The sequence below is a fragment of the Coregonus lavaretus genome, assembly GCF_964263955.1.
Source record: "Coregonus lavaretus genome assembly, chromosome: 7".
NCBI classification, from domain to species: Eukaryota; Metazoa; Chordata; class Actinopteri; order Salmoniformes; family Salmonidae; genus Coregonus; species Coregonus lavaretus.
This window is the reverse complement of record NC_139994.1, coordinates 4,136,838-4,208,926: the sequence shown is the minus strand read 5'-3', so window position 1 is coordinate 4,208,926 and position 72,089 is coordinate 4,136,838. Positions and strand designations below refer to the sequence as shown.

At 47.0% G+C, this 72,089-nt stretch overlaps 1 protein-coding gene across 1 annotated transcript; it reads left to right on the top strand.

Annotated features, from left to right (window-relative positions):
• Positions 1-27,100: 27,100 nt before the first annotated feature.
• On the top strand, positions 27,101-64,924 carry LOC311132356 (proto-oncogene tyrosine-protein kinase Yrk-like). Its single transcript, XM_084165608.1, has 13 exons — positions 27,101-27,238; positions 53,446-53,489; positions 55,551-55,793; positions 56,074-56,176; positions 56,293-56,391; positions 56,569-56,672; positions 57,020-57,169; positions 59,789-59,953; positions 61,389-61,568; positions 63,346-63,422; positions 63,782-63,935; positions 64,011-64,142; positions 64,335-64,924. Exons 3-13 carry the CDS (start codon positions 55,571-55,573, stop codon positions 64,541-64,543), a joined length of 1,596 nt encoding a protein of 531 aa, XP_084021734.1. The 5' UTR covers positions 27,101-27,238; positions 53,446-53,489; positions 55,551-55,570; the 3' UTR covers positions 64,544-64,924.
• Positions 64,925-72,089: the final 7,165 nt, after the last annotated feature.

The following is a 72,089-nucleotide window of genomic DNA, read 5'->3' as shown; positions in this document are numbered from 1 at the left end:
TATACAATTATCCACCTTGTCCAAAAGTCTCTACTTTTTCTCCGTTCTCCAGTAAACTTGTTTTATCAACAATAGTAAGGTTCAATGACACAGAAAGCAGTTCAATGTCGGGGTACAGAGTCGCTCTCTTACCAGGATCGCGGTCCGCTCTGACCAGGGTGAAGGTGACCGGCTCCACCTCTCTGTCCGGGACTCTGTCATCCAGTCAAGTCTCCCAGCTGTATTGGGATTACAGCTGCCTGCAGCGTTTTCATTATTTAGTCCGTTCGTAGCGGGTATGTACACGATCAACAAGATCAGTCCAAAACCGAAGATCAGTCCAAAGCAGAATGTTTGCAGAATGTTTGTAAACTAAGTCTACAAATTAAAAACATAAAATAACGCCACACTGCAGGTCGCAACATAGACGCTGATAGCCGCCATTGTCTTAGTTACGTTCAACGTTACGTCACGTATGACGAAAGCGCGTAAGTGCATGCACACAGACACCCATAGAGAATGTATTGAAAGCTTTGAAATGTGAAAAAAATAGATTTTACATGACAGGCTATGAGAGACTTCTGGGCGATTTTCAACCTGACTGAAATCGCCCAAAAAACGGGCGGGGCCATTTGAAGCACGACTTTAGCCTGATTTGACATTTAGTGGCTGGCAGATCAGACGTGAACACTGATAACTGCTGTTGCCGTGATATAATTTTTTAAAAATTTATTAAAAAAAATATATAATATTTTTTTTTATTTATTTTTTATAATTGATTAGAAAAAAAATCCCTTCCTTTTCCCGTTTGGCAGTGCGTCGCCCATATCGCCCTATTGAACAAGCCGTCCCTGATCAGCTGTATAGCTGAGTTATCATAAGGTCCGGTGAACAGCAATAGGATAGTTCGGAGGTAGTTCGGGGGCTGCTATAGCACTGGTGAGCAAGAGGCCACGGCTAGCCTGTGCTAGCGGGCCGGGGCTAGCAGATGGAATCTTCGTGGTCGACGTGGTAACGGGAAGCCTGTTGTAATCACATCAGACGATTTCGTCGGCAGACCAGTCGTGTAGGATCGGCAGGGCTCCGTGTCAACACTAGGTGGTACCGTCCGGGAGATGGGCCTAGCTCAGGATGATTAGCCAGACCACAACGTCCATTTTGTTGCAGCTAGCTGGTAGCGATGAATCCGGAGTTAAAGGTCTAGTGATTCAGTGATTCCGGCAGAAAAACTGATGTGTTCTGGGTCGATAACGCGCTGTGCAGACAGTGCAGACTGGCCGAATAATAGTCCAGACTAGAGCTGGCTGGTGGGTGGTGCAGGCCACGGACAATGGTGAAAAACCGCTAACGGTAGCTGATAGCAAGTAGCTAGTTAGCTGGCTACTCCCGTCCGGTAGACCTAGAGGTAGATATGAGCCTGGCTCGAGGCTAGCTCGAGGCTAACTGGTGCTTGCATCGGGGGCAGTGGTGATTAGCCAGACAGCAACATCCATTCGGTTGCGGCTAGCTAGTTGCGATCCGGTGATTAATTTCCAGTGATTAAATTATTCCCGCAGAAAATCCAATGTTCTGGGTGAAATACCGCTAACTGTGGCTAATAGCAAGTAGCTAGTTAGCTGGCTAGCTAGTTTCAACTGGAGATTCTAGATAAAAGGTAAGTCAATAATAGAATCCATTCCACATTGAGTGAGGCGGGTTGCAGGAAAGTATATTTTGTAGAAGGATGAAAAGTCTGATTGTCACGATCGTCTAGAACAGATGAGGACCAAGGCGCAGCGTTGCAGGCAAACATACTCTTTATTACGAGACACGATCAAAACAACAAACGATACGTGACAGTTCACGGTCTACCATAAACAGACTAGAAACAAGATCCCACAAACACAAATGGGAAACAGACAGTTTAAATATGGCTCCCAATCAGAGACAACCAACGACAGCTGACACTCGTTGCCTCTGATTGGGAGCCACTCAGGCCAACATAGAAATACCCATACTCGATAAACAAATGAAATGCACACCCTGGCTCAACATACAAGTGTCCCCAGAGCCAGGGCGTGACAGTACCCCCCCCTAAAGGCGCGGACTCCGACCGCGCCCACCAAACACCACAGGGGAGGGACCGGGTGGGCACTCCGCTTAGGCGGCGGATCCGGCTCCGGGCCTGAGCCCCGCTCCCTCTCCAACCCCCCAAAGTACCCCTGGTCCGGTCTGGCCCCGCTGGCCGGAGCTGGACTGCACACTGGTGGAGCGGATTGCTCTAGCTCCGGCGTGAAGCATCTGACCGGTGCCGGACCAGCCACCGGTGGAACAGGCACGGGCCGTGCCGGACTGACGACGCACACCACTGGCTTGGTGTGGGGAGCAGGAGCGGGCCGCGCCGGGCTGACGAAACGCACCACTGACTTGGTGCGGGGAGCAGGAGCGGGCCGGACCGGGCTGACGAAGCGCACCACTGACTTGGTGCGGGGAGCAGGAACGGGCCGAGCTGGGGTGACGAAACGCACCACTGACTTGGTGCGGGGAGCAGGAACGGGCCGCGCCGGGCTGACGACGCGCACCACTGACTTGGTGCGGGGAGCAGGAACGGGCCGCGCCGGGCTGACGAAACGCACCACTGACTTGGTGCGGGGAGCAGGAGCGGGCCGGACCGGGCTGACGAAGCGCACCACTGACTTGGTGCGGGGAGCAGGAATGGGCCGGACCGGGCTGACGACGCGCACCACTGACTTGGTGCGGGGAGCAGGAACGGGCCGTGCCGGGCTGACGAAACGCACCACTGACTTGGTGCGGGGAGCAGGAGCGGGCCGGACCGGGCTGACGAAGCGCACCACTGACTTGGTGCGGGGAGCAGGAATGGGCCGGACCGGGCTGACGACGCGCACCACTGACTTGGTGCGGGGAGCAGGAACGGGCCGCGCCGGGCTGACGAAACGCACCACTGACTTGGTGCGGGGAGCAGGAACAGGCCGTGCCGGGCTGACGAAGCGCACCACTGACTTGGTGCGAGTGGCAGGAACAGGCCGGACCGTACTGGGAACACACACCACTGGCCCTACGTGGGGATCAGGAACAGGCCGGACCGGACTGGCAACACACGCCAGTACCTCTCGCCGTGCCTCTACATCCTCCTTCCCCCTGGTGACCAGTGACTCCCGTAACCTGGCGGCCTCCTGCTGCCCCGTCGTCCACGGCATTAGCCCCCCCCTAAAAATTTTCTGGGGGTCTCTCTTCCCCGTGGACCAGGCCTCTATAGTTCTCGCCCAACTCTCGCTCTTCTGCCTCCAACTCCCGCTATTCAGCTCCTCAATTGGCTTGACCCAGTCGAAGCTCTTCCTCCATTGTTCCCAAGTCCACTCTCTCTGCTCTTCACTCGGCTTGACCCAGTCGAGGCTGCCACGGAGATCTGCTAGGGATTTCCCTGGCGATGGCTCCTCGACTCGCTGCTTGGTCCAGTTGTGGTGGGATTTTCTGTCACGATCGTCTAGAACAGATGAGGACCAAGGCGCAGCGTTGCAGGCAAACATACTCTTTATTACGAGACACGATCAAAACAACAAACGATACGTGACAGTTCACGGTCTACCATAAACAGACTAGAAACAAGATCCCACAAACACAAATGGGAAACAGACAGTTTAAATATGGCTCCCAATCAGAGACAACCAACGACAGCTGACACTCGTTGCCTCTGATTGGGAGCCACTCAGGCCAACATAGAAATACCCATACTCGATAAACAAATGAAATGCACACCCTGGCTCAACATACAAGTGTCCCCAGAGCCAGGGCGTGACACTGATAGGGAAATATGTACGAAAAATACAAAAAAAACAGGGTATTTACAGGCTATTTACAGACACATGACAAAAACATGACTGCACATTATCTCATGATCTTGATTATTCTTTCTCATTCTAACCCAAACCAGTATCTTTTACCTTACTTATCATCACCTAAGATACTCAGTGTCACTATTTTGAACTTTGTGGCATTCCATCATGCTATGTCAAGTTACGTAAGTGTTGTGTCAAGTTATGTCAGTGTTATATCATGTTATGTCAAGTTATGTCAGTGTTATGTCAAGTTATGTCAAGTTATGTCAGTGTTATGTCATGTTATGTTATGTCAGTGTTATGTCATGTTATGTCAGTGTTATGTCAGTGTTGAACCAGTGGTGGTCGGGAGAGGTTGTGTTTTCTCTAAGCAGGAGGTAAGCTTGGCTTCTTTTATGGTGTTGAGTAAAGCTTAAACCATGTATTTAGATCGTAGGTAGGTAGTTGTAGTTAGGTATTGTAGGTAGTTTATTTAGATAGTTATTTAGGTAGTTATTGTAGGTTTCCGTAGGTAATTATTGTAGGTAAGTATTGTTTACGGCGGAGCCCGGCGAAGCACGAGGCTAGCTAGCTAGCGGGTAGCTACCGGTAACGTTTAGCAACGGCGGAGAGTTGTTTCCAATGTTAATGTGCCAGCTAGCCAACGTTTAATTTTTGCTGCGTTATGAAAGGAACTAGACACGGACACGAATTATCTGTTTAGTGTGTTAACACACTACTGGTAGTTTGTTGTAACCAAGTATTGGTGCTAAACTGTGTGTTATTGGATGCTAGCATGCTAGTTAGCTATGGCGTCATAGTTAGGCATCGTGGGCTGTTGTGGGTAGTTACTGTAGGTTAGCATTGTTTTTCGGCAGTGCCGGGCGTAGCACGAAGGTAGCTAGCTAGCCGTTCTTCAAACAAAGTCAACACAGTAGCCATTGCTAGCTAGCCAACACGACCAGCTAACTGTACTGTAGTAGCTAAATACAATATACTTCTGCTAGCTAGCCAACGTCTAATTATTGCTGCGTTATGAAAGGAACTAGACACGGACACGAATGATCTGTTTAGTGTGTTAACACACTATTGGTAGTTTGTTGTAACCAAGTATTGGTGCTAAACTGTGTGTTATTGGATGCTAGCATGCTAGTTAGCTATGGTGTCATAGCTAGTCATCGTGGGCTGTTGTGGGTAGTTACTGTAGGTTGGCATTGCCTTCGGCGGTGCCGGGTATAGCACGAAGCTAGCTAGCTAGCCGTTTTTCGAACAGAGTCAACACAGTAGCCATTGTGTGCTGTACTGTGGCAGCTAAATACAATATATTTGTGCTAAGCTAGCCATCGTTTAATTATTGCTGCGTTATGAAAGGAACTAGACACGGACACGAATTATCTGCTTAGTGTGTTAACACACTATTGGTGGTTTGTTGTGACCAAGTGTTGGTGCTAAACTGTGTGTTATTGGATGCTAGCATGCTAGTTAGCTATGGTGTCATAGTTAGCTAGCTGAATAAAGTGGGTTGAGTCTATTCCTTTAAACATTGGACCGCTGTGGTTCACAACAATTCTGATTTCTAAAAGTGGAAGTTGGGAGAGTTTTTGTTCGGGTGGTTCAGTGAAACAATTATAGTTTCTGAGGTGGAAGTTTTGGTGAGGGAGGCCCTGCTCTCTCCTCTCCCAGATGTTTAGTTCATTTCATTCCGATCTCCTCTGCATTATTGTAGCCATTTGCTACAGCCTGTCAACTATGCCTCTGCCTATCCCTGTTCTCTCCTCTCTGCACAGGCTACACAAACGCCTCACACCGCGTGGCTGCTGCCTCTCTAACCTGGTGGTCCCTGCACGCACCCCACACCTGGAGTTCCAGGTCTCAGGCAGCCTCTGGAACTGCCGTTCTGCTGCCAACAAAGCTGACTTCATCCCCGCCTATGCTAACCTCCAGTCCCTCGACTTCCTGGCGCTGACCGAAACATGGATTACCACTGAAAACACTGCTACTCCTACTGCTCTCTCCTCGTCTGACCATGTGTTCTCGCATACCCCGAGAGCATCTGGTCAGAGGGGTGGTGGCACAGGAATCCTCATCTCTCCCAAGTGGACATTCTCAATTTTTCCCCTAACCCACCTGTCTATCTCCTCATTTGAATTCCATGCTGTCACAGTCACTAGCCCATTTAAGCTTAATATCCTTGTCATCTATCGCCCTCCAGGTTCCCTTGGAGAGTTCATCAATGAGCTTGACGCCTTGATAAGTTCCTTTCCTGAGGATGGCTCACCCCTCACAGTTTTGGGTGACTTTAACCTCCCTATGTCCACATTTGACTCATTTCTCTCTGCCTCCTTCTTTCCACTCCTCTCCCCTTTTGACCTCACCCTCTCACCGTCCCCCCCTACTCACAAGGCAGGCAATACGCTTGACCTCATCTTTACTAGATGCTGCTCTTCTACTAATCTCACTGCAACTCCCCTCCATGTCTCCGACCACTACTTTGTTTCCTTTTCTCTCTCGCTCTCCTCCAACACTACTCACTCTGCCCCTACACAGATGGTAATGCGCCGCTGCAACCTTCGCTCTCTCTCTCCCACTACTCTCTCCTCTTCCATCCTATCATCTCTTCCCTCTGCTCAATCCTTCTCCCTCCAATCTCCTGATTCTGCCTCCTCAACCCTCCTCTCCTCCCTTTCTGCATCCTTTGACTCTCTGTGTCCCCTATCCTCCCGGGCCGGCTCGGTCCTCCCCTCCAGCTCCGTGGCTTGATGACTCATTGCGAGCTCACAGAACAGAGCTCCGGGCAGCGGAGCGGAAATGGAAGAAAACTAAACTCCCTGCCGACCTGGCATCTTTTCACTCCCTCCTCTCTACATTTTCTTCATCTGTTTCTGCTGCTAAGGCCACTTTCTACCACTCTAAATTCCAAGCATCTGCCTCTAACCATAGGAAGCTCTTTGCCACATTTTCCTCCCTCCTGAATCCCCCCCCCCCCCTCCTCTCTCTCTGTGGATGACTTCGTCAACCACTTTGAAAAGAAGGTTGACGACATCCGATCCTCGTTTGTTAAGTCTAATGACACTGCTGGTCCTACTCACACTGCCCTACCCTATGCTTTGACTTCTTTCTCACCTCTCTCTCCAGATAAAATCCTGCGACTTGTGACTGCAGGCCGCCCAACAACCTGCCCGCTTGACCCCATCCCCTCCTCTCTTCTCCAGACCATCTCCGGTGACCTTCTCCCCTACCTCACCTCGCTGATCAACTCATCCTTGACCGCTGGCCATGTCCCTTCCGTCTTCAAGAGAGCGAGAGTTGCTCCCCTTCTCAAAAAACCAACACTCGATCCCACTGATGTCAACAACTACAGACCAGTATCCCTTCTTTCTTTTCTTTCCAAAACTATTGAGCGTGCCGTCTTTAGCCAACTCTCTTGCTATCTCTCTCAGAATGACCTTCTTGATCCAAACCAGTCAGGTTTCAGGACTGGTCATTCAACTGAGACTGCTCTTCTCTGTGTCACGGAGGCTCTCCGCACTGCTAAAGCTAACTCTCTCTCCTCTGCTCTTGTCCTTCTAGACCTGTCTGCTGCCTTTGATACTGTGAACCATCAGATCCTCCTCTCCACCCTCTCCGAGCTGGGCATCTCCGGCGCGGCTCACTCCTGGATTGCGTCCTACCTGACCGGTCGCTCCTACCAAGTGGCGTGGCGAGAAGCTGTCTCCGCACCACGTGCTCTCACCACTGGTGTCCCCCAGGGCTCAGTTCTAGGCCCTCTCCTTTTCTCCCTATACACCAAGTCACTTGGCTCTGTCATATCCTCACATGGCTTCTCCTATCATTGCTACGCTGACGATACACAACTAATCTTCTCCTTTCCCCCTTCTGATAACCAGGTGGCGAATCGCATCTCTGCATGTCTGGCAGACATATCAGTATGGATGACGGATCACCACCTCAAGCTGAACCCTGGCAAGACGGAGCTGCTCTTCCTCCCGGGGAAGGACTGCCCGTTCCATGATCTCGCCATCACGGTTGACAACTCCGTTGTGTCCTCCTCCCAGAGTGCGAAGAGCCTTGGCGTGACCCTGGACAACACCCTGTCGTTCTCCGCTAACATCAAGGCGGTGACCCACTCCTGCAGGTTCATGCTCTACAACATTCGGAGAGTACGACCCTGCCTTACACAGGAAGCGGCACAGGTCCTAATCCAGGCACTTGTCATCTCCCGTCTGGATTACTGCAACTCGCTGTTGGCTGGCCTCCCTGCCTGTGCCATTAAACCCCTACAACTCATCCAGAATGCCGCAGCCCGTCTGGTGTTCAACCTTCCCAAGTTCTCTCACGTCACCCCCCTCCTCCGCACACTCCACTGGCTTCCAGTTGAAGCTCGCATCCGTTACAAGACCATGGTGCTTGCCTATGGAGCAGTGAGGGGAACGGCACCTCTGTACCTTCGGGCTCTGATCAGTCCCTACACCCAAACGAGGGCATTGCGTTCATCCACCTCTGGCCTGCTGGCTCCCCTTCCTCTGCGGAAGCATAGTTCCCGCTCAGCCCAGTCAAAACTGTTCGCTGCTCTGGCACCCCAATGGTGGAACAAGCTCCCTCACGACGCCAGGACAGCGGAGTCACTCACCACCTTCCGGAGACATTTGAAACCCCACCTCTTTAAGGAATACCTGGGATAGGATAAAGTAATCCTTCTACCCCCCCCAAAAAAAAAATTAATAATTGTAAAGTGGTTATCCCACTGGCTATAGGGTGAATGCACCAATTTGTGAGTCGCTCTGGATAAGAGCGTCTGCTAAATGACGTAAATGTGCCCTTGAGCAAGGCACTTAACCCTAATTGCTCCTGTAAGTCGCTCTGGATAAGAGCGTCTGCTAAATGACTAAAATGTAAAATGTAATGTCAGTGTTATGTCAGTGTTATGTCAGTGTTACGTCATGTTCTGTCAGTGTTATGTCAAGTTATGTCAAGTTATGTCAGTGTTATGTCAGTGTTATGTCAAGTTATGTCAGTGTTATGTCAAGTTATGTCAGTGTTATGTCAGTGTTATGTCAGTGTTGTTATGTCAGTGTTATGTCATGTTATGTCATGTTATGTCAGTGTTATGTCATGTTATGTCAGTGTTATGTCATGTTATGTCAGTGTTATGTCAAGTTATGTCAGTGTTATGTCATGTTATGTCAGTGTTATGTCATGTTATGTCATACTCAGCTGCTCTATGTGGCTGTATGCAGACTGAACCTGCTGTGTGAGGAACAGGAGGATGAAGTGGAGGAGCGTTACCATGGAGATGAGACTGGAGGAGGAGAGGGAGAGAAAATAATGGGATGAAGGACAGAGAAGGAGAGAGAGGAGAGAGAGAGAGAGAAGGAAGAAGAGATAGGAGGAGAGAGAGAGGTGGTTGGAGAGAGAAGGAGAGAGAGGTGGAGGTGGTTGGAGAGAGAGAAGGAGAGTGAGGTGGAGGTGGTTGGAGAGAGAGGAGAGCGAGGTGGAGGTGGTTGGAGAGAGAGAAGAAGAGAGAGGTGGAGGTGGTTGGAGAGAAGGTGAGAGACTTCGAAGAGGAGGGAGGAGTGAGGAGAGATGGAGAAGAGACAGTTGAGAAAGAGGAAAGGGAGGACATAAAAGAGAAGGAAGTAGAGGAGGAGGGTGTGGTGGAGGTTGAGGACATGAGAGAGAGAGAGAGAGAGAGATGGGGAGGAGGAGGTAGAGAAGGACATGAGATGGGGAGGAGGAGGTAGAGAAGGACATGAGAGAGAGAGAAAGAGAGAGAGATGGGGAGGAGGAGGTAGAGAAGGACATGAGAGAGAGAGAAAGAGAGAGAGATGGGGAGGAGGAGGTAGAGAAGGACATGAGAGAGAGAGAGATGGGGAGGAGGAGGTAGAGAAGGACATGAGAGAGAGAGAGATGGGGAGGAGGAGGTAGAGAAGGACATGAGATGGGGAGGAGGAGGTAGAGAAGGATATGAGAGAGAGAGAGATGGGGAGGAGGAGGTAGAGAAGGACATGAGAGAGAGAGAGATGGGGAGGAGGAGGTAGAGAAGGACATGAGAGAGAGAGAGATGGGGAGGAGGAGGTAGAGAAGGACATGAGAGAGAGATGGGGATGAGGAAGTTATAACCTACATTTGTGTTTTGTTTTTACATACTGGTAGCCAGAGTCGTTCAAGGGAATTTGGGACATGGGTGACTGGTTAACGTTAGCTTGGCTCTCTCTGTGTGTTCGTTCCGTGGGAGGAGGGGTTTATTCGTTGGCAGATAGCAATGGCTAGCTAGTATGCTAACTATTCTAGCTAACTAACTGGCTGAATAAGTTGACGACGGATTCGCTCAAGCTGTCGGGACTAACCCACAACGTTAGACACGGACACGAATGATCTACTTGGCGTGTTGACACACTGGTGGTTTGTTGTGACCGAGTATTGGTGCTAAACCGTGTTGTTGGAGGCTGGCATGCTAGTTGGCTGTGGCGTCATAGGACTAGGTGCCCTGGACGGTTTTCACGGAAGAATACTGTACCAAGTTAGCTAGCTGAATAAACTAAGTTAGTCTATTCCTAGAAAACATTGAACCGCTATAGTTTACAACAATTATAGTTTCTGAGGTGGAAGTTGGGAGAGTTATATTTGGGTGCTTCAGTGAAACGTAAGTGAGGGAGGCCCCGCTCTCTCGTTTTCCCAGATGTTTAGTTCATTTCATTCCGATCTCCTTTGCATTATTGTAGCCATTTTCTGTAGCCTGTCAACTATGCCTCTGTCTATCCCTGTTCTCTCCTCTCCGCACAGGCTATACAAACGCCTCACACCGCGTGGCTGCTGCCTCTCTAACCTGGTGGTCCCTGCACGCACGACCCACGTGGAGTTCCAGGTCTCCGGCAGCCTCTGGAACTGCTGTTCTGCGGCCAACAAGGCAGAGTTCATCTCAGCCTATGCTACCCTCCAGTCCCTCGACTTCTTGGCACTGACGGAGACATGGATTACCACTGAAAACACTGCAACTCCTACTGCTCTCTCCTCGTCTGACCATGTGTTCTCGCATACCCCGAGAGCATCTGGTCAGCGGGGTGGTGGCACAGGAATCCTCATCTCTCCCAAGTGGACATTCTCTCTTTTTCCCCTGACCCATCTGTCTATCTCCTCATTTGAATTCCATGCTGTCACAGTCACTAGCCCATTCAAGCTTAAAGTCCTTGTCATTTATCGCCCTCCAGGTTCCCTTGGAGAGTTCATCAATGAGATTGATGCCTTGATAAGTTCCTTTCCTGAGGATGGCTCACCCCTCACAGTTCTGGGTGACTTTAACCTCCCTATGTCTACCTTTGACTCATTTCTCTCTGCCTCCTTCTTTCCACTCCTCTCCTCTTTTGACCTCACCCTCTCACCGTCCCCCCCCTACTCACAAGGCAGGCAATACGCTTGACCTCATCTTTACTAAATGCTGTTCTTCTACTAATCTCACTGCAACTCCCCTCCATGTCTCCGACCACTACTTTGTATCCTTTTCTCTCTCGCTCTCCTCCAACACTACTCACTCTGCCCCTACTCAGATGGTAATGCGCCGTCGCAACCTTCGCTCTCTCTCTCCCGCTACTCTCTCCTCTTCCATCCTATCATCTCTTCCCTCTGCTCAAGCCTTCTCCCTCCAATCTCCAGATTCTGCCTAGTAAAACCCTCCTCTCCTCCCTTTCTGCATCCTTTGACTCCGCCCCAACAGATCCACGGATGATGCAATCTCTATTGCACTCCACACTGCCCTTTCCCACCTGGACAAGACGAACACCTACGTGAGAATGCTATTCATTGACTACAGCTCAGCATTCAACACCATAGTGCCCTCAAAGCTCATCACAAAGCTAAGGATCCTGGGACTAAACACCTCCCTCTGCAACTGGATCCTGGACTTCCTGACGGGCCGACCCCAGGTGGTAAGGGTAGGTAACAACACATCTGCCACACTGATCCTCAACACGGGGGCCCCTCAGGGGTGCGTGCTCAGTCCCCTCCTGTACTCCCTGTTCACCCATGACTGCATGGCCAGGCACGACTCCAACACCATCATTAAGTTTGCCGACGACACAACAGTGGTAGGCCTGATCACCGACAACGATGAGACAGCCTATAGGGAGGAGGTCAGAGACCTGGCCGTGTGGTGCCAGGATAACAACCTCTCCCTCAACGTGACCAAGACAAAGGAGATGATTGTGGACTACAGGAAAAAAAATAGGACTGAGCACGCCCCCATTTTCATCGACGGGGCTGTAGTGGAACAGGTTGAGAGCTTGAAGTTCCTTGGTGTCCACATCACCAACGAACTTTCATGGTCCAAACACACCAAGACAGTCGTGAAGAGGGCACGACAAAGCCTATTCCCCCTCAGGAGACTGAAAAGATTTGGCATGGGTCCTCAGATCATCAAAAAATTATACAGCTGCACCATCGAGAGCATCCTGACTGGTTGCATCACCGCCTGGTATGGCAACTGCTTGGCCTCCGACCGCAAGGCACTACAGAGGGTAGTGCGTACAGCCCAGTACATCACTGGGGCCAAGCTTCCTGCCATCCAGGACCTCTATACCAGGCGGTGTCAGAGGAAGGCCCTCAAAATTGTCAAAGACTCCAGCCACCCTAGTCATAGACTGTTCTCTCTGCTACCGCACGGCAAGCGGTACCGGAGTGCCAAGTCTAGGTCCAAAAGACTTCTCAACAGCTTCTACCCCCAAGCCATAAGACTCCTGAACAGCTAATACATTTTACATTTTTACATTTTAGTCATTTAGCAGACGCTCTTATCCAGAGCGACTTACAGGAGCAATTAGGGTTAAGTGCCTTGCTCAAGGGCACATTAACGTCATTTAGCAGACGCTCTTAGCCAGAGCGACTCACAAATTGGTGCGCTCACCCTATAGCCAGTGGGATAACCACTTTACAATTTGGGGGGGGGGGGGTTAGAAGGATTACTTTATCCTATCCCAGGTATTCCTTAAAGAGGTGGGGTTTCAAATGTCTCCGGAAGGTGGTGAGTGACTCCGCTGTCCTGGCGTCGTGAGGGAGCTTGTTCCACCATTGGGGTGCCAGAGCAGCGAACAGTTTTGACTGGGCTGAGCGGGAGCTATGCTTCCGCAGAGGAAGGGGAGCCAGCAGGCCAGAGGTGGATGAACGCAATGCCCTCGTTTGGGTGTAGGGACTGATCAGAGCCTGAAGGTACAGAGGTGCCGTTCCCCTCACTGCTCCATAGGCAAGCACCATGGTCTTGTAGCGGATGCGAGCTTCAACTGGAAGCCAGTGGAGTGTGCGGAGGAGGGGGGTGACGTGAGAGAACTTGGGAAGGTTGAACACCAGACGGGCTGCGGCATTCTGGATGAGTTGTAGGGGTTTAATGGCACAGGCAGGGAGGCCAGCCAACAGCGAGTTGCAGTAGTCCAGACGGGAGATGACAAGTGCCTGGATTAGGACCTGTGCCGCTTCCTGTGTAAGGCAGGGTCGTACTCTCCGAATGTTGTAGAGCATGAACCTGCAGGAGCGGGTCACCGCCTTGATGTTGGCGGAGAACGACAGGGTGTTGTCCATGGTCACGCCTAGGCTCTTCGCACTCTGGGAGGAGGACACAGCGGAGTTGTCAACCGTGATGGCGAGATCATGGAACGGGCAGTCCTTCCCCGGGAGGAAGAGCAGCTCCGTCTTGCCAGGGTTCAGCTTGAGGTGGTGATCCGTCATCCATACTGATATGTCTGCCAGACATGCAGAGATGCGATTCGCCACCTGGTTATCAGAAGGGGGAAAGGAGAAGATTAGTTGTGTATCGTCAGCGTAGCAATGATAGGAAAGGCCATGTGAGGATATGACAGAGCCAAGTGACTTGGTGTATAGGGAGAAAAGGAGAGGGCCTAGAACTGAGCCCTGGGGGACACCAGTGGTGAGAGCACGTGGTGCGGAGACAGCTTCTCGCCACGCCACTTGGTAGGAGCGACCGGTCAGGTAGGACGCAATCCAGGAGTGAGCCGCGCCGGAGATGCCCAGCTCGGAGAGGGTGGAGAGGAGGATCTGATGGTTCACAGTATCAAAGGCAGCAGACAGGTCTAGAAGGACAAGAGCAGAGGAGAGAGAGTTAGCTTTAGCAGTGCGGAGAGTCTCCGTGACACAGAGAAGAGCAGTCTCAGTTGAATGACCAGTCCTGAAACCTGATTGGTTTGGATCAAGAAGGTCATTCTGAGAGAGATAGCAAGAGAGTTGGCTAAAGACGGCACGCTCAATAGTTTTGGAAAGAAAAGAAAGAAGGGATACTGGTCTGTAGTTGTTGTAGTTGTTGACATCAGTGGGGTCGAGTGTTGGTTTATGCATAGTCACTTTAACTCTACCCACATGTACATATTACTTCAACTACCTCAACTAGCCGGTGCCCCCACACATTGACTCTGCACCGGTACCCCCCTGTAGATATAGCCTCCCTACTGTTATTTTATTTTACCTCTGCTCTTTTTTTCTCAACACTTTTTTTGTTGTTGTTTTATTTTGCACTATAACATGCACTGTTGGTTAAGGGCTGTAAGTAAGCATTTCACTGTAATGTCTGCACCTGTTGTATTCGGCGCATGTGGCCAATAAAATTTGATTTGATTTGATTTATGTCCCCTATCCTCCCGGCCGGCTCGGTCCTCCCCTCCAGCTCCGTGGCTTGATGACTCATTGCGAGCTCACAGAACAGGGCTCCGGGCAACCGAGCGGAAATGGAGGAAAACTAGACTCCCTGCGGACCTGGCATCTTTTCACTCCCTCCTCTCTACGTTTTCTTCCTCTGTTTCTGCTGCTAAAGCCACTTTCTACCACTCTAAATTCCAAGCATCTGCCTCTAACCCTAGGAAGCTCTTTGCCACCTTCTCCTCCCTGCTGAATCCTCCTCCCCCCCCCCTCCTCCCTCTCTGTGGATGACTTCGTCAAACATTTTGAAAATAAGGTTGACGACATCCGATCCTCGTTTGTTAAGTCAAATGACACTGCTGGTCCTGCTCACACTGCCCCACCCTATGCTTTGACTTCTTTCTCCCCTCTCTCTCCAGATGAAATCTTGCGACTTGTGACGGCCGGCCGCCCAACAACCTGCCCGCTTGACACTATCCCCTCCTCTCTTCTCCAGACCATCTCCGGTGACCTTCTCCCTTACCTCACCTCGCTCATCAACTCATCCTTGACCGCTGGCAATGTCCCTTCCGTCTTCAAGAGAGCGAGAGTTGCACCCCTTCTCAAAAAACCTACACTCGATCCCTCCGATGTCAACAACTACAGACCAGTATCCCTTCTTTCTTTTCTCTCCAAAACTCTTGAGCGTGCCATCTTTAGCCAACTCTCTTGCTATCTCTCTCAGAATGACCTTCTTGATCCAAACCAGTCAGGTTTCAAGACTGGTCATTCAACTGAGACTGCTCTTCTCTGTGTCACGGAGGCTCTCTGCACTGCTAAAGCTAACTCTCTCTCCTCTGCTCTTGTCCTTCTAGACCTGTCTGCTGCCTTTGATACTGTGAACCATCAGATCCTCCTCTCCACCCTCTCTGAGTTGGGCATCTCCGGCGCGGCTCACTCTTGGATTGCGTCCTACCTGACCGGTCGCTCCTACCAAGTGGCGTGGCGAGAATCTGTCTCTGCACCACGTGCTCTCACCACTGGTGTCCCCCAGGGCTCAGTTCTAGGCCCTCTCCTAATCTCGCTATACACCAAGTCACTTGGCTCTGTCATATCCTCACATGGCCTCTCCTATCATTGCTACGCAGACGACACACAACTAATCTTCTCCTTTCCCCCTTCTGATAACCAGGTGGCGAATCGCATCTCTGCATGTCTGGCAGACATATCAGTGTGGATGACGCATCACCACCTCAAGCTGAACCTCGGCAAGACGGAGCTGCTCTTCCTCCCGGGGAAGGACTGCCCGTTCCATGATCTCGCCATCACGGTTGACAACTCTGTTGTGTCCTCCTCCCAGAGTGCAAAGAGCCTTGGCGTGACCCTGGACAACACCCTGTCGTTCTCCGCTAACATCAAGGCGGTGACCCGATCCTGTAGGTTCATGCTCTACAACATTCGGAGAGTACGACCCTGCCTTACACAGGACGCGGCACAGGTCCTAATCCAGGCACTTGTCATCTCCCGTCTGGATTACTGCAACTCGCTGTTGGCTGGGCTCCCTGCCTGTGCCATTAAACCCCTACAACTCATCCAGAATGCCGCAGCCCGTCTGGTGTTCAACATTCCCAAGTTATTTCACGTCAACCCGCTCCTCCGCACACTCCACTGGCTTCCAGTTGAAGCTCGCATCTGCTACAAGACCATGGTGCTTGCCTACGGAGCTGTGAGGGGAACGGCACCTCCGTAACTTCAGGCTCTCATCAGTCCCTACACCCAAACAAGGGCATTGCGTTCATACACCTCTGGCCTGCTGCACCCCCTACCTCTGCAGAAGCACAGTTCCCGCTCAGCCCAGTCAAAACTGTTCGCTGCTCTGGCACCCCAATGGTGGAACAAGCTCCCTCACGACGCCAGGACAGCAGAGTCACTCACCACCTTCCGGAGACACTTGAAACCCCACCTCTTTAAGGAATACCTGGGATAGGATAAAGTAATCCTTCTACCCCCCCTTACCCCACCCCAAATAAAAAAATAAAAAAATGAAAACTGGTTATAAGGTGAATGCACCAATTTGTATGTCGCTCTGGATAAGAGCGTCTGCTAAATGACATACAAGTAACTGTAAATGAGGAGGTAGAGAAGGACATGAGAGAGAGAGAGATGGGGAGGAGGAGATAGAGAAGGACGAGAGAGAGAGAGAGATGGGGAAGAGGAGGTAGAGAAGTACATGAGAGAGAGAGATGGGGAGGAGGAGGTAGAGAAGGACATGAGAGAGAGAGAGATGGGGAGGAGGAGGTAGAGAAGGACATGAGAGAGAGAGAGATGGGGAGGAGGAGGTAGAGAAGACATGAGAGAGAGAGATGGGGAGGAGGAGGTAGAGAAGGACATGAGAGAGAGAGATGGGGAGGAGGAGGTAGAGAAGGACATGAGAGAGAGAGAGATGGGGAGGAGGAGGTAGAGAAGGAGGAAGGAGTGATGGGGCCATCGTCGATGACTTCAGAGGAGGCTCTGCCTCTCGACCTCATCGGCGTGGCGAATGACCCTATCGGCATGATGCCCACCACTCATGATGCCTCCGGGTACCTGAGCTCTGGCGTGGGGTTCTACTGTCCCTTCCAGACTCTTCTATTCCCCACCCAGCCTGAATCCCTCCTGCCCAGGGGGCTGAAGCCCCCCCACAGTGTCAGCCCCCCTCCTACCCTCCTGCCCAGCGGGCTGAAGCCCCCCCATAGTGTCAGCCCCCCTCCTACCCTCCTGCCCAGCGGGCTGAAGCCCCCCCACAGTGTCAGCCCCCCTCCTACCCTCCCATCCAGCGGGGTGAAGCCCCCCCACAGTGTCAGCCCTCCTCCCCGTCCCACTCAGGGGGGTGAAGCCCCCCCACAGTGTCAGCCCTCCTCCCCGTCCCACTCAGGGGGGTGAAGCCCCCCCACAGTGTCAGCCCCCCTCCCCCTCCCACCCAGGGGGGTGAAGCCCCCCCACAGTATCAGCCCTCCTCCCCGTCCCACTCAGGGGGGTGAAGCCCCCCCCACAGTGTCAGTCCTCCTCCCCGTCCCAAACAAAGGAGATGACATCATATTTTCAGGAGTGATGTCATTATAATAGTATTCTGCACAGTATTCTAAACAGTTGACACAACCCCTAACCCCTAGGTACTTGGGGATGTGAAAGGACAGGATAGATTCTATATAGAACGAATACACACACACACACTCTGCTCCTCCACAGGTGAAGGTGACTCGAGTGTACTCTACTCGCCGTTCGATTCGCTACAGCGCCTGGGGGCGTGGCCAGGTGCTTCCCATCCCCCTCTTGCCAGTGGTAACCATGGGATACCTCTCCCTGTTGCCCCCCTGGACCAAGAAGAAGACACACTCTACAGCACTGTTGGGGAGAGTGTGTGTCTGTGTCTGTGTGTAACCTGATTGTGTCTGTGTCTGTGTCTGTGTAACCTGATTGTGTGTCTGCGTGTGTGTCTGTGTAACCTGATTGTGTGTCTGCGTGTAACCTGATTGTGTGTCTGTGTGTAACCTGATTGTGTCTGTGTCTGTGTCTGTGTAACCTGATTGTGTGTCTGCGTGTGTGTCTGTGTAACCTGATTGTGTGTCTGTGTAACCTGATTGTGTGTCTGTGTGTAACCTGATTGTGTGTCTGTGTGTAACCTGATTGTGTGTCTGTGTGTAACCTGATTGTGTCTGTGTCTGTGTCTGTGTAACCTGATTGTGTGTCTGCGTGTGTGTCTGTGTAACCTGATTGTGTGTCTGTGTAACCTGATTGTGTGTCTGCGTGTAATCTTGATTGTGTGTCTGTGTGTAACCTGATTGTGTGTCTGTGTAACCTGATTGTGTGTCTGTGTGTAACCTGATTGTGTGTCTGTGTGTAACCTGATTGTGTGTCTGTGTGTAACCTGATTGTGTCTGTGTCTGTGTCTGTGTAACCTGATTGTGTGTCTGCGTGTGTGTCTGTGTAACCTGATTGTGTGTCTGTGTAACCTGATTGTGTGTCTGCGTGTAATCTTGATTGTGTGTCTGTGTGTAACCTGATTGTGTCTGTGTCTGTGTCTGTGTAACCTGATTGTGTGTCTGCGTGTGTGTCTGTGTAACCTGATTGTGTGTCTGTGTGTAACCTGATTGTGTGTCTGTGTGTAACCTGATTGTGTGTCTGTGTGTAACCTGATTGTGTCTGTGTCTGTGTCTGTGTAACCTGATTGTGTCTGTGTGTGTGTCTGTGTAACCTGATTGTGTGTCTGTGTGTAACCTGATTGTGTGTCTGTGTGTAACCTGATTGTGTGTCTGTGTGTAACCTGATTGTGTCTGTGTCTGTGTCTGTGTAACCTGATTGTGTCTGTGTGTGTGTCTGTGTAACCTGATTGTGTGTCTGTGTGTAACCTGATTGTGTGTGTGTGTGTGTGTGTGTGTGTGTGTGTGTCTATGTGTGTCTGAGTGTAACCTGATTGTGTGTGTAGACTGTTCCAGGAGGACCACTACCCAGACGGAGAGAAGAGGATGGAGATCGCGCCACGGTGGGCGTCACGCCCCAGAGGATCATGGTGAGGATCACCCCCAACCCTACACCCCTCCTACCCCCAACCCTACACCCCTCCTACCCCCAACCCTACACCCCTCCTACCCCCAACCCCACACCCCTCCTACCCCCAACCCCACACCCCTCCTCGCACCACACCCCAGGAGGCTCGGACAGCAATATGACCGCTTACAGACATCAACAATAAAAAACATATTTTATATCTGCCAAAAGTAATGATTAACTCTTCCAGATAATGTGCAACTTCCCTTGAAGCATGGCCACATTGGGAGGGCTGACAGGGTCTTGAAGCATGGCCACATTGGGAGGACTGACAGGGTCTTGAAGCATGGCCACATTGGGAGGGCTGACAGGGTCTTGAAGCATGGCCACATTGGGAGGACTGACAGGGTCTTGAAGCATGGCCACATTGGGAGGGCTGACAGGGTCTTGAAGCATGGCCACATTGGGAGGGCTGACAGGGTCTTGAAGCATGGCCACATTGGGAGGGCTGACAGGGTCTTGAAGCATGGCCACATTGGGAGGGCTGACAGGGACTCCATCTTCAGCTGTGTGGTAATGGCCAAACTAAACTGCAAGCTGAGAGTTGATGGGTGGACGCAGGGCACATCGTCCCCTTCCTCCCTCCATCTGGTGTCTCCCTACCTCCACCTCCTACCACCCAGGCCCTCCCCGCCTACAGCATCCTGCTAGCAGGCCTCTCCTCCAGCCCTTCAGGTAGGCAGTCAATTCCTCCATCCATTAATCCATCCATCCATTAATCACACTACACAAACCAATTGTTCATGTTTGTTCATGTTTGACTGTGAATGTCTGTGGCTCCCAGGCAGGTCAGGAAGAGGAGGGAGTGCTGTCGTCAGTGAAGCAGCTACACCTTGTCATGTATAGCCCACCTTCTTTACGACCCGCCAGCCTCCCCCTCCTAGCTACCTTCCTGAATTACCCCCCAATCTTACCCCCAATCCCCCTCCACCCACACCCAAACCCACCCCCACCCCAACATCGCCTCTCTTCATGGATGTGTTGGAGCCCCCCCCCCCCCTCACCCCCTCCAACAGACACACACAGGGTCGCACACTGCAGAATGACACTTGGTGAGTAAGACTGACATAACATGAAATAGGCTGATTGGGGCTCATAAGACTGACATACGTAGTGTAGACTTAGGGGGAGTAGGACTCATAAGACTGACATACATAGTGTAGACTTAGGGGGAGTAGGACTCATGAGACTGACATACGTAGTGTAGACATAGGTGGATGATACATGACATGACTACACGCTACATGACATGACTACACGCTAAATGATATGACTACATGCTACATGACATGACTACACGCTACATGACATGACTACACGCTAAATGATATGACTACATGCTACATGACATGACTACACGCTACATGACATGACTACACGCTACATGACATGACTACACGCTACATGACATGACTACACGCTACATGACATGACTACATGCTACATGACATGACTACATGCTACATGACATGACTACATGCTACATGACATGACTACACGCTACATGACATGACTACACGCTACATGACTACACACTACATGCTACATGACATGACTATACACTACATGACATGACTATACGCTACATGACATGACTACATGCTACATGACATGACTACATGCTACATGACATGACTACATGCCTAATAATGACATGACTACACGCTACATGACATGACTACACGCTACATGACATTACATGACTATACGCTACATGACATGACTACACGCTACATGACATGACATGACTATACGCTACATGACATGACTACATGCTACATGACTACACACTACATGACATGACTACACGCTACATGACATGACTACACGCTACATGACATGACTACACGCTACATGACATGACTACATGCTACATGACATGACTACACGCTACATGACATGACTACACGCTACATGACATGACCACACACTACATGACATGACTACACGCTACATGACATTACATGACTATACGCTACATGACATGACTACATGCTACATGACATGACTACAGGCTACATGACATGACTACACGTTACATGACATGACATGACTATACGCTACATGACATGACTACATGCTACATGACTACACACTACATGACATGACTACACGCTACATGACATGACTACACGCTACATGACATGACTACACGTTACATGACATGACTACACGCTACATGACATGACTACACGCTACATGACATGACTATACGCTACATGACATGACTACACACTACATGACATGACTACACGCTACATAACATGACATGACTATACGCTACATGACATGACTACACACTACATGACATGACTACACACTACATGACATGACCTGACTATACGCTACATGACATGACTACATGCTACATGACTACACGCTACATGACATGACTACACACTACATGACATGACTACACACTACATGACATGACTACATGCTACATGACATGACTACATGCCTAATAATGACATGACTACACGCTACATGACATGACTACACGCTACATGACATTACATGACTATACGCTACATGACATGACTACACGCTACATGACATGACTACACGCTACATGACATGACTACACACTACATGACATGATATGACTATACGCTACATGACATGACTACATGCTACATGACTACACGCTACATGACATGACTACACACTATATGACATGACTACACGCTACATGACATGACTACACACTACATGACATGACTACATGCTACATGACATGACTACATGCTACATGACATGACTACATGCCTAATAATGACATGACTACACGCTACATGACATGACTACACGCTACATGACATTACATGACTATACGCTACATGACATGACTACACGCTACATGACATTACATGACTATACGCTACATGACATGACTACACGCTACATGACATGACTACACGCTACATGACATGACTACATGCTAATACGCTACGTTACATGACTACATGCTACATGACATGACTACACGCTACATGACATGACTACACGCTTCTAGAGCTTATCTGCTGCCTTTGATCCTCCTCTCCACCCTCTCCGAGTTGGGCATCTCCAGCGCTGCTCACTCTTGGATTGCGTCCTACCTGACAGGTCGCTCCTACCAGGTGGTGTGGCGAGAATCTGTCTCTGCACCACGTGCTCTCACCACTGGTGTCCCCCAGGGCTCAGTTCTAGGCCCTCTCCTATTCTCTCTATACAGCAAGTCACTTGGTTCTGTCATATCCTCACATGGTCTCTCCTATCATTGCTACGCAGACGACACACAATTCATTTTCTCCTTTCCCCTTCTGATAACCAGGTGGCGAATCGCATCTCTACATGTCTGGCAGACATATCAGTGTGGATGTCGGATCACCACCTCAAGCTGAACCTCGGCAAGACGGAGCTGCTCTTCCTCCCGGGGAAGGACTGCCCGCTCCATGATCTCGCCATCACGGTTGACAACTCCATTGTGTCCTCCTCCCAGAGTGCAAAGAACCTTGGCGTGACCCTGGACAACACCCTGTCGTTCTCCTCTAACATCAAAGCGGTGACCCGATCCTGCAGGTTCATGCTCTACAACATTCGCAGAGTACAACCCTGCCTTACACAGGAAGCGGCACAGGTCCTAATCCAGGCACTTGTCATCTCCCGTCTGGATTACTGCAACACGCTGTTGGCTGGGCTCCCTGTCTGTGCAATTAAACCCCTAGAACTTATCCAGAACGCTGCAGCCCGTCTGGTGTTCAACCTTCCCAAGTTCTCTCATGTCACCCCGCTCCTGGATTCTCTCATGTCACCCCGCTTCCGGTTGAGGCTTGCATCTACTACAAGACCATGGTGCTTGCCTACGGAGCTGTGATGGGAACGGCACCTCCTTACCTTCAGACCCTACACCCAAACGAGGGCACTACGTTCATCCACCTCTGGCCTGCTAGCTCCCCTACCTCTACGGAGGCACAGTTCCCGCTCAGCCCAGTCAAAGCTATTCGTTGCTCTCCCCAATGGTGGAACAGGCTCCCTCACGACGCCAGGACAGCGCAGTCACTGACCACCTTCCGGAGACACTTCAAACCCTACCTCTTTAAGGAATACCTGGAATAGTATAACAGTAATCCTTCTACCCCACCCAATTAAAAAAAAAACTGTGTTCACACTGGCTGTTACGATTGATGGTTCAGATCAGACATAAGACAATTTAATGAATGGTTCATGTATTTCTATGTACAATAATATGTATTTTGTTTTCAAAATCAACACATGGTGTGGAGTTCCAGACACTTTGCAGGCATACAGTATTTTTACATGTACATTTTAGTCATTTAGCAGACGCTCTTATCCAGAGCGACTTACAGTTAGTGAGTGCATATATTTATTTATTTTTCCTTTATTTGTTCATACTGAAGGCATCTGCAGTTCCACAGACTGGCCACCGCGTGGAGACAAAGGACAGCTCGTCCCTTCTCTTACTGGCTCCTCCCTCAATTTCTGAGTTTCATAGAACTCATAGATAATTATGAGGGCTCCCGAGTGGTGCAGCAGTCTAAGGCAGTGCATCTCAGTGCTTGAGGCGTCACTACAAACCCCCAGGTTTGATTCCAGGCTGTATCACAACCGGCCGTGATTGGGAGTGCCATAGGACAGCGCACAATTGGCCCAGCGTTGTCTGGGTTTGGCCGGTGTAGGCCGTCATTGTAAATAAGAATTTGTTCTTAACTGACTTGCCTAGTTAAATAAAGGTTAAATAAATAAAAATAATCTCTAGTTCCCAACAGAGACTAGTTTGTAGTCATAAAACCCGGATATAAATTACCTCTGGTTCGTTCAGCCATCCCTATGGGAAAAATGAATGTGGAATGAATAGGGTTTTGAAATATATGCCGAAAATAAGGTCTGAGGTTAACACAGATTTAGGAGATCTCATACGTTTTGTTCTATGAGATAATAGCAGTCAGTTAACATTACCTTAATGGATTATTAAGCCTTTATGTGCTTAGTTTTTTTACTCATTACATAGATTTTTCACAAACAAAAAAAAGTGAAGTTAGCTGATGAAGATTATCTTCATAGAACAAAACGTATTTGTTAACCACAGACCATATTTTCGCCTTTTATCCAAAAAACCCACAAACACGCCATTCATTTTCCAGGTAGGCTTTGTCCAAGGAACCATGGCGGAGTTAGTGCCTACAAAAAGACGCCATTACTATTTCTCTCTATGGCAGGGGTGTCAAACGTCCGGCCCGCGGGCCGGATCAGGCCCGCAAACGGGTTTAATCCGGCCCGCGAGATGATTTTGTAAAGTATAAAAATGCGCTGCAATTTTTCAATAAAATAAACTGCTGTTCCAATTGCGTCCACTGGATGGCGCAATAGCAATTGTGTTAAGCAAGCAAACTGTTTATACCGGGGCAGAGCAAGTAGGTCAAGTCTGTGTTTAATCACAGCCGAGACATCAGTGACGCTGCAGTGAAAGCTAGCTACCTCATTGCTAATGAAATCGCAGTGGCTTCAAAACCATTTAGTGAGGGTGAATTTGTAAAAACATGCATGATGAAGGCAGCTGAGATTGTGTGCCCTGAAAAGCGTCAGGCTTTTGTAAATATCAGCCTGACAAGAAACACAGTTGCAGACAGGATTTCCGATCTTTCAGTGGATTTGGACAGCCAGTTGAAGCAAAAAGTAAAGTCATTTATTGCGTTTTCGGTTGCAATTGATGAAAGCACGGACATTACAGATGTTGCACAACTGGCCATTTTCATCCGTGGAGTTGATGACACATTGACCATCACCAAGGAGTTCGTGGAGTTGGTGCCGATGGCAGATACAACGACAGCAGCTGATATTTTTACCGCACTCGTCGGCGCGCTGGACAGGGTCGGAGTGGACTGGTCCCGCGCTGTCAGCCTGGCTACAGATGGTGCGCCCTCAATGATCGGGAAAAAAGCAGGCGTTGTGACAAAGTTCAGAGAGAAAGTGCAATCTGCAAATGGAGGACGTGATTTTTTGACTTTTCACTGTATTTTGCACCAGGAGGCTTTGTGTTGCAAGTCATTAAAGATGGATAACGTCATGAAGGTGGTCATCCAAACTGTTAATTTCATCCGATCCAGAAGCCTGAATCACCGTCAGTTTGACAGCCTTCTCAGAGAGAAAGACCACATCTATGGCCTGCCATACCACACTGAGGTAAGATGGTTAAGCCGAGGTGCTGAGGCGTTTCTTTGATTTACGAGAAGAAATTGAACAGTGTTAGAATTCCATTCTGCAGAATGGATGCAGGACCTTGCATTTATGGTGGATGTTACAGAGCACCTGAATAACTTGAACAAACAGCTGCAAGGGCGCAACAAAGTTGTCACGCAGTATTATGACAGCATACGTTCTTTCAAGTTGAAGCTGTCATTGTGGGAGACGCAACTTGCCGGTGGTGATGCAGCTCACTTCCCCTGTCTGAAAAATGTGTGCGCGACCCAACATGTGGCAGACATGAAGCGGTTCAAAGATAAAATAACGGGACTGTTACGGGAGTTTGAGCAACGCTTTCAGATTTTTGGTGAACTGGAGAAAGACTTCAAAGTTTTTTGCTCGCCATTCACCGTGAATCCCTCTGATCTGCCCGTCAGCATCCAACTTGAAATAATAGACTTTTTGCCGCAGCTGGCTTGGACATATTTAATCAGAATCTCTTGCCAGGTTACCCCAACTTGACAGCCCTCGCTGCAAAACTGTTGTGCATGTTTGGAACCACATATCTTTGTGAGCAAGTTTTCTCTGTAATGAGCATAAATAAAACAAAGCTGCGCTCAAGGCTCACGCACAAGCACTTGAATCACATCCTGAAGTTGGCTGCCACTCAGGATGTGACGCCTGATATTGATGCGCTGGTGAAAGCTAAAAGATGCCAGGTATCAGGAGTCAAATAAACTATGCAACCCCACTTAAAGTGCTACATGAGACACCCTGATATAGTTCTGTGATCTGTGATATACTTCTGTGAATCACTGAGGCATTGTGTGTTTGTGTGTTCTTTGTCCTCAGAACTTTCAAATAACTTGAGGTGTTTTATGATTAATAGTGATGTTGTGCTTTTGGACACACTGTCCTCAGGCTCCAGCTTTATGTTTATATGTTTTTATGTTGATGTGCTATTGTTTTTAATTGATTTTATTTTATTTGTATATTTAACCTATTCTTGACTCTGTGGTTCTTGCACTTGTTTGGGGAACAGGATTTCATTCTTTTTATCTACATTTCTGCCTGAGAAATGACCCCCTGATATAGTTCTGTGATCTGTGAAACAGTTCTGTTAATCACTGAGGCATTGTGTGTTTGTGTTCTTTTTCTTTAGAATTTTCAAATAAACTTGACGTGTTTTATGATTAATAGTGATGTTGTGCTTGTACTATTTTGGACACACTGTCCTCAGGCTCCAGCTTTATGTTGTATGTTGATCGTATTAAAACAAAGAAAACAATCTGAAGTTGTTGTTTTTAAGTTATATATACCATGATTATTCCGGTCCGGCCCACTTGGGAATAGATTTTCCTCCATGTGGCCCCTGAGCTAAAATGAGTTTGACACCCCTGCTCTATGGTGTCTCCAGTTTTGAACAAACTGATGTTATACTGAAAACCCGTTCGTTAGTTATAGACTGTAGGCGAGGTCACACTGCAATATCTTCCAGTAGCACACTCACACCTCTCTAGATGCAGACAGAGAGAGAGAGAGAGAGTGTCTCTTTGTCTGTCTTGGTGTCTCTATATCTCTCTGTGTGTCTCTCTCGCAGGATAATAGGAAGGGACTACCTGACTGGAACAGGCCCAGCGATTCTATTCCCGGGCTCAGCGGTTGTGTCAAATCACCGGACTTTGCGTTTGAACAATTTCTACATGAATCACGTTATTCAAAGTCAAAACCAGATTCCTATTTTTTCCTGTTTAAATTCCGTGAGTGACACAAGCAAAGCCAGGTTGCGCGCTTCGGAGTGGACGTCAGTCAGTGCGCGTGTCAGTCAGGACGTCAGTCAGTGCGCGTGTCAGTCAATCCAACCCTTCCGGACAGAGAGCGAGAGAGCGCCGCAGGTTCACATCCCCTCTAGAGAGAAGCGCTCAGCTATCGCCCAGCGCTCCGCGAGCCACGGTCTCATCCCGTTCTGTCCCGTGTGCCTGGAGCTTTAACTCCGTGGTGTTGTTCACACCTCTCTCCGCCAGCCCACGCGAATAACGGGTGACCCTTCCTGCTCTCCGGTGAGTCAGTCGGTGTGTGTTTGCCACTCTTTATAGCTGTGTGAGACTGAGTGTCAACCTCTGTAGCCTAAACTAAGATACTCAGTGTGTGTGTATGTGTTTCTATGGCAAAGTAAAAATGTCTGTGTGTAGCAATGTAAATGGTATATTGTTTTGGCTGTTTCCCCCGATTTCTGAGGGCACAGGCCCAGGTATGAAACTCTCTCTCTCTCTCTCTCTCTCTCTCTCTCTCTCTCTCTCTCTCTCTCTCTCTCTCTCTCTCTCTCTCTCTCTCTCTCTCTCTCTCTCTCTCTCTATCTATCTATCTATCTATCTATCTATCTATCTATCTATCTATCTATCTATCTATCTATCTATCTATCTATCTATCTATCTATCTATCTATCTATCTATCTATCTATCTCTCTCTCTCTCTCTCTCTCTCTCTCTCTCTCTCTCTCTCTCTCTCTCTCTCTCTCTCTCTCTCTCTCTCTCTCTCTCTCTCTCTCTCTCTCTCTCTCTCTCTCTCTCTCTCTCTCTCTCTCTCTCTCTCTCTCTCTCTCTCTCTCTCTCTCTCTCTCTCTCTCTCTCTCTCTCTCTGTGTCAATTCAATTTCAATTCAATTTAAGGGCTTTATTGGCATGGGAAACGTATGTTAACATTGCCAAAGCAAGTGAAGTAGATAGTAAACAAAAGTGAAATAAACAATAAATATTAACAGTAAACATTACACTCAGAAGTTTCAAAAGAATAAAGACATTTCAAATGTCATATTATGTATATATACAGTGTTGTAACAATGTGCAAATAGTTAAAGTACAAATGGGAAAATAAATAAACATAAATATGGGTTGTATTTACAATGGTGTTTGTTCTTCACTGGTTGCCCTTTTCTTGTGGCAACAGGTCACAAATATTGCAGCTGTGATGGCACACTGTGGTTTTTCACCCAGTAGATAAGGGAGTTCATCAAAATTGGGTTTGTTTTCGAATTCTTTGTGGATCGCTGTAATCTGAGGGAAATATGTGTCTCTAATATGGTCATACATTTGGCAGGAGGTTAGGAAGTGCAGCTCAGTTTCCACCTCATTTTGTGGGCAGTGTGCACATAGCCTGTCTTCTCTTGAGAGCCAGGTCTGCCTACGGCGGCCTTTCTCAATAGCAAGGCTATGCTCACTGAGTCTGTACATAGTCAAAGCTTTCCTTAAGTTTGGGTCAGTCACAGTGGTCAGGTATTCTGCCACTGTGTACTCTCTGTTTAGGGCCAAATAGCATTCTAGTTTGCTCTGTTTTTTTGTTTGTTCTTTCCAATGTGTCAAGTAATTCTCTTTTTGTTTTCTCATGATTTGGTTGGGTCTAATTGTGTTGTTGTTGTTGTTGTCCTGGGGCTGTGTGGGGTCTGTTTGTGTTTGTGAACAGAGGCCCAGGACAAGCTTACTTAGGGGACTCTTCTCCAAGTTCATCTCTCTGTAGGTGATGGCTTTGTTATGGAAGGTTTGGGAATCGCTTCCTTTTAAGTGGTTATAGAATTTAACGGCTCTTTTCTGGATTTTGATAATTAGCGGGTATTGGCCTAATTCTGCTCTGTCTCTGTCTCTCTCTCTCTCTCTGTCTCTCTCCTGGTTAACAGGAAACACCACAGGATGCAGGGTGTGAGTGGAGCAGTAGTGATAGGACACTGAGCCCTACATTTTTCTCAAAGCGTAACCTTCAATGTAGAGAAAGAGAGGATGGTGGAGATATACAGAGAATAGGAGGGGAGAGAGAGAGAAGGATAGTGAGAGCAGTGGCGGTCGGTGCAGTTTAAGATGAGGGAGCACGATTTTTATTTCTTCATGAGCATGGCCTTATTTCTATTACAGCATATTGGATGACTGTCATTCATACTCCATTCACCCAGTTCAATTTAACAGCAATAGGTTTAGGCTACTACATGATACTCACATTTTCCCTATACCCATCATGAGGTTGCTACAACCTAGCCTATGAATGAAAGTTTACAACGTAGGTGCACACAGGTCGAGAGAAAAAACACAGTTAACTTTCATAGCAGCCACGTTGTATGCCTAATCGCATCTACACGCTCTCCTCCTCTAACCTTTTCCCTTCACTTGTGGACTTCAATGTACAACACATCAGCTGTATGTGACTAGGCGAAAACAACTTTCCAAGCCAAACCATATCATAACCACTACACACAGCCTACATCGTTGTCACCATATTAGCTAAAGTAACGTCATAGTCAACATAGCTAATAGAACTAACGCGTTAGTAAACCCGCTACAATCATGCAGTAACATTACAGTGGATAGTCAGTAAGCAGTTTAGCACTTACACCGGCGGACCCCAGTGGCAATAAATTAGTAAAACCAAAAGCTTACCTTGACTTGGAAGAGTTCCAGTGTTGTGTTTGAGTAGGCTAAACTAGCTAGCTGCGTTTGCTAGCTAAGTAAGTGAAACTGAAAGTGAACAAAAATGAATATCTCTCTCTTGCTTCTCCTTCATTTTGGAAGAAATTAATTTGTTCAAAACGTTTCAACTATTGTCTTTCTCTCTATTTGAGTCAACTACTCATCACAGTGCTAGCTAGCTGTAGCTTATGCTTTCAGTACTGGATTCATTCTCTGATCCTTTGATTGGGTGGACAACATGTCAGTTCATGCTACAAGAGCTCTGATAGGTTGGAGGACGTCCTCCGGAAGTTTTCATAATTACTGTGTAAGTCTATGGAAGGGGGTGAGAACCATGAGCCTCCTATGTTTTGTATTGAAGTTAATGTACCCAGAGGAGGATGCAAGTTAGCTGTCCTCCGGCTACACCATGGTGCTACCCTACAGAGTGCTGTTGAGGCTACAGTAGACCTTCATTGCAAAACAGTGTGTTTTAATCAATTATTTGGTGACATGAATATATTTAGCACAGTTTTATCAAAAAATGATATATTTTTTTAATGTTTTACCATTTAAATTTTTATGAAATTCACTGAGGAGGAATGTCCTCCCCATCCTCCTCTGAGGAGCCTCCACTGAGTGAGAGGTACAGGGGGAGGTTGGGGGGTAGAAAAACAGAGAGAAGGATGAAGGGGGAGGGAGAGATGGAAAAGTTCTGGGAAGTCAGCTGTCTCAGGCACAGGGTCTTCCTGTTTCCACGTGATGTCATCACATCCTCCTCCATAGAGAAAAGTAGAGAAAGGGAGCGATAGAGTGAAAGAAGGCTTCAGTAGGCGTCAAAGAGAGACTGACGGATATAGAGTGAAAGAAGGCTTCAGTGGGCGCCTGCCTCTAGCATACTATAGCCTCTACCAAGAGGTCTGAACCTTTATGGCATAGGAGTACACTCATCCTGTAATCGACAGAGCCGAAGATTCTCCTTATATCGTTAATGACCACGTCCAAAAAGCCATTTGTCAAGCTAACAGAAAAGTGTCAGGCTATATCTTATTTTCCATATAATGCACTAGGCTACTTTTGACCAGAGCCATATTCCTCTACTGTAGTACTTTTTGCCCTCCCTATGTAGCATCCCTCCCTATGTACTATGTAGCATCTCTCCCTATGTAGCATCCCTCCCTATGTACTATGTAGCATCTCTCCCTATGTAGCATCCCTCCCTATGTAGCATCCCTCCCTATGTAGCATCCCTCCCTATGTACTATGTAGCATCTCTCCCTATGTAGCATCCCTCCCTATGTAGCATCCCTCCCTATGTAACATCCCTCCCTATGTAGCATCCCTCCCTATGTAGCATCCCTCCCTATGTAGCATCCCTCCCTATGTAACATCCCTCCCTATGTAGCATCCCTCCCTATGTAACATCCCTCCCTATGTAGCATCCCTCCCTATGTAGCATCCCTCCCTATGTAGCATCCCTCCCTATGTAGCATCCCTCCCTATGTAGCATCCCTCCCTATGTAGCATCCCTCCCTATGTAGCATCCCTCCCTATGTAGCATCCCTCCCTATATGGCTCTAGACAAAACTAGCCCAGTGGGCCTACAGTACACTAGGCATATATATAGGGAATAGGCTACACTGTCATGTTGTCAGATGCAGCCTTTGATTCACCACCGTTATTTTCTCCTAATCTAGTGTTCCATTTATTGCTCTGTAATTTGATTTCAAAATAACTGACTTAACAGGCTCAGTGTGAACTGTACGCACAGCCCTTCACGCTTCACTGGCCATCGTCCCTTATAAAAACTCATCTGAAGTTACTTAGCAATAACAAAACTTACTCCACATAGCTGTGCATGCGTGTTGTTCCTACTGTGAATTCCCTGCTGGGAGCAGTTTATCTGTAGGAGATTGGGCAGGAAAGGGTGTGTTTGGATGTCTGTGAGTGTGATGAATGAGGGTGGTGTGTGTCTGCTATGTGTTTTCAGTCCCGAGAAAATGGTTTATGTTTGAAAAATACCTCGATGTTCATTAGCTAGGCAATTTAGGTGGGAATAGCCTGAGTTGGATTTGAACCAGTGAACTTCTTGTAACCTGTTGAGTGCATGGAGAGTCACTGCCTGTAGATCAGGGGTGGCCAACCCTCCTTCTTGAGAGATTCTGGGTGTGCTGGGTTTTGTTCCACCACTGCTTTAACATGATTCTAGTAATCAGATGCTCATCAGGACCTTGATTAGCTGAATCAGGTGTGTTACAGTCAGTGGTGGAAAAAGTACCCAATTGTCATACTTGAGTAAAAGTATAGATACCTTAATAGAAAGTTACTCAAGTAAAAGTGAAAGTCACCCAGTAAAATACTACTTGAGTAAAAGTCAAAGTATTTGGTTTTAAATATACAGTACCAGTCAAAAGTTTGACACACCTACTCATTCAAGGGTTTTTCTTTATTTTTACTATTTTCTACATTGTAGAATAATAGTGAAGACATAAAAACGATGAAATAACACAGATGGAGTCATGTAGTAACCCAAAAAGTGTTAAACAAATCAAAATATATTTTATATTTGAGATTCTTCAAATAGCCACCCTTTGCCTTTATGACAGCTTTGCACACTCTTGGCATTCTCTCAACCAGCTTCACCTGGAATGCTTTTCCAACAGTCTTGAAGGAGTTCCCACATATGCTGAGCACTTGTTGGCTGCTTTTCCTTCACTCTGCGGTCCCACTCATCCCAAACCATCTCAATTGTGTAGGCCAGGTCATCTGATGCAGCACTCCATCACTCTCCTTGGTCAAAGAGCCCTTACACAGCCTGGAGGTGTGTTTTGGGTCATTGTCCTGTTGAATAACAAATGATAGTCCCACTAAGCCCAAACCAGATGGGATGGCATATCGCTGCAGAATGCGGTGGTAGCCATGCTGGTTAAGTGTGCCTTGAATTCTAAATAAGTCACAGACAGTGTCACCAGCAAAGCACCCCCACACCATCACACCTCCTCCTCCGTGCTTCATGTTGGGAACTACACATGCAGAGATAATCTGTTCACCCACACCGCCTCTCACAAAGACACTGCGGTTGGAACCAAAAATCTCACATTTGGACTCCAGACCAAAGTCCACCGGTCTAATGTCCATTGCTCGTGTTTCTTGGCCCAGGCAGGTCTCTTCATCTTATTGGTGTCCATTAGTAGTGGTTTCTTTGCAGCAATTCAACCATGAAGGCCTGATTCGCACAGTCCCCTCTGAACAGTTGATGTTGAGATGTGTCTGTGAATTCTGTGAAGCATTTATTTGGGCTGCAATTTCTGAGGCTGGTAACTCTAATGAACTTATCCTCTGCAGCAGAGGTAATTCTGGGTCTTCCATTCCTGTGGCAGTTCTCATGAGAGCCAGTTTCATCATAGCGCTTGAAGGTTTTTGCGACTGCACTTGAAGAAACGTTGACATTTTCCGCATTGACTGACCTTCATGTCTTAAAGTAGTGATGGACTGTCGTTTCTCTTTGCTTATTTGAGCTGTTCTTGCCATAATATGGACTTGGTCATTTACCAAATAGGGCTATCTTCTGTATACCCCCCCTCTACCTTGTCACAACACAACTGATTGGCTCAAACGCATTAAGAAGGAAATAAATTCCATAGTTTTGATGTCTTCACTATTATTCTACAATGTAAAAAATAGCAAAAATTAAGAGTAGGTGTGTCCAAACTTTTGACTGGTGGTGTACTTAAGTATCAAAAGTAAATGTAATTCCAAACTATACTTAAGTATCAAAAGTAAAAGTATAAATCATTTCAAATTCATTTTATTAAGCAAAGCAGACGGTACCATTTTCTTGTTTTTAAAATGTTCAGATAGCCAGGGGCACACTCAGACATTATTTACAAAAGATGCATTTGTGTTTAGTGAGTCCGCCAGGCCAGAGGCAGTAGGGATGACCATGTGTTCTCTTGTGCGTGATTTCACAATTTTCCTGTTCTGCTAAGTATTCAAAATGTAACGAGTACTTTGGGTTGTCAGCGAAAATGTATGGAGTAAAAAGTACATAATTTTCTTTAGGAACGTAGTAAAGTAAAAGTTGTAAAGTACAGATACCCCCCAAAAAAGTACTTAAGTGGTACTTTAAAGTATTTGTATTAGTGTATAGGCATGGCATTATCTCCAAAACACTCTGATATAGTGTTGCTTCTTTTTTTCATCTACGCAAATGTCAGTTTAGGAGAGAGAGGGAGAGAGGGAGAGAGGGGGAGAGGGAGAGAGGGAGAGAGGGAGAGAGAGAGGGAGAGAGGGAGAGAGAGAGAGAGAGAGAGAGAGAGAGAGAGAGAACTGGTTAGGGTAGAGCAGAGGGGAACTACAGTGGTAAATTTACTCTGACATAATCAGACCTTATATGAACTGTAACCGCACTTCTGAGAACTGCAACATTCACACCAGACACACAGTTTCACTCACAGACATATACACTCTCCCTCACATACACTCGCAACCTCAGGTCTGTGGGGAAGTCAGTCTGGTCTGTGTTGCTTACCAGTCCGTCAGACAATCATCTCTCACTTTTTTTTTGTCAGTTCTCAACCTCTAGCTTAAAGGTCATTTTTAAAACAGACAGATTGGGTCCTGACTCCCCCAGGCCCTTGTCTGTCTGAGTGTTCATCAAAGGAGGAAGACAGTGGAGTCTGTTGGTTAGTCTGTTCCTTAGACTGTTGGTTAGTCTGTTGGTTAGTTGAGAAACAGTGTTTCAGCAATGAACATCAGAAGTCAGAGTGCCAAGTGTTGTTGTTGACAAGGGCCACAGGTACAGGGATGGAGCTTACCGTGTGTTTGTGTGTCTCTGTGTGTGTGTGGCTGACCTGCTGAAAAAAACAGCATAGATCAGCATAGGATGGTCATACTGGTCACCATCCTTCACTGTCTTTTGGACATTGGTCACTTTTGGACACTGGTCACCATCCTTCACTGTCTTTTGGACACTGGTCACCATCCTTCACTGTCTTTTGGACACTGGTCACCAGCCTTCGCTGTGTTTTGGTTACTGGTCACCAGCCTTCACTGTCTTTTGGACACTGGTTACCAGCTTTCACTGTTTTTTTGGACACTGTTCACCAGCCTTCGCTGTGTTTTCGACAATGGTCACCAGCCTTTGCTGTGTTTTGGACACTGGTTACCAGCTTTCACTGTTTTTTTTGGACACTGTTCACCAGCCTTCGCTGTGTTTTTGACAATGGTCACCAGCCTTTGCTGTGTTTTGGACACTGGTCACCAGCCTTTGTTGTGTTTTGGACACTGGTCACCATCTACAGTGTTTGAAAAAAGTATTTGATCCCCTGCTGATTTTGTACGTTTGCCCACTGACAAAGAAATGATCAGTCTATAATTTTAATGGTAGGTTTATTTGAACAGTGAGAGACAGAATAACAACAAAAAAATCCAGAAAAACGCATGTCAAAAATGTTATAAATTGATTTGCATTTTAATGAGGGAAATAAGTGTTTGACCCCCTCTCAATCAGAAAGATTTCTGGCTCCCAGTTGTCTTTTATACAGGTAACAAGCTGAGATTAGGAGCACACTATTCAAGGGAGTGCTCCTAATCTCAGTTTGTTACCTGTATAAAAGACACCTGTCCACAGAAGCAATCAATCAATCAGTTTCCAAACTCTCCACCATGGCCAAGACCAAAGAGCTCTCCAAGGATGTCAGGGACAAAATTGTAGACCTACATATGGCTGGAATGGGCTACAAGACCATCACCAAGCAGCTTGGTGAGAAGGTGACAACAGGTGGTGCGATTATTCGCAAATGTCAATCTCCCTCGGCCTGGGGCTCCATGCAAGATCTCACCTCGTGGAGTTGCAATGATCATGAGAACGGTGAGGAATCATCCCAGAACTACACGGAGGATCTTGTCAATGATCTCAAGGCAGCTGGGACCATAGTCACCAAGAAAACAATTGGTAACACACTACGCCGTGAAGGACTGAAATCCTGCAGCGCCCGCAAGGTCCCCCTGCTCAAGAAAGCACATATACAGGCCCGTCTGAAGTTTGCCAATGAACATCTGAATGATTCAGAGGAGAACTGGGTAAAAGTGTTGTGGTCAGATGAGACCAAAATCAAGCTCTTTGGCATCAACTCAACTCGCCGTGTTTGGAGGAGGAGGAATGCTGCCTATGACCCCAAGAACACCATCCCCACCGTCAAACATGGAGGTGGAAACATTATGCTTTGGGGGTGTTTTTCTGATAAGGGGACAGGACAACTTCACCTCATCAAAGGGACGATGGACAGGGCCATGTACCGTCAAATCTTGGGTGAGAACCTCCTTCCCTCAGCCAGGGCATTGAAAATGGGTCGTGGATGGGTATTCCAGCATGACAATGACCCAAAACACACGGCCAAGGCAACAAAGGAGTGGCTCAAGAAGAAGCACATTAAGGTCCTGGAGTGGCCTAGCCAGTCTCCAGACCTTAATCCCATAGAAAATCTGTGGAGGGAGCTGAAGGTTCGAGTTGCCAAACGTCAGCCTTTGAAACCTTAATGACTTGGAGAAGATCTGCAAAGAGGAGTGGAACAAAATCCCTCCTGAGATGTGTGCAAACCTGGTGGCCAACTACAAGAAACGTCTGACCTCTGTGATTGCCAACAAGGGTTTTGCCACCAAGTACTAAGTCATGCTTTGCAGAGGGGTCAAATACTTATTTCCCTCATTAAAATGCAAATCAATTTATAACATTAACCTACCACTGAAATTATAGACTGATCATGTCTTTGTCAGTGGGCAAACTTACAAAATCAGCAGGGGATCAAATACTTTTTTCCCTCACTGTATATGATATGGTCATTATTTGAACTAACAAGCTAGAAACGAACCAAAACATTGTTTAGAAAGTTGCCATGCAGCCTGTAGTTTTTGTGTTTATACTTTTTCATAACGACAACAACAAGTTTGATGTCAGACGACAATAGAATGTTCATGATGTCACTGTGACAACTGTCTACAGACATGTCGATAGACGTAGTGTAAACCAGCCTTTAGTCTTGAAATCTTTGGTTGTTTAGTGCACTACCATACTCACTCTGTTTAGCACATGGCCTCACATGTGAATCTCTAAATAGATAGGTGGGGCTAAGGCTTAAGAGGGTGTGAACGATGCTGAATGGGTGTAGACAAAGAAGAGCTCTTCAGTAGGTACCAAAACATTCAAAGGCCATTTTCTCAAAAGTGAGATTACAAGTTTATCAACTTTCAAAGCAGAATTACTTTCCCAACATTCTATTGTCGCGCTAGCAGAGCTGGTTAGGCTGTTTTCATGTTATCCAGAGAGTTGGTGACTGTAACTGTGCTGCTGGCAACAATTTAATTCAGCTTTTTTGCCAATGTTTACTGACACTGTCCATATTCAACGGGTGTTGTGCTTTTGTAAATTCATCAGTTATTCTGCACTCTGGCATACTCAGACTGAATTTACGAACGCACCTGAAATGTTTACTTGCGTAGTGGAGTCTTTTGTTAAGACATGTAGCTTAGCTAGCTAGGTAAACAATTAACCATAATCCCAACTCATGACGTTACTACCCTGCATGAATCTGCAGGTAGTTAACCAAACAGGTTAAATGTTAGCTAGCTAACATTAGGCTCTAACAAGCAAAGCAAATGGCTCTGAGATACGAATAATAAGATCATACACGTAATGTTAGCTAGTGAGCCAGCCAGCTAATGTTAGCTAGCCAGTTAAACAATGAACCATAATCCCAACTCATGACTTTACTACCCTGCATGAATCTGCAGGTAGCTAACCAACCAGGTTAAATGTTAGCAAGCAAATGGCTCTGAGATACGAATAATAAGATCATAACGTAACGTTAGCTAGCTAGCTAACAGTACAATTTAACTTGAAATGAAACCACTTTCTGTCAAAATTAGAAACGTGTAATATCTGAAAATGTAGCTCGTTAGACTATCTTACCCGTATACATAATGCATGATGGACGTGTCTCCTTGTCATGGATGCCACGGTTGCCCTTAGTTTGAAGATGTAATGTATTCGTATTTACAGATACCGTACAAGTTTGTTATTAATGCACATGAAAGTTCACATGTTCCAGAAGGCATTTCTGCCAAAAAATGAAAAATGGCTCTCCTGTGAAGTAGTGACCCGCGACATACGCCTAGTTTCCTGAAACGAATCACATATTACTGGACAATAATCAAGATAAGATAAAACTAGAGTCTGCTGGACTTGCTTTGTGGAGTGTGGTGTCAAAAAAGCAGAGCATCTCTTTATTACGGACAGGCCTCTCCCCATCTTTACAACCATTTAATCTATATGTGTTGACCATGACAGTTTACAATCTAAGGTAACACAAAGTAATTTAGTGTCCTCAACTTGTTCAACAGCCACACCATTCATTACCAGATTCAGCTCAGGTCTAGAACTTAGGAAATGATTTGTACCAAATATAATGCTTTTAGTTTTAGAGATGTTAAGGATAAGTTTATTTATTGGCCACCCATTCCAAAACAGACAGCAACTTTTTGTTAAGGGTTTCAGTGACTTCATTAGCTGTGGTTGCTGATGTGTATATGGTTGAATCATCAGCATACATGGACATGCTTTGTTTAATGCCAGTAGCAGGTCATTGGTAAAAACAGAAAAGAGTAGAGGGCCTAAAGAGCTGCCCTGAGGTACACCACACTTTACATGTTTGACATTAGAGAAGCTTCCATTAAAGAAAACCCCCTGCGTTCTATTAGATAGGTGGCTCTGAATCCACAATATGGCAGAGGTTGAAAAGCCAAAACACCATCCTCAGTAGCTTTCCATCTACATAAGTTGTCAATGCCAGGAGGTTTGTCATTATTGATCGATAACAATACTTTTTCCACCTCTCCCACACTAACTTTACCAAAATTCAAACTTGCAATGCTTTTCTTTCATTATTTGTTTTTTTTATGCATGAATACGATGGCTCACTGTTCATTGTTGGCATTTCCTGCCTAAGTTTGCCGACTTTGCCAATGAAGTAATCATTAAAATAATTGGCAACATCAAATGGTTTTGTGATGAATAAGCCATCAGATTCGATGAAGGTGGAGTTTAATTTGTCTTTCTGCCCGTAATTACATTTAAAGTACTCAAATTATTATTAGTACTCTTTATATCATTGATCTTGGCTTCATAATACAGTTTCTTTTTTTTTTGGTTGAGTTTAGTCACATCATTTCTCAATTTGCAGTATGTCAGCCAGTCAGATGTGCAGCCAGACTTATTAGCCACTCCTTTTGCCCCATCTCTTTCAACCATACAGTTTTTAAATTCCTCATCAATCCATGGAGCCTTAACAGTTCTAACAGTCAGTTTCCTAACAGGTGCATGTCAATAATTGGAAGAAGCAATTTCATAAATTCATGACAGTTTACAAAATTCATCAAATGCAGCGTCTGGATGCTCCTTATTAATCACATGAGACCAACAAATATTTTTTAACATCATCCACATAACTCACAGCAATTGTAGGCCCAGCTGTTGGAACTTTGGCTTTCCTGGATATAGCCACTATATTGTGATCACTGCATCCAATGGGTACAGATACAGCTTTAGAACAAAGTTCTACACTATTAATAAAAATGTGATGGATACGTGTTGATGATCTTGTTCCTGTAGTGTTTGTAAACACCCTGGTAGGTTGATTAATAACCTGAACCAGATTACAGGCACTGGTTACAGTGAGAAGCTTCCTCTTGAGCGGACAGCTTGATGAAAACCAGTCAATATTCAGGTCCCCAAGAAAGTCTACCTTTTTGTTTACAGCACATTCACTGTCAAGCATTTCACACATTTAGATACTGACTGTTAACACTTGGCGGCCTATAGCAAAACCGCAAAAGAAAAGGCTTTAGATTTGCCAGGTGAACCTGCAACCACAACACTTCAATAACACTTGACATAAGATCTTCTCTAAGTATTACAGGGATATGGCTCTGAATATATATAGCAACACCTCCCCTACAGGCATTCCTGTCTCTTCTGTATATGTTATATCCTTGTATTGCTACTGCTGTATCATCAAAGGAATTATCTAAGTGAGTCTCAGAAATGGCTAATATATTAATGTTATCTGATGTTAACAAGTTATTGATTTCATGAACCTTATTTCTAAGGCTACATACAATATATTAATATGGGCTATTTTCAGCCCTTTCCTGGGTAGCTTATCAGATATAGACATAATATGGAAAAGAGCGAACAAAGGAAAAGAAAAAAATACATTCAGCTGTCCATTAATCAGTTGGTGTGCTACAGGGTTGAAGCCACGAACCCATAGGCTTGGCTCTCTCATCCCTTCCAGGCTTTTGGGAGGGAGGGTGACCAATGACCCTGTCATAGTGGATGTAAGCAATGTCCCCACCCGCTCTGGCACCTTTCATGGCTGCGATAAGATCTTTCCTCTTCTGGCGCACAGCTTCAGGATTATCCTTGTTGAGGAAGATGTACGTTTCTCTCAAGTTCTTGGCTCTTTCCAGAACAGCTACAGTGCCTTGCAAAAGTATTCATCCCCCTTGGTGTTTTTCCTATTTTGTTGCATTACAACCTGTAATTTAAATGGATTTTTATTTGGATATCATGTAATGGACATACACAAAATAGTCAAAATTGGTGAAGTGAAATAAAAAAACTAACTTGTTTAAATTTTTTTGACTAAACAAGTAACAGAAAAGTGGTGCGTGCATATGTATTCACCCCCTTTGCTATGAAGCCCCTAAATAAGATCTGGTGCAACCAATTACCTTCAGAAGTCACATAATTAGTTAAATAAAGTCCACCTGTGTGCAATCTAAGTGTCACATCATCTGTCACATGATCTCAGTATACAGTTGAAGTCGTAAGTTTACATACACCTTAGCCAAATACATTTAAACTCAGTTTTTCACAATTCCTGAGGGAATTAGGAAGCTGGCTAGCGGCTAGGCTAGCTGCTATGCCAAGCAGCTCCTCAGACCTGGCCTTGGTTGGCAGGATCACTGGACAAATAGTATTGTCGCCAGCAACCGATGCCAACCAAGTCGCGGGATCCAAACTCAAAAGGTAGCTAGCTAGTAACTTTTTCAATAAACTTTCAGAACTTTCGAAAACAACAAACCGAGTTCTCCCTCGTTCTGCGTTCAACAGGAAGTGAAGGAAGTTTAAGAGGGGGTGACCTAAATGTTCTTAATAAGACATGCAGGACCAGCATAGGCCAGCTCAGTCACCAGGATACCAGCATCACCAGCTTGACCAGCTAGTCGGTCAACCTAACCAGCTAGACCATGCTGGTCAGACCAGCACTGACCAGCTCGGACCAGCATAGACCAGCATGGACTAGCATGGACCAGCATGGACTAGCATGGACCAGCATAGACCAGTATCGACCAATTTGAAATTTAGGCTGGTCTATGCTGTTTTTTTCAGCAGGGTGTGTGTGTGTGTGTGTGTGTGTGTGTGTGTGTGTGTGTGTGTGTGTGTGTGTGTGTGTGTGTGTGTGTGTGTGTGTGTGTGTGTGTGTGTGTGTGTGTGTGTGTGTGTAGCCTCGTCACGAACCAGGCTTCCCTACAGTGGGAGAAATCAGCTGAAGAGGGGTCGGAACCCGGTGTAAGCTAACATATGGCATTGTTTTAAAATGGTCATACCATGGATTATTTAGCTATTTGATTTTAGGGCCACTTTCAAAATAAAATATTGAATTTGGCCTTTACTACTATAGCCCATAGAAATGCATTGAAAACACATTCATAGGTGGCAAACATAAATCATAAGGAATAAGGTTTTAAAGTGCCTGTCCTATATCTAGGAGATATTAGAAAGCTCAATGTTTTTTTCAGACACATATTTAACCCCTTGTTTTTGTTGGCACAAAACTACCTCCATACTTCCATTCATTTTGTATGGGTTACCTTCAGACGAGTCCCGTGACACTTGTTGGGGTCATAGAGCAAAACAGAGAACACCATCGGATTTGTGAGAGTCTCATCTTTCCATAGAGTAGTCATAGTAATTCATAGGCCAAACCGTTCGGATGCTTCATTTTGTTAGAAGACCGATTTTCGGGATTTCAAATGGTCTGACAAACACTGCTGTAGTTCTGCCACCTTCCACCGCAGAAGGCCGACGTCGGCAGATGCGGTGGTTTGAGACGCAGCCCACATTAATATAATTAATAATATAATATGCCATTTAGCAGACGTTTTTATCCAAAGCGACTTACAGTCATGCGTGCATACATTTTTGTGTATCCAGATATCTTTCTGTGGCATTTGGTGGCAGCGGTTTTGAGGATTCTAGTGCGCTAAAAACAGAAAGTGCACGGACCACGTTTTGTATACGACGATGGAGCGCGAGTTTGGAGCTACCACAAAACTACCAAGGAACCAGGTACGGATGGCAGTAGCACAAGGCGGAATGCAGCAGGATATATTGTGGAGTGGGCTGGGGACGCACAGACAACCACATATCAGCAATCCTGCATTTTCTGTGGGCGAGAGGCAACGTGATCCACAGCTGTGCGCTAATGCTGGAGCTCATGGACTTGCTCAAACGGAGCATTAAAAAGCGCGAGCAACAGACAGGAGGCTCAGCTCCCATTGGTAGAGATGACTCTTATTGAGCTACAAGAAAACAGAGCTGGCATCGGGGCATAAGGCCAGCTGGGCCGATGGTGGTGGAGGCTCACCTGATCGCGCCAATCTGTACCCAGATCCAAAGGGACCGGTGGCAGTGACGTTCCGGCTGGACCCGTCACTGCCCAAGCTCACTGACAAAGATGAAATGTAGTGTACCTTGCAACGCTTGAATGGATGGCGGCTACGTGAGGCTGGCTGAGAGAAGCATGAGTGATTCGGCTCGTAAGTCTGCTAACAGGAAAGGCAACAGTGGTTCTCTGTAGCTCAGCTGGTAGAGCACGGCGCTTGTAACGCCAAGGTAGTGGGTTCGATCCCCGGGACCACCCATACACAAAAAAAAAAAAAAATGTATGCACGCATGACTGTAAGTCGCTTTGGATAAAAGCGTCTGCTAAATGGCATATTTATTTATTTATTTAAGCCTATGTGACTATGGACATTAACTTCGTTCCTGATTATGACAGTGTTAAGGAAGCGATTCTCAAAACGTATGAAATCAACAAAGACACTTAGAGAGTGGACTTTCGTGAAGCAAAGACAAAGTCGTACTACAAGCTTGAGGGTAGACAGGCCAGGCACTTCCAACATAGTGGCAGACTATTTATCTCGTCTGGGAAATGTGAAGAGAGATCTTCACGGGGGTGCCTGCCATCTTTGTCTAGATGGGACGGCTGAGTATGAGAGAGTGGAAATATGGATGTGTTTGTGTTAATCCTTTGATATAAAATAATAATATGCCATTTAGCAGACGCTTTTATCCAAAGCGACTTACAGTCATGTGTGCATACATTTTTACGTATGGGTGGTCCCGGGGATCGAACCCGCTACCCTGGCGTTACAAGCGCCGTGCTCTACCAATTGAGCTACAGAGGACCACTTATACTGGCTAGTATCATAATCCATATTTCATCAACTTACAGTTATACGCATACTTTCATCATTACACCCTGATCCGTTATTCTTAAGGCGTTGTGTGAAAGAGTATGTGGTGTCATTTTGATCTCTTCTTTTCCCTCTCTCCTCCCTGTATCTCTGATCACAGGTGATGAGTTGTACCTGTGACAGCGGGGAAGTCTATTTATTTATTTGGGTGCAGACGGGTGGGGCTTCAAGTCTCCTGGGTTCTGGGCCTGGGAGAACATGTGAGAGGGTGTCTCCGTGAGGAGCCCTTCTGTATTGCCACCCATATTATTTTCAGCCTGAGGGCCATGTAAGAAGCTACATTAAATCTCCCTTTTACTTTTGCCATGATACAATGTGGTGCTGAGGTATATTCAGTACGGTCCAGGCAACGGCCTCTCTAGTTTATACTGACTGGTGGTCCTGAGGTATATTCAGTACGGTCCAGGCAACGGCCTCTCTAGTTTACACTGACTGGTGGTCCTGAGGTATATTCAGTACGGTCCAGGCAACGGCCTCTCTAGTTTACACTGACTGGTGGTCCTGAGGTATATTCAGTACGGTCCAGGCAACGGCCTCTCTAGTTTATACTGACTGGTGGTCCTGAGGTATATTCAGTACGGTCCAGGCAACGGCCTCTCTAGTTTATACTGACTGGTGGTCCTGAGGTATATTCAGTACGGTCCAGGCAACGGCCTCTCTAGTTTATACTGACTGGTGGTCCTGAGGTATATTCAGTACGGTCCAGGCAACGGCCTCTCTAGTTTATACTGACTGGTGGTCCTGAGGTATATTCAGTACGGTCCAGGCAACGGCCTCTCTAGTTTACACTGACTGGTGGTCCTGAGGTATATTCAGTACGGTCCAGGCAACGGCCTCTCTAGTTTATACTGACTGGTGGTCCTGAGGTATATTCAGTACGGTCCAGGCAACGGCCTCTCTAGTTTATACTGACTGGTGGTCCTGAGGTATATTCAGTACGGTCCAGGCAACGGCCTCTCTAGTTTATACTGACTGGTGGTCCTGAGGTATATTCAGTACGGTCCAGGCAACGGCCTCTCTAGTTTATACTGACTGGTGGTCCTGAGGTATATTCAGTACGGTCCAGGCAACGGCCTCTCTAGTTTATACTGACTGGTGGTCCTGAGGTATATTCAGTACGGTCCAGGCAACGGCCTCTCTAGTTTATACTGACTGGTGGTCCTGAGGTATATTCAGTACGGTCCAGGCAACGGCCTCTCTAGTTTATACTGACTGGTGGTCCTGAGGTATATTCAGTACGGTCCAGGCAACGGCCTCTCTAGTTTATACTGACTGGTGGTCCTGAGGTATATTCAGTACGGTCCAGGCAACGGCCTCTCTAGTTTACACTGACTGGTGGTCCTGAGGTATATTCAGTACGGTCCAGGCAACGGCCTCTCTAGTTTACACTGACTGGTGGTCCTGAGGTATATTCAGTACGGTCCAGGCAACGGCCTCTCTAGTTTATACTGACTGGTGGTCCTGAGGTATATTCAGTACGGTCCAGGCAACGGCCTCTCTAGTTTACACTGACTGGTGGTCCTGAGGTATATTCAGTACGGTCCAGGCAACGGCCTCTCTAGTTTACACTGACTGGTGGTCCTGAGGTATATTCAGTACGGTCCAGGCAACGGCCTCTCTAGTTTATACTGACTGGTGGTCCTGAGGTATATTCAGTACGGTCCAGGCAACGGCCTCTCTAGTTTATACTGACTGGTGGTCCTGAGGTATATTCAGTACGGTCCAGGCAACGGCCTCTCTAGTTTACACTGACTGGTGGTCCTGAGGTATATTCAGTACGGTCCAGGCAACGGCCTCTCTAGTTTATACTGACTGGTGGTCCTGAGGTATATTCAGTACGGTCCAGGCAACGGCCTCTCTAGTTTATACTGACTGGTGGTCCTGAGGTATATTCAGTACGGTCCAGGCAACGGCCTCTCTAGTTTATACTGACTGGTGGTCCTGAGGTATATTCAGTACGGTCCAGGCAACGGCCTCTCTAGTTTACACTGACTGGTGGTCCTGAGGTATATTCAGTACGGTCCAGGCAACGGCCTCTCTAGTTTATACTGACTGGTGGTCCTGAGGTATATTCAGTACGGTCCAGGCAACGGCCTCTCTAGTTTATACTGACTGGTGGTCCTGAGGTATATTCAGTACGGTCCAGGCAACGGCCTCTCTAGTTTATACTGACTGGTGGTCCTGAGGTATATTCAGTACGGTCCAGGCAACGGCCTCTCTAGTTTATACTGACTGGATTTTAATGGGGGTTGTTCTATGTTACTTACATTGACTCACAGGATTAACCCTCTAGGGACTGGAACTGGATCATCTTTTCATAATGTCCTCACACAAAATTACCCGCCCTCCTATCCAGTAGCCTACACTCTCCCTTTACTGACCGCTGGAGCTACAAATGCATTTGGAGACTGTTTTTTTTAATTTTTAAAAATGATTACATCAGGATAGCTAGCTAATCGGAAGTTAGCTAGATGACTGCATTTAATTCAGTTAGCTAGAGAGTGTGTAAAGTTAACTAGCTAGCAAGCAGCTCAGTCGAGTTAGCCTACAAAGTGGCCTAATACATCAGGTTTATTTACATTGTAAAAATGTATATACAGTGCATTCGGAAAGTAACAGTAAGTAACAGTTAGTTACAGCCTTATTCTAAAATGGATTAAATTAATGTTTCCCTCATCAATCTACACACAATACCCCATAATGACAAAGCGAAAACAGGTTTTTAGACATTTCAAAAAAATAAAAAATGTTATTTACATAAGTATTCAGACCCTTTGCTATGAGACTCAAAATTGAGCTCAGGTGCATCCTGTTTCCATTGATCATCCTTGAGATGTTTCTACGACTTGATTGGAGTCCACCTGTGGTAATTTGATTGGACATGATTTGAAAAGGCACACACCTGTCTATATAAGGTCCCACAGTTGACAGTGCATGTCAGAGCAAAAACCAAGCCATGAGGTCGAAGGAATTGTCCGTAGAGCTCTGAGACAGGATTGTGTCGAGGCACAGATCTGGGGAAGAGTACCGAAAAATGTCTGCAGCATTGAAGGTCCCCAAGAACACAGTGGTTTCCATCATTCCTAAATGGAAGAAGTTTGGAACCACCAAGACTCTTCCTAGAGGTGGCGGCCCGGCCAAACTGAGCAATCGGGGGAGAAGAGCATTGGTCAGGGAGTTGACCAAGAACCCGATGGTCACTCTGACAGAGCTCCAGAGTTCCTCGGTGGAGATGGGACAACCTTCCAGAAGGACAACCATCTCTGCAGCACTCCACAAATCAGGCCTTTATGGTAGAGTGGCCAGACGGAAGCCACTCCTCAGTAAAAGGCACATGACAGCCCGCTTGGAGTTTGCCAAAAGGCACCTAAAGACTCTCAGACCATGAGAAACAAGATTCTCTGGTCTGATGAAACCAAGATTGAACAATTTTGGCCAAGCATCACATCTGAAGGAAACCTGGCACCATAGCTACTGTGAAGCAGGTTGGGGGAAGCATCATGCTGTGGGGATGTTTTTCAGCGGCAGGGACTGGGAGACTAGTCAGGATCGAGGGAAAGATGAACGGAGCAAAGTACAGAGAGATCCTTGATGAAAACCTGCTCCAGAGCACTCAGGACCTCAGTCTGGTGTGAAGGTTCACCTTCCAACAGGACAATGATCCTAAGCACACAGCCAAGACAATGCAGGAGTGGCTTCGGGACAAGTCTCTGAATGTCCTTGAGTGGTCCATCCAGAGCCCAGACTTCAACCCGATCGAATATCTCTGGAGAGACATGAAAATAGCTGTACAACGACCCTCCCCATCCAACATGACCGAGCTTGAGAGGATCTGCATAGAAGAATGGGATAAAATTCCCAAATACAGGTGTGCCAAGCTTGTAGCGTCATACCCAAGAAGACTCAAGGCTGTAATCTCTGCCAAAGGTGCTTCAACAAAGTACTGAGTAAAGTGTCTGAATACTTATGTAAATGTGATATTTCAGTTTTTATTTGTAAGACATTTGCAAAAATTTCAAAAACCTGTTTTTGCTTTGTCTTAATGGGTATTGAGTGTAGATTGATGAGGACACATAAACAAAATAAGGCTGTAATGTAACAAAATGTGGAAAAAGTCAATGGGTCTGAATCAGAGCATATGAGCGGAGTGGAGCGGTGAGAATCTCAGCTCCTCGCTCACGGAGTTGTTCACCCCTCCGCTCCCCCCGCTCAAAGCCACATCAGGCCAGTCCGCTCATTATCGCTCAGCGCTCAACGTAGTTTGCATCGCGCTCCACTCAAATCGCCCCCGCTCACTCCAAAAAAGGAACGAAATCTGCATGTATTTCACTTTTAGCTTAAACCACAGCCTTACTTTATCTCCCCGAATTTGTTGCATACAGACTCATCTCGGATTATCCATTCTGTCTTGAAACGGGGATCTAACACTGACTCTAAAATGAGATGTTAATCAGTATAGTATATTCCATAGCGAATTGACACGTTGTTTGCCAATGTTTCTGCAAAAGCAGCGATGCCCATTGGAAGTGCAGCGGGAGTGTAATCGGTGAGCAGGGATTTGATTTCTGTGACAGCAGGGAGGATCATCCCCAGGTTCCCCAGCTCCTTCTGCATTTTGTCTGTGAGGTCTGCTAGTGGTGTCAGCACACGGACAAGGTGCGTCAGCTGCGGTACTTGATTCAGGGTGATGTTAGCAACATTAGACTTGAGTTTGTTTTGCCATAACGGGTCTTTTTGGAACAACCGGATGAACGACTGAATGGCGCAGGCATTTGTGGGGCGGACACCTAATTGGTCGGTTTCCTCTGTGCTCTTGCGTACACTTTTCACCAGGTGCCCGACTTTCACTAACAGCCTATTAATGTTGTCGTGCTCGTTAACGGCGTTTTTGATCGCCAGCTGAAGCATGTGAATGGGGCATCTCAGATGTAAATTTGACAAAGTAAAGTACTGATTTATCATAGTTTCTTGGGGGGGGTGTAGCCCGGTTGAGCTGCGCTGGCGAAGTGTTGCATCCCTTCGCGTTCTCCTTTACTCAGCGGTTCATAGTCCATGAAAATCATTTTTTAAAATGCTACATCCAGCTCTCTTTTTCTCTCCCTTGTTATGGTTGGGCCTTTGCGTGCAGTGAATAAACTTCTGAATTCCTCAACCCTTTTCTCTTGTTGCTGCTGCTGCTCCTCGCTCTATAAAATACAAATTCTTGGACGACACAAATTAAATTAAACAGATGGATTCTGGGTCAGGCTTGAGCATGCTTCAGACTCTTGGTGTGAGCGAGCGAAATTGGAGCGGGACATAGGGCGACGCTCCGTCCTTTTAAAAATGCCGCTCTGCGCTCTGTTCAAAATCCGTCCGCTCACGCTCCACGCTCGCTCCCGCTCCACTCCGCTCATATGCTCTGGTCTGAATACATTCCGAATTCACTGTACTTACTTGAATAGATTCTCCAACTGCCTCAATTTTGGGTCCTTACAAAAACAAACTAATGGGCCATCTTCACGATATTTTAGGTGTTAGCAAAGCGCATGTGGACGAATGGAGACTAGGAAAAAATTGGGTTTGTCACCGGAGTGGTTCAGAATGTGTTGAGATGTTTGACTTTACCAGCGTAATCCACTTTCAATTTTAATAAATGTGACCGACCGGCTCGATTCAGTCTTATGTAACAATGTTTCAAATGGATAAAAGTAGAGACTCAGAGCTAGAAAATTGTATATCATACACTACAGTTGAGGAACAATGGGAAAGTAATTCTGCTTTGAAAGTTGATAAACTTGTAACCCCACTTTTGAGAAAATTGCCCTTGAATGTTTTGGTACACCTACTGGGAAGCTCTTCTTTGTCTACACCCATTAAGCATAATTCACAACCTCTTAAGCCTTAGCCCCACCCATCTCTTTAAGGATTTACATGTGAGGCCATGTGCTAAACAGAGTGAGTACGGTAGTGTACTAAACAACCAAAGATTTCAAGACTAAAGGCTGGTTTATACTACGTCTATCGACATGTCTGTAGACAGTTGTCGCAGTGACATCACGAACATTCTATTGTCATCTGACATCAAGCTTGTTGTTGTCGTTATGAAAAAGTAGAAACAGAAAAACTGCAGGCTGCATGACATCAGCAGCCGGGTGGTCCAAAATAGCATAACTGGTGTATTTTAACATCAATAAATCCATCCGTTTAAAATTTAATTTAGTGTATGTCAATCTAGCAAACCAGGCAACTTTCTAAACAATGTTTTGGTTAGTTTCTAGCTTGTTAGCTGGCTAGCCAGTTCAAATAATGACCATATCATATAGCTGACAACGTCTTAACTTTATTTAATTTGTATTCATTAATACAGGAAAATAAATTCCCAACAATATCATTATTTACAAGTTAATTGCGAGCTAATTACATTTTAGTCATTTAGAGCAATTAGGGTTAAGTGCCTTGCTCAAGGGCACATCAACAGATTTTTCACCTAGTCGGCTCGGGGATTAGAACCAGCGACCTTTCAGTTACTGGCACGACACTCTTAACCACTAAGCTACCTGCCACCCAAGCTACCTGCCGCCCAAAATAGCTTACCGTTGTGAGTGTGACGAAATAAAAGCAGGGCATTCTACCGGATATTCTTTTAACTTGGACACTGTCTCGTTGGCCTAACGTTATATTCCTAATTTGACTTTGGTGCAGGTCATGTTGTTCTTCACATTACCATCTGTGGTAAACACACACTGTATCAAATAAAATCTAAGTTTATTTGTCACACGCACAGGATACAGAAGATGTAAACGGTACAGTGAAATGGTTCATTGCATAGTGGAGTATTTTGTGTAGACATGTAGCTAGCTAGCTAAACAATGAACCATTATCCCAACTCATAACGTTACTACCCTGCATGAATCTACAGGTTGCTAATGCTAACCAACTAGTTTCAATGTTAGCTAGCTAACTAACAGTGCGCTTTAACTTGCAAGGAAAACGACTTTCTGACAAAATTAGAAACGTATAATATCTGAAAATGTAGCTAGCTAGACTCTCTTACCTGTATATATGGACAAATGTTTCTCCCTCTCTGTCATGGATGCCATGGTTGCCCTTAGTTTGAAGATGTAACCCAGAGACAGGTGTTTTATGCAACAGCCTTCTGTGTGTTCTCTTTTCGGCTCCCTACGCCTGAATTTTCTCCATCTCCTTAGCTATCATACTCTGTTTCCACCGGGCATTGCATTGCTTTCTAAACTCTGTCCTCCAGAAAGTCGAAAGCATTAGCAACACTTTTGCAGTTCTTTGTGATATCTTTCAAGAAAGCCGCGTTAGAAAGGATTACCTACACAAACTGAGTAGCTCATGTTATAGACAGAAGCGTGCTACATGGCAGACCAATCCAAACTCATCTCTCGGCAAGTCCAGGCCATCCATTATCTCAGCATTATCTCAGCCAATCATGGCTAACGGGAAGTTTCCTGTCTCTTTCCGTGGCTAAACAAACTAGGCTGGTAATTTAACAATTGTATTAGTATTTACAGATGGCATAGAAGTTTGTTATTAAGGCACATGAAAGTTCACATGTTCCAGAAGGCATTTCTGCCAAAAACAACGCATTTTGAGAGAAAGAGAGAGAGAGAGAAAAAAGAAACTCTAGTCAACAGGAACTCAATGGAGAACAATGACCAGAGCCGCCCTGCATCCGCCCTCTGTGTGTGTTTCATTTGCCTCTCATTGAGATTGGAAAGTAGAAAGAGTGAGAAAGCAAGTGTAGTGAGCTAGAGAGTAGAGCGAGAGAGAGTTGAGAGATACTGGGGAGGGTGGAGAGAGGCCTGTGGTGTTGATGGTATCCTAAATGAAATTATAAAAATATACAGACCACAAATTCAAATTGGCTATACTTAAACTCTTTAACATCATCCTTAGCTCTGGCATCTTCCCCAATATTTGGAACCAAGGACTGATCACCCCAATCCACAAAAGTGGAGACAAATTTGACCCCAATAACTACCGTGGGATATGCGTCAACAGCAACCTTGGGAAAGTCCTCTGCATTATCATTAAAGCTGCAAAATGTCACTTTTTGGGGCGACCCGACCAAATTCACATAGAAATAAATGTGTGTTATAGATCTGTCATTCTCCATCACTCTGACATAACACATCCCTCAAATCATTTGGAGAAAATATCCTTTCTATTTTATTCAGCAATGTTCAATTGTATTCTTCATACTATAAAATAATATTAAATAATGCCACGGAATTCTAAGCTAATCTTGTCTGCTAAATGAACTAGTGTAGCCCACGGCCATATGCCATAGCCAGATCAGGGCCTAACACAAGGACAACTGAAATGGATAATAATACATTTTCTTCATATCATGTTTCTTTATACCCGTCTAAAATAAATAATGGATTTATTGTGATGGTGTAGGCAATATTACATGGATTTATTGTGATGGTGTAGGCAATATTACATGGATTTATTGTGATGGTGTAGGCAATATTACATGGATTTATTGTGATGGTGTAGGCTATATTACATGGATTTATTAGACTTTTTTTTAAATGTTCCAAAGGTCAGCATCAGTGGCTTGTAGGCTATGTGTGGAAGCCAGGAGATGCTAAATGTGTTTATGTTAATTAACGCACAATTACCCTGAGACAAGCAGTTATTTGCTTGATGATCACCGGCTGACAAAATGAATGACCACCACATCCCAAGTTGAGGCTATCTGAAGGCTGGGACTAAAAACAAACAAAAGATAACTCATGTAAAATATACTGTCTGTGAAATGTATGTAGTATGTATAAGCTGGAAGTGGAAGCCTAGTAATGTTGTCCATTAGTTTACTCCAATTAGGGGAGGGGTGGTAGGGTTAGGGGAAAATCATAATAATAGAGGAAAATATATTTTAAAAGATATATATTTAAAGTAATATACATTACCAGTCAAAAGTTTGGACACACCTACTCATTCCAGGGTTTTTCTTTATTTTTCTACTATTTTCTACATTGTAGAATAATGGTGAAGACATCACAACTATAAAACAACACTTATGGAATCATGTAGTAACCAAAAAAGTGTTGGTTTTGGCCCACCAATGCCTCATTGAAAGGTTACCTTTTGAAATAGCAGCACAGTGAGCTGACATTCCTCTTCTCTTCTCATAGGAGAGAAACAGCACAGAGAGGGAGAGGTGTGTGTGTGTGTGTGTGTGTGTGTGTGTGTGTGTGTGTGTGTGTGTGTGTGTGTGTGTGTGTGTGTGTGTGTGTGTGTGTGTGTGTGTGTGTGTGTGTGTGTGTGTGTGTGTTGATGGACTGTGTCCTGTGTTTCCAGGAAAAAGGGGGAGCCATCAGAGGGGTGTACAGGAAACTCTAACAGGGCTGACTTCCTGTGGCTCTCCTGATGGCCGACCAGATAGTGTGTGTGTGTTGGGAGTTCTTGTGAAAATGTTGTTGCAAACTAAGCAGTAAGCATTGAAATGTGTTTTGGATTGCGCCCATCAACATCATGCTTTTGTTGTTTTGAGAAAGTTTGGGATTTTTTTTGATAAATGGGCTGGTATTCCCGAGATGCGATTAGTCCTGGTAAATCAGGGATCTCAGATTTCTCCCAACTGTATGTTATTAAGATCTCCAGACCTGTATGGCAGTATGTAAGGAGGGAGTGTGCTAGTGCAGTGGATGGCTAAGCTAGCATCGCACAGAGATGTCGCCTTCCTAAGACTTGAGGTGTAGTCACCTGGATCCACGGATGGATCCAATAGCAGTGATGATGCTTTGTAGAATATGTTGGGTCATTGTGACTAAGTCTGAATTCTGGGTTTTGCGTTGGAATAGAGAGCATTACATGTACAGTATATCAGTGCTAGTCCTGGAGAGAGAAAATTCAGACCGTTTCCTCTCAACATCCATTTTGTTCTTCCTGATCTCTGCTGTGACTTCCTACCTCACTGCAAAGCAGGAAGTGTAGTGAGTGATAACACACACCTGTGGTAATGATAATCCCTAAGTCAAGTGTCACTGTGTCATGTTCTCACTGCAGACCACACCTGTGATAGATAGATAGATAGATATGTTTCCCATGTCAATAATGCCTTTTGAATTGAATTGAATTCTGTAGGTCATGGTCTCTTCCTCAGTGGACTGAAAAGGGAAGTGGCTAATATTTCTCTCTCTCTATCTCTCTCTTTCTTCATATCGCTCTCTCTTTTGTCATATCTTTCTCTCTCCCTTTCTCTCTCTCTCTCTTTAGTGGCGATGTTGACTGACAGATGATTTGACAGAGGAAGACAGCAGGTAAGAAACTGCCCAATATTACTCTCCACTTCCTCCTTTTCTCTACTTCTCTTTTTCTCTTCTCTCTCTCTCTCTCGCTCTCTTTCTCTCTCTCTTTCTCTCTCGCTCTCTCTCTTTCTCTTTCTCTTTCTCTCGCTCTCTCTCTCTTTCTCTCTCTCTCTCCGTCTCTCTTTCTCTCTTTCTCTCTCTCTCGCTCTCTTTCTCTCTCTCAATTCAATTTTCAATTTAAGGGCTTTATTGGCATGGGAAACGTATGTTAACATTGCCAAAGCAAGTGAAGTAGATAGTAAACAAAAGTGAAATAAACAATAAATATTAACAGTAAACATTACTTTTTACTCTCTCTCTCTCTCTCTCTCTCTCTCTCTCTCTCTCTCTCTCTCTCTCTCTCTCTCGCGCGCTCTCTTTCAATTCAATTTCAATTTCAATTTAAGGGCTTTATTGGCATGGGAAACGTGTGTTAACATTGCCAAAGCAAGTGAAGTAGATAGTAAACAAAAGTGAAATAAACAATAAATATTAACAGTAAACATTACACTCAGAAGTTTCAAAAGAATAAAGACATTTCAAATGTCATATTATGTATATATACAGTGTTGTAACAATGTGCAAATAGTTAAAGTACAAATTGGAAAATAAATAAACATAAATATGGGTTGTATTTACAATGGTGTTTGTTCTTCACTGGTTGCCCTTTTCTTGTGGCAACAGGTCACAAATCTTGCAGCTGTGATGGCACACTGTGGTTTTTCACCCAGTAGATAAGGGAGTTTTTCAAAATTGGATTTGTTTTCGAATTCTTTGTGGATCGCTGTAATCTGAGGGAAATATGTGTCTCTAATATGGTCATACATTTGGCAGGAGGTTAGGAAGTGCAGCTCAGTTTCCACCTCATTTTGTGGGCAGTGTGCACATAGCCTGTCTTCTCTTGAGAGCCAGGTCTGCCTACGGCGGCCTTTCTCAATAGCAAGGCTATGCTCACTGAGTCTGTACATAGTCAAAGCTTTCCTTAAGTTTGGGTCAGTCACAGTGGTCAAGTATTCTGCCACTGTGTACTCTCTGTTTAGGGCCAAATAGCATTCTAGTTTGCTCTGTTTTTTTGTTTGTTCTTTCCAATGTGTCAAGTAATTCTCTTTTTGTTTTCTCATGATTTGGTTGGGTCTAGTTGTGTTGTTGTTGTTGTTGTCCTGGGGCTGTGTGGGGTCTGTTTGTGTTTGTGAACAGAGCCCCAGGACAAGCTTACTTAGGGGACTCTTCTCCAAGTTCATCTCTCTGTAGGTGATGGCTTTGTTATGGAAGGTTTGGGAATCGCTTCCTTTTAAGTGGTTATAGAATTTAACGGCTCTTTTCTGGATTTTGATAATTAGCGGGTATTGGCCTAATTCTGCTCTGCATGCATTATTTGGTGTTTTACGTTGTACACGGAGGATGTTTTTGCAGAATTCTGCATGCAGAGTCTCAATTTGGTGTTTGTCCCATTTTGTGAATTCTTGGTTGGTGAGCGGACCCCAGACCTCAGAACCATAAAGGGCAATGGGTTCTATAACTGATTCAAGTATTTTTTAGCCAGATCCTAATTGGTATGTCAAATTTTATGTTCCTTTTGATGGCATAGAAGGCCCTTCTTGCCTTGTCTCTCAGATCGTTCACAGCTTTGTGGAAGTTACCTGTGGCGCTGATGTTTAGGCCGAGGTATGTATAGTTTTTTGTGTGCTCTAGGGCAACGGTGTCTAGATGGAATTTGTATTTGTGGTCCTGGCAACTGGACCTTTTTTGGAACACCATTATTTTTGTCTTACTGAGATTTACTGTCAGGGCCCAGGTCTGACAGAATCTGTGCAGAAGATCTAGGTGCTGCTCTCGCTCCCCCCCCATCTCTCTCTCTCTCTCTCTCTCTCTCTTTCTCTTTCTCTTTCTTTCTCTCTCTCGCCTCTCTCTCGCTCTCTTTCTCTCTCATTCTTTCTCTCTCATTTGTCCCCTCTTTCACCCCTCTATAGAAAGACAATTACTGTGAAATAATGATATTTATATGCACCCCCCCTCCTCTCTCTGTCTCCGTAGCGAAAGTCTCTGTGGTTATTATGGGCTGTGCCCACTGTAAGCAGAAGAATGCTGCAGCCAAGGCAGCCGAGGTATCTGACCCGTCTCCTAGCAACAGCCCTGATGGGGGTGTGTCTACAGTGTTGGCCACGCCCCATTATCACCCTGACCCCACCCACCAGACTATACCTGACTTCAACAGGCCATTTGGCTCTGCCTGTTTCCCCAACACCAACACACAACCCCGGGCAGGGGCCATCACAGGTAGTGTGTAGTGATGTGTGTCTGTTGCAGGGGCCATCACAGGTAGTGTGTAGTGATGTGTGTCTGTTGCAGGGGCCATCACAGGTAGTGTGTAGGGATGTCTGTCTTTGTGTGTGAAGTATGTGTGTCTGTGTGTGAACTGTGGAGTGCAGAGGGGAACTCTTTTTTTTTCATAGTGTGTTTGATTTTGTGGCTGTACTATCAATGCTTACTGTCTGTCTGTGTGTGTGTGTGTGTGTGTGAAGGTGTAACTCTCTTCATAGTGTGTTTGTGTGTGCAGGTGGAGGTGTGACGCTCTTTATAGCGTTGTATGACTATGATGCTCGTACTGAAGATGATCTGTCCTTCCAGAAGGGAGAGAAGTTCCACATCATCAACAACACGTGAGAGTCACGTTCACATTACACACTCAGCTCCAGATAGTGTCTTTCCACACTTTCAGAAGTGAATCAAATGAAGAGTCAGCTCCATCCAATGTGATGACTGTCTGTCTCAACAGAGAGGGGGACTGGTGGGAGGCCCGGTCGTTGGACACGGGGAACTCAGGATACGTCCCTAGTAACTACGTCGCTCCTGTTGACTCTATACAGGCTGAGGAGTGAGTACACACACACATGCACACAAACACACACATACACACACACACACACACACCCCTACTCGCCAACTACAGTACAACATCTGTGTCTGAACTGTAAGAAATATAGAGGTGACTGGTTGTCATGGTGATATATTGTATGACTAATATGTGAAATGTGTGTGTGTGTGTTGCCAGGTGGTATTTTGGGAAGATGGGGAGGAAGGATGCGGAGAGACAGCTCCTGGGTCAGGGGAACCCCAGAGGAACATTCCTTATCAGAGAGAGTGAGACCACCAAGGGTACGTACGCACACACACACACACACACACACACATTGTCTTGGGTACAGCTTTAGAATCATCAGGGTATTAACTTCTCGATTTCCCTTCTCTCTCTCTCTCTCTCTCTCTCTCTCTCTCTCTCTCTCTCTCTCTCTCTCGCTCTCTTTCTTTCTCTCTCTCTCTTTCTTTCTCTCACCTCCCTCTTTCTTTCTCTCTCTCTCTCTCTCTCTCTCTCTCTCTCTCTCTCTCTCTCTCTCTCTCTCTCTCTCTCTCTCTCTCTCTCTCTCTCTCTCGCTCTCTTTCTTTCTTTCTCTCTCTCTCTTTCTTTCTCTCACCTCCCTCTTTCTCTCTCTCTCTCTCTCTAGGTGCCTACTCTCTGTCTGTCTGTGACTGGGATGATGGTAAAGGTGACCACGTCAAGCATTATAAGATCAGGAAGCTGGACAGTGGAGGATATTACATCACAACACGCACACAGTTTGACACCGTGCAACAACTGGTGGAGCACTACAAAGGTGTGATTATGGTGTAGGGGCTAGGGTGTAGGGGATAGGGTGTAGGGGATAGGGTGTAGGGGATAGGGGATAGGGTGTAGGGGCTAGGGGGGGAGTAAATAGAATCTAGGGGCTATGGGTAAAGTGCAGAGGGGGTGTATGTATCTATGTCCAAGCCTTCTGTAAGTCAGATCCCTCTGTTTCCTCTCCTCTCTCCCAGTGTCTGTCTGCCCTCTGGTGGTGCGGTCTTGTGTTGCAGCTTCACTGCACTGCGTATGTGTGTGCTAATTCCTGTGTCTGTATGTCCAATATCCATTCTAGCATACTAAATATGATCAAGTAATGCATTATCAAGCACATTAAATAAGCAGCTGTGGCAATTGGATAGCATTGTGTGTTAGTTCTATTGGATAGCATTGTGTGTTAGTTCTATTGGATAGCATTGTGTGTCAGTGCTATTGGATAGCGTTGTGTGTCAGTGCTATTGGATAGCATTGTGTGTCAGTGCTATTGGATAGCATTGTGTGTCAGTGCTATTGGATAGCGTTGTGTGTCAGTGCTATTGGATAGCGTTGTGTGTCAGTGCTATTGGATAGCATTGTGTGTCAGTGCTATTGGATAGCATTGTGTGTCAGTGCTATTGGATAGCATTGTGTGTCAGTGCTATTGGATAGCATTGTGTGTCAGTGCTATTGGATAGCATTGTGTGTGTCTGTAAGATACACTGCATCACCAAAAGTATGTGGACAGCCCTTCAAATTAGTGGATTCAGCTATTTCAGCCACACCAATTGCTGACGTGTATAAAATCGAGCACACAGCCATGCAATCTCCATAGACAAACATCGGCAGTAGAATGGCCTTACTGAAGAGCTCAGTGACTTTCCAACAAGTCAGTTCGTCACATTTCTGCCCTGCTAGAGCTGCCCCAGTCAACTGTAAGTGCTGAATCTTCCAGGAGCTACAACGGCTTATCCGTGAAGTGGTAGGCCACACAAGCTCACAGAACGGGACCACCGAGTGCTGAAGTCCGTAGCGCGTAAATATCTTCTGTCCTCGGTTGCAACACTCACTACTGAGTTCCAAACTGCCTCTGGAAGCAACCTCAACACAAGAACTGTTCGTCGGGAGCTTCATGAAATGGGTTTCCATGGCCGAGCAGCCGCACACAAGCCTAAGATCACCATGCGAAATGCCAAGCGTCGGCTGGAGTGGTGTAACGCTCGCTGCCATTGGACTCAGGGAGCAGTGGAAACGTGTTCTCTGGAGTGAGGAATCACATTTCACCATCTGGAAGTCCAACGGACAAATCAGGGTTTGGCAGATGCCAGGAGAACGATACCTGCCCTAGTGTAAAGTGCCAACTGTAAAGTTTGGTGTAGGAGGAATAATGCTCTCGGGCTGTTTTTCATGGTTCGGGCTAGGCCCCTTAGTTCCAGTGAAGGGAAATCTTAACGCTACAGCATACAATGACATTCTAGACGATTCTGTGCTTCCAACTTTGTGGCAACAGTTTAGGGAAGGCCCTTTCCTGTTTCAGGAAGATAATGCCCCCGTGCACAAAGCGAGGTCCATACGGAAATGGTTTGTTGACATTGGTACGGAAGAACTTGACTGGCCTGCACAGAGTCCTGACCTCAACCCCATCGAACACCTTTGGGATGAATTGGAACGCCGACTGCGAGCCAGGCCTAATCGCCCAACATCAGTGCCCGACCTCACTAATGTTCTTGTGGCTGAATGGAAGCAAGTCCCCGCAGCAATGTTCCAACATCTAGTGGAAAGCCTTCCCAGAAGAGTGGAGGCTGTTATAGCAGCAAAGGGGGGACCAACTCCATATTAATGCCTATGATTTTGGAATTATATGTTCGATGAGCAGGTGTCCACATGTTTGTTAGTACTTTTTAGTGGATCAAGTAAAGCTGTTTTATATGTTCTATATGTGTATGTTGCCTTTGATCTCTTCCTCCCCTCTCGCTCTGTCTGTCTCTCTCCCTTTGTGTCTCTCTGTCTCTGTCTCTGTCTCTGTCTCTGTCTCTGTCTCTGTCTCTGTCTCTGTCTCTGTCTCTGTCTCTGTCTCTCTCCCTTTGTGTGTCTCTCTCTCTCTCTCTCTCTCTCTCTCTCTCTCTCTCTCTCTCTCTCTCTCTCTCTCTCTCTCTGTCTCTCTCTGTCTGTCTCTGTCTCTGTCTCTGTCTCTGTCTCTGTCTCTGTCTCTGTCTCTCTCTCTCTCTCTCTCTCTCTCTCTCTCTCTCTCTCTGTCTCTGTCTGTCTCTGTCTCTGTCTCTGTCTCTGTCTCTCTGTCTCTGTCTGTCTCTGTCTCTGTCTCTGTCTCTGTCTCTGTCTCTCTCTCTGTCTCTGTCTCTGTCTCTGTCTCTGTCTCTGTCTCTGTCTGTCTCTGTCTCTGTCTCTGTCTCTGTCTCTGTCTCTGTCCCTCTCTCTCTCTCTCTCTCTCTCTCTCTCTCTCTCTCTCTCTCTCTCTCTGTCTCTGTCTCTGTCTCTGTCTCTGTCTCTGTCTCTCTCTCTCTCTCTCTCTCTCTCTCTCTCTCGCTCTCTCTCTCTCTCTCTCTCTCTCTCTCTCTCTCTGTCTCTGTCTCTCTATGTCTCTGTCTCTCTCTCTGTGTCTCTCTCTCACTCCCCTCAGAGCGAGCTGCAGGTCTGTGCTGTAGGTTGATTGGCAGCTGTAGGCGGGGCATGCCTAAGCTTGCGGACCTATCGGTAAAGACAAAGGACGTGTGGGAGATTCCCAGAGAGTCTCTCCAGCTCATTAAGAAGCTGGGCAACGGGCAGTTTGGAGAAGTCTGGATGGGTAGGAACTAGTTCTCTGTCTTTGCATGCCTCTTCATCTCATTTCATCTCCCTCCCTCTACCCCATCCTCCTATCACTCTCCCTCCCATCTCCACTCCTACCATCCCCTCCTCCCTCTCCACCCCCTCCCTCTTCTAGGCAGTAACGATGGGATGTGTCACTTCTTGACCATGTCCTGTCCCAATTCAACGCCCCTCACCCTGGGGTTGGGGCGGGACGCCTGGGAGGTTGCCCGGGAAATGCTGGCCCTAAACAGGAAGTTGGGCCAGGGCTGCTTCGGAGATGTCTGGATGGGTGAGACCGACTGTCAATCAATCAATCAGTCACCTTCTTATACTGTATGTTGACACACTGCTTACAGTCTGTGTCCCAGAAGGGCTTCTCAGTGTGTCTCTGGATGTTCCCAATCTGGTGCTTATATGGTGGTGTATCTAGCGCTCTCTATTCCCAGTGTCCAGTCCAGTGCTGTTCTGTGTCAGTGTAATAGTGTCTGTGTGTGTCCACACCAGGAGGTCTGTTACTGGTCCAGCTTCATGCTGCTACTGTAGCTTCATGCTGGTACTCCTTCTCTGCTCCCCTCCCTCCTCCCCTCCCTCCCCCTTTATCCTCCCTTCTCTCCTCCTCTCCCTCCTCCCCTCCCTCCACCCTCTCTCCTCCCTTCTCTCCTCCCCTCCCTCCTCTCCTCCCTCCTCCCCTCCCTCCCCCTTTCTCCTCCCTTCTCTCCCCCCTCTCTCCTCCCTTCTCTCCTCCCCTCCCTCCTCCCCTCTCTCCTCCCCTCCCTCCCCCCTTTCTCCTCCCCTCTCTCTCTCCTCTCTCCTCCCTTCTCTCCTCCCCTCCCTCCCCCCTTTCTCCTCCCCTCTCCCCCCTCATTCCTCCCCTTCCTTCCCCTCTTTCCTCCCCTCCTTTCTCCTCCTCTCCCTCCTCACCTCTCTCCTCCTCTCTCCTCCCCTTCCTCCCCCTCTCTCCTCCCCTCCCTCCCCCTTTCTCCTCCCCTCCTTTCTCCTCCCCTCCTTTCTCCTCCTCTCCCTCCTCCCCTCTCTCCTCCCCTCTCTCCTCCCCTTCCTTCCCCTCTTTCCTCCCCTCCTTTCTCCTCCTCTCCCTCCTCCCCTCTCTCCTCCTCTCTCCTCCCCTTCCTCCCCCTCTCTCCTCCCCTCCCTCCCCCTTTCTCCTCTCCTCCTTTCTCCTCCTCTCCCTCCTCCCCTCTCTCCTCCCCTCCCTCCTCCTCTCTCCTCCTCTCCCTCCTCCCCTCCCTCCTCCCCTTTCTCCTCCCCTCTCTCCCAACTGTTACCCCACCCTGCCTCCTCCATGCATGACCTCATCCTCACTCTTCATGTGTTTACTATATAACTCTGTGTGTAGGTGTGCGTGTGTGTATATCATTGTTTGTGTGGGTGTCTGCCTCTGTGTGTGTGTAACTGCCTGTTGTGTGTATCAGGTATGTGGAACGGCACCACCAAGGTAGCAGTGAAGACGTTGAAGCCAGGCACCATGTCTCCAGAGGCCTTCCTAGAAGAGGCTCAGATCATGAAGAGACTGAGACATGACAAACTGGTGCAGCTGTACGCTGTGGTGTCTGAGGAACCCATCTACATCATCACAGAGTTCATGAGCCAAGGTACTCACATATGCAAGCACATGCACATACAGTGGGGAGAACAAGTATTTGATACACTGCCGATTTTGCAGGTTTTCCTACTTACAAAGCAGGTAGAGGTCTGTCATTTTTATCATAGGTACACTTCAACTGTGAGAGACGGAATCTAAAACAAAAATCCAGAAAATCACATTGTATGATTTTTAAGTAATTAATTTGCATTTTATTGCATGACATAAGTATTTGATACATCAGAAAAGCAGAACTTAATATTTGGTACAGAAACCTTTGTTTGCAATTACAGAGATCATACGTTTTCTGTAGGTCTTGACCAGGTTTGCACACACTGCAGCAGGGATTTTGGCCCACTCCTCCATACAGACCTTCTCCAGATCCTTCAGGTTTCGGGGCTGTCGCTGGGCAATACGGACTTTCAGCTCCCTCCAAAGATTTTCTATTGGGTTCAGGTCTGGAGACTGGCTAGGCCACTCCAGGACCTTGAGATGCTTCTTACGGAGCCACTCCTTAGTTGCCCTGGCTGTGTGTTTCGGTCGTTGTCATGCTGGAAGACCCAGCCATGACCCATCTTCAATGCTCTTACTTAGGGAAGGAGGTTGTTGGCCAAGATCTCGCGATACATGGCCCCATCCATCCTCTCCTCAACACGGTGTAGTCGTCCTGTCCCCTTTGCAGAAAAGCATCCCCAAATAATGATGTTTCCACCTCCATGCTTCACGGTTGGGATGGTGTTCTTGGGGTTGTACTCATCCTTCTTCTTCCTCCAAACACGGTGAGTGGAGTTTAGACCAAAAAACTATATTTTTGTCTCATCAGACCACATGACCTTCTCCCATTCCTCCTCTGGATCATCCAGATGGTCATTGGCAAACTTCAGACGGGCCTGGACATGCGCTGGCTTGAGCAGGGGGACCTTGCGTGCGCTGCAGGATTTTAATCCATGACGGCGTAGTGTGTTACTAATGGTTTTCTTTGAGACTGTGGTCCCAGCTCTCTTCAGGTCATTGACCAGGTCCTGCCGTGTAGTTCTGGGCTGATCCCTCACCTTCCTCATGATCATTGATGCCCCACGAGGTGAGATCTTGCATGGAGCCCCAGACCGAGGGTGATTGACCGTCATCTTGAACTTCTTCCATTTTCTAATAATTGCGCCAACAGTTGTTGCCTTCTCACCAAGCTGCTTGCCTATTGTCCTGTAGCCCATCCCAGCCTTGTGCAGGTCTACAATTTTATTCCTGATGTCCTTACACAGCTCTCTGGTCTTGGCCATTGTGGAGAGGTTGGAGTCTGTTTGATTGAGTGTGTGGACAGGTGTCTTTTATACAGGTAACGAGTTCAAACATGTGCAGTTAATACAGGTAATGAGTGGAGAACAGGAGGGCTTCTTAAAGAAAAACTAACTGGTCTGTGAGTGCCGGAATTCTTACTTGTTGGTAGGTGATCAAATACTTATGTCATGCAATAAAATGCAAATGAATTACTTAAAAATCATACAATGTGATTTTCTGGATTTTTGTTTTAGATTCCGTCTCTCACAGTTGAAGTGTACCTATGATAAAAATTACAGACCTCTACATGCTTTGTATGTAGGTAAACCTGCAAAATCGGCAGTGTATCAAATACTTGTTCTCCCCACTGTAGCATGCACACACACACACACACACACACACACACACACACACACACACACACACACACACTCATACACTCACACACACACCCACACCCCCACATGTTTTCACAAAGATTTCTGACATTTATTCAACTGTGTGTACTGTAGGAAGCCTACTGGACTTTCTAAAGGACGGGGAAGGAGGAAATCTGAAGTTGCCTCAACTGGTGGATATGGCAGCACAGGTAAGAACACACATTCACCATCTTGACCATGTTCCTCATGTGGTTGGGGGCCGGCTTAGCACTTCGGACACTGGTGCCGCCTCACACTCTGCTGCAGGTGGGGACACGTGGTGAGTCGGATGGCGTGCATCTCTAACCCTTCCTCCTGTGTGTGTGTGTGTGTGTGTGTGTGTGTGTGTGTGTGTGTGTTTGGTGTTTGTGTGTGTTTGTGTGCGTGTGTTTATTTGTTTGTGTGTTTGTTTGTGTGTTTGTGTGCGTGTGTTTGTTTGTGTGTTTGTGTGTTTGTGTGTTTGTTTGTGTGTTTGTTTGTGTGTTTGTTTGTGTGTTTGTTTGTGTGTTTGTGTGCGTGTTGTGGGTAGATAGCGGCGGGCATGGCGTATATAGAGCGAATGAACTACATCCATCGTGATCTGCGAGCGGCTAACATTCTGGTCAGTGAAAATCTGGTGTGCAAGATCGCTGACTTTGGTCTGGCCAGACTCATAGAGGACAACGAGTACACTGCCAGACAAGGTAAGGGAGCGTGTGGCAACTCTTGATGTGAACAGGGCTTCATAAATACATTTGATTGATTGATTGATTTTACAGGTGCCAAGTTCCCCATCAAGTGGACAGCTCCTGAAGCAGCTCTATACGGGCGCTTCACCATCAAGTCTGACGTGTGGAGCTTTGGTATCCTGCTGACTGAGCTCATCACAAAGGGACGCGTACCTTACCCAGGTGGGTGGGGGGGGGGGGGGGGGGGGTCTGACTCTATCTCCCTCCTTTTTTCCAGACGTAGGATGCCGTGTGTTACACTACTAAACATCTCTCTGTATGTCTCCCTCTCCCTCTCCCTCTCCCTCTCTCCCTCTCCCTCTCCCTCTCCCTCTCCCTCTCCCTCTCCCTCTCCCTCTCCCTCCTCTTCTCTAGGTATGAATAACCGTGAGGTCCTGGAGCAGGTGGAGAGGGGCTACAGGATGCCCTGTGCGCTGGGTTGTCCTGCCTCCCTCCATGAGCTGATGGTGCAGTGCTGGAGGAGAGAGGCGGACGAGAGACACACCTTTGAATACCTGCAGGGCTTCCTGGAAGACTACTTCACTGCTACTGAACCCCAGTACCAGCCTGGGGAGAACCTGTGACCACACACACACACATGCACACTCACACCCACACACACACGCATGCACACACACACACACTTGTGTGTTCACAGACAGACAGACACTCACATAAACACACACTCACACACACACACACACACACACACAACCTACAACCTTACATACTGTAAGCCTTATCTACTCTATGTTGTTGTTGTTGTTGTTGTTGTTGCTGTCAGGGCAGAGCAATCAAACACAAGCCACAGAGTTCTCCCTCTCCTCCTATCTGTGCTCGGCTGCCCAGACCAGACCAGCAGAGTTAATGGGACTGTGTCTTGATAGCTTTACTGTGTTACCATGACAACAAGGCTACATCTATAGATGGCGGGTTGGGGGGGGGGGGTTAAGGTTAGGGTTTGGGTTATATGGGGGTTAGGGATCCAGGTTATAGTTTTGTAGGCTGTAGCGGGCCAGTTTGTGCCTTAAATCTTTACTCAGTGTAAGATGATGATGATGATGATGATGATGATGACTTCACTCCAATGCTTTTTACTCTTTAACCATCTTTAATGTCAAAGTGGATTTTTACTGTAACCATCTTTCTACAACACACTCTCTATCCATTATCTGGCAGCATCCCCACTCACACCAGTTTGTGTCACCGCTGACCCTCTAGCTGAGCTGTTTCAGGCAGCACGTCTGTGTTGTTACTGCTACGAGAACAAACTCTTTGATCTGGGACAACGATCGGCTCAAACATGAATGGCTTCAGTAGGTTTATTGGCTCCCTAACTAACGCTATTTCATCCTCTGTTATAAACTCTTTCTCAGACTCTGAGAAATTTTGGGGAGTTCCAACATTTTCTCTCCTGCCAGTGACGCAACAATGCCAATATGCCGATTTACAGTTACAGTTAGCTGCCGTTCTAGATCCTAGTGTTTCCATTCCCCTTTAAGTCAGATATTTTATGACAACCTTGGTTTAGTTTTTTTGTTTTTTTAGAGCTTCTGAATCTGGAGAGTAAATGCTACCAGAGGGGTCATGCCCATAGGGGGGCACATGGGCACGTGCCCCCTCAAATGTGCCCTGTTTAAAAACATTCAATAAAAAATATATATGTGTATATATATATATATTGTTGTTGTTGTTTCTCTGTAATACCACTAGCCACCTAGTAATTTTATAAAGTTGGTTTTAGCCCAGATAGGTTCCCAATCTCCCAACCTCATAACTGGATACCAAGAAGCCATTTCAGGCTATCAATCACGTTAGAGTAGCTAGCTTGTCTGTCTTAGCTGGCATGCCTGCTGTCAAGGTTGGTAGACTTTAGAAAAAGCAAGCAATAACTAAATGTACTGAATAAGTACTCACATTCCTTTCAATCTTTTACCCAGATTTTAGCAGATATGCAGAGAAGAATGCTGCCAGTAAATGCCAATGTTACAAATAAGCCTAGCTTGTGCATCATTATCACTAGCTATCACTATCCATCACTAGCCAACGCTAGCTAACAGGGAAGAAATCCTAGGGTGAGCACGAAGCGTGAATGAGCCAAGCTACAGCAGCTTGTGAAGTTGCTGGAGCCCGTTCGTAATCCACACCGACCAACTTCAAACTAACATCCAGTCGCAGTCTGATGTGGTGGTGTACCTTCTCAACCTTGAGGCACACCTGCAGTCAACTACTGTTGCAAAACAGTTGGCACAGATCCTCCTGAAGTCACTGTGTGAGCGCTTCGCATGCATACTGACTCCTCTGGCAGCCAACTTCGATCCAACCCCTGCAGCAGCTTGCCTGATGGACCCAAGTGTGTCTCTGGCACTTCGCTCAACACAGATGGAGCCACTGATGAGGGAAGCAGAGTCTTTTTGTACTTCAGCAAATCAGAGAATACAGCCGTGGAGCAGCAGGACCCAAGCAAGATGCCAGCACTTTGAATCAAGCAAGCATCTCGACCACAGTTCTTCAGAAATATAGCTTCCTCGCATCGAGGATTGTCCAGCTGGAGGGTCAACCTGGCAGGGCATTAAGTGCCCCGTGTGAGCTGGAACTACCTGGAAGAGGTAAAGGGGGACAGAGTCACCTCTCCAGGTCTGACTGTCACGCCCTGGCTCTGTGGACTCTTAAATGTTGAGCCAGGGTGTGTAGTGTCTATGTTTTGTTTTCTATGTGTTTCTTTCTAGATCGTTTATTTCTATGTTGGCCAGGGTGGTTCCCAATTAGAGACAGCTGTGGCTCGTTGTCTCTGATTGGGAACCATACTTAGGCAGCCTGTTTTGCACTTGTCATTTGTGGGATCTTGTTCCGGAGAGGTTTGTGTTTGTTAACCTTAGGACTTCACGTATCGTTTTGTTGTTTTGTGTTATTATGTAAGTACTCATTAAAATATGTATGCATATCACGCTGCGCCTTGGTCCACTCATTACGACGATCGTGACAGAAGATCCCACCAAAACAGGACCAAGCAGCGTGTCCAGGAGCAGACAGCCTGGACATGGGAGGAGATCCTGGATGGGAAGGGATCCTGGACTTGGGAGGAAATCCAGGCCGGAATGGATCGCCGTCCGTGGGAGGAGACTATGGAGGCGCGCCATAGAGAGGAGCAGCGGCACCAACCGTGCCGACGTCGGACACGCAAGAGGCAACCCCAATAAAACATTTTGGGGGGGCACACGGCTTGGACGACGGGGCAGCAGGAGGCAGCTACAGGGCGAATCTGCAGAATAGGAGAGGAGGCCACCAGGTTACGGGGGCTATTGGTCATGAGGGAGCAGGAGTTAGTTGGTCAGAGGGAGGAACTACTGGAGGCGATAAGGGAGAAGGAGAGTGTAGAGGCACGGCGAGAGGAACTGGTTAGGCAGCAGAGGGAGCGGAGGTTTATGAGGAAACCCAGTCCCGCTCCTCACACCAAGAAAGTGGTGTGTGTCACCAGTCCGGTTCGGACCGTTCCTGATCCCCGCACTATGTTAGTGGTGCGTGTTCCCAGTACGGCCCGACCCGTTCCTGCTTCCCGCACAAGGCCAGTGGTGTGTGTTCCCAGTACGGTCCGGCCCGTTCCTGCTCCCCGCACTAAGTTAGTGGTGCGTGTTCCCAGTACGGCCCGGCCTGTTCCTGCCCCTCGCACCAAGCCTGTGGTGCGCGTCGCCAGCCTGGCCCGGCCTGTTCCTGCCCCTCGCACTAAGCCTGTGGTGCGCGTCGCCAGCCCGGCCCGGCCTGTTCCTGCCCCTCGCACCAAGCCTGTGGTGCGCGTCGCCAGCCCGGCCCGGCCTGTTCCTGCTCCCCGCACCAAGGCCAGTGGTGCGCGTCGCCAGCCCGGCCCGGCCTGTTCCTGCTCCCCGCACCAAGCCTGTGGTGCGCGTCGCCAGCCTGGCCCGGCCTGTTCCTGCCCCTCGCACTAAGCCTGTGGTGCGCGTCGCCAGCCCGGCCCGGCCTGTTCCTGCCCCTCGCACCAAGCCTGTGGTGCGCGTCGCCAGCCCGGCCCGGCCTGTTCCTGCTCCCCGCACCAAGGCCAGTGGTGCGCGTCGCCAGCCCGGCCCGGCCTGTTCCTGCTCCCCGCACCAAGCCAGTGGTGCGCGTCGCCAGCCCGGTCCGGCCTGTTCCTGCTCCCCGCACCAAGCCAGTGGTGCGCGTCGTCAGCCCGGTCCGGCCCGTTCCTGCTCCCCGCACCAAGCCAGTGGTGCGCGTCGTCAGCCCGGTCCGGCCCGTTCCTGCTCCTGCACCAAGCCAGTGGTGCGCGTCGTCAGCCCGGTCCGGCCTGTTCCTGCTCCCCGCACCAAGCCAGTGGTGTGCGTCATCAGCCCGGTCCGGCCCGTTCCTGCTCCTGCACCAAGCCAGTGGTGCGCGTCGTCAGCCCGGTCCGGCCCATTCCTGCTCCCCGCACCAAGCCAGTGGTGCGCGTCGTCAGTCCGGCACAGCCCGTGCCTGTTCCACCGGTGCCTGGTCAGGTACCGGTCAGCTGCTCCACACCGGAGCCTAAGCAATCCGCTCCACCGATGTCCAGTCCAGCTCCAGCCAGCGGGACCAGACCAGGGGCGCTACGGGGGGGTAGCTAGAGAGTGGTGGTCACGCCCGGAGCCGGATCCGCCTCCGAGGCGGAATGCCCACCCAGCCCCTACCCTCTTGAGTTTGTGTGGCGCGGTCACAGTCCGCGCCTTTGGGGGGGGGGGGGGGGGGGGGTACTGTCACGCCCTGGCTCTGGGGACTCTTAAATGTTGAGCCAGGGTGTGTAGTGTCTATGTTTTGTTTTCTATGTGTTTCTTTCTAGATCGTTTATTTCTATGTTGGCCAGGGTGGTTCCCAATTAGAGACAGCTGTGGCTCGTTGTCTCTGATTGGGAACCATACTTAGGCAGCCTGTTTTGCACTTGTCATTTGTGGGATCTTGTTCCGGAGAGGTTTGTGTTTGTTAACCTTAGGACTTCACGTATCGTGTTGTTGTTTTGTGTTATTATGTAAGTACTCATTAAAAGATGTACGCATATCACGCTGCGCCTTGGTCCGCTCATTACGACGATTGTGACACTGACAGGATGGATGTTTATCTAAAGCTGTGACCTGTGGCACTGGATCTGGTGTCTGCCCCTGCATCCCAAGCGTTATTGGAGAGAATATTCAGCCTTTCATCAGGCTTGAGAAACCGAACAACCACCTCTCTGGAACGCAGATTCTTCTTGAAGATGAACCAGAGAATCTTGTTTGGTTGAACAGAAACACACACTGATAGATTTGTGAAGAAGTGTTGTATTGCTTATGTTTTTGCTGTTGTTTTTTATTAACCCTATTTGAAGGGGTTAATCAGTGACATGTTTAATATTACATAAACATAACATGTCAAATGTGCCATGACTTCATTTGTTTTTTTTTCCTCTCTCTTTCTGTCAGGTAAAGGTAAAGACACTTGATTCTTCTTACATCTACAACTAACGTTTAAAAAGCATTGGATTGGTGTAAACATGGGCAAGAGAGTTTCCTTCTACCATATTTCTTACACCAGTCTAGTTGCGTATCCTTTAAATCCAAGTCACATTAAGATTGATTTATAATTTTAAACCTAACCAAACCTATGTCCTGGCCATGGAGTTGTATAGAGTCCTCTAGTGGCCAAAAGCCTGAGTTAGCATGGGCAGCGCCACTGAGAACTTAAGCCATTTTGATTCAGTCAACTGGGCGGGACTTCCAACTTCATTGGCTGATCCCTCCTGATGACCCGGGTTGGCGTGACCTGATGACCCGGTTGGAGTCGTGACAGCCGGGTCATCAGGAGGGATCAGATGATACATTTTACTCTTGGAAGAAGAAAATGTACTATTTCAAGATGGAGCTGCCCATGCTCTCACAGACGCCGTCATGACACAGATACAGAGATGCTGTCTATCCAAGTCTATGGTCCCATCTCCTTATATGTTACTGGATTTTACATTTACATTTTAGTCATTTAGCAGACGCTCTTATCCAGAGCGACTTACAGTTAGTGAGTGCATACATTATTATTATTATTATAATAAAAATAAAAATAAATCATACTGGTAGGAATCGAACACACAACCGTGGCGTTGCAAACGCCATGCTCTACCAACTGAGCTACATCCCTGCCGGCCATTCCCTCCCCTACCCTGGACGACGCTGGGCCAATTGTGCGCCGCACCATGGGTCTCCCGGTCGCGGCCGGCTACGACAGAGCCTGGATTTGATTACTGCCCACCAGTGGCAAGAAGTGACATCCCCAAAAAACGAACTATAGGCCTACAACACATAAATGGCTCTTCCCACACATAGGCTGCTTTCTGCCCCTGAAACTGAAACGAAAACAGAAACTGAAACATATAAAAACTAAATATAAATGTTTTTATCGAACTGAAACTGAATAAAAACTAGTAAATCAAGTCTGTAAACTAACTGAAACTAAACTGAATTTCAAATAAAAATCTAAAAACTAATAGAAATAAAAACTATAATAACCTTGTTTTGACTGTTTCACTTCTCTGTCCTGTATACATATTTTAACCAATGGGAGAGCCAGGTGAGGTGAGCCAGGTGAGGGGTCACACTAATGATCAGAGGTCATATAGGTGAAAGGTGAGAGGTCGGAGTTGGGACCATGAGCAGGAGTGTGGATTTATTTATTTTACTGTTTTTATGATGATTGGAACCTTCAGATGTTTCTGTGCCTGTGGTAAAGGTCTATTCCACAATACCCGTGTGTCTTCTTTCCTTTGTGTCTAAGGGTAGTCTGCATACACATTTGTCTTTCCATCCTCACAAACACAGACACACACACATTTTGACTGGTGTGGTGAGTCTACTACAAATTGGGTTCCTCCTGTGGTTAGGTCAGTTTGTCTGCTGTTTTACCTATGCCATCACTGTCCCCCATAACCATAGGGTTACAACCGGTTATTACAGCACTGAGTGCCCTACTGTTTCTCTCGTCTCGCTCTCTCTTTCTCTTTCACCATCTCCGTTCTTTCTCTGATGACTCTCTATCTACCCCCACCGGCATTGCGTAACCCAGACAACAGCTTCTGATAAAAAAAAAAGAAAGAAAAAAGAAATACACTTCCCAGAGTTCTTATCGGTAGAACCGAGGGCAACTACGGGTTCCCGTGTGGGACTGACAGCCAGGCACGTCTAGCGATAAACGAGAGGGGAGATTGCAGTGTGTGAGAGAGAGAGAGAGACAGAGATAGAAAGGGGGATATAATATCGCGGGGAGAGAGAAACGGATGAAAGATTTGGTTCTTTCCTCTGTTTTCTTCCTGGAACGTCTGTCCCGCGCCTGTCTGCCACGGGATCGTTCTAGCGGGGTTTGAGGAGTGATCCTGTGAGTGCGTGCATGCAAAAGGGGTATCCGCCCCCCTGTCCGTCTCCCCTTCTCTCCATATCGTCTTCTTTAAAAAAAAAAAAATCTTCCTCCGTTTTCTGGGCTCTGCTGTTGATGAACACCAGCTTGTTTTTAGAGAAACGGTTTTCTGTGTCGGAGCCCTGCACGCACACAGACAGACAGAAGGAGACAGACAGACAACGACGTTAACTGGAGGAAGGAACGGAAAATGCTGTGCGCCAGCGGTGGCAGCCGTGATATTACCGAGAAATTCGTGACCCGCGCGACGAGAGGAGAGAAGCCCCGCTGCAGCACCGAGCCTCTCCCGGTGAGTGCGCATGCATCGTCTGTGTACACAACCCATATTTGCGTACTGGGCCGTTCTAAGCGCCGCTGCCAGAAGCGCGCGGCAGCACTGCATTTTTTTTTATTGAAGGAATTTGTATTAACCTCGGCGGTGCCGTTATAACTCGCGCTGGGTCAGTCTGCCACTGACGTGGTGGGCTCCCCTCTTATTACTGATGGTTAACACACACACACACACACACACACACACACACACACACACACAGAGTTAAGGCTATTGTTTCTGCTGGTTGTGAAACCCAAGATGTCTACCATACAAACACATATTCACACAGGACCGGATCCCCGTTACTGAGACAGACTGTCTCTCCTCTGCATTCACCGTGAATGGAGGCGAGCTCAATGGAACATTCGGTGCTCTGGTGCTGCTGTGCTGCTGTGGCGTGAGCCCAGGGCGCG

Coding starts and splice junctions, on each gene's coding strand:
- LOC311132356 (XM_084165608.1), top strand. CDS start 55,571: ATGGGCTGTGCCCACTGTAAGCAGAAGAATGCTGCAGCCAAGGCAGCC. Junction 55,794..56,073: donor CCGGGCAGGGGCCATCACAG/GTAGTGTGTAGT, acceptor TTGTGTGTGCAG/GTGGAGGTGTGACGCTCTTT. Junction 56,673..57,019: donor AGAGAGTGAGACCACCAAGG/GTACGTACGCAC, acceptor CTCTCTCTCTAG/GTGCCTACTCTCTGTCTGTC.